Genomic DNA, 72,089 nt, shown 5'->3' with positions numbered 1-72,089 from the left:
TAAACATAAACGAATATTTAATTTCTTTGATTTATATAATGTACCTATTTTATACTGAAAATATCAAATAAAAATATCAAATATGACCTTAGGTAAATGTACAGAAACGAGCAAAAAAAGGCATTTAACTGGATAAAAAAAAAATCATATTAAATTATATTTATAAAGTATATACAATTGTCTGTTATATCCATTTGTATATGGAATGAGACTAAAACATGATTGAAGAAAAGATTTTTTTATTATATTTAAAATGAATATTGCAATACCTAGTTATGATTTAAAAAAAAAAAAAAAAAAATAACAAAAAAATAATTTTTTTTAGTAAGTTACTGGAAGTCCAAGAGGGGCTACTTCTTGGATTTCCTTGTGGTGATCGCAAGTACTAACTAGAGGTCTCTATTTCACGTGTAGTTAAACTCACGGATACGGATGAAATTAAAATTCACGTATGCAATCACGTGAATCCGTGCATTTTGTTTTTATATAACGCGTTTATTATTACATTTTACATTTGATTACTATCGGTTTGTAGTACGAACTTCGTACTGTTCGTAGAAATGTCCATGTCGCTATTGTGTGCATAGATTATGCACCCGTCTTACGATAATACAGTTTATGAAACATTTCTTTTTAGAATAGTAGGTATAAAATTTTTTAGTTTTTGTTTTAAGCGCATGTTAAGTAAATATCCGTGATTTTATAATTAATTACACGCAAAATAAAATCACAAATTTTAAAATTTAAGTACACGTGATTACGTGAATCTTAAATCACGTTCGAATCCGAGAGCTCTAGTACTATCATTCCGCGATATTAAAGCGTATTGTTGAAAACAAGAGTTAAGTCGTGAGCACATTCAAATTCAGTATTACGTTTTGTACCTATAAGACGTACAAATGGTACGTTCTGTGCAGAACGGGTACGTTTGCGCCATGAGAGTATAATGTTACGTACAACCCGGTGAAACTAATTGCAACGAGATTATATTAATATAAAAAGCCATATTATTGAAATGCAGCACTCGTTAGGCGTATAAGTGATGGCCGCCGCGTAATATTTACCTACAGTGTGCGTCACGCGTGTTTATTATATACGGGTACTTGAAAAATGTTTACTCTTTGCAACAACGTTTTTAAAAGAATATCTTTTATTTTTTGAATTACTTTACGCATAAGCCTTATTTTATAACTATTATCATCATCATCATTATCATCATTATCATCGTTATTATTTGTATACCCATTTTATTGACGTTGAAATCTTATACGACGACGACAAATCCAACCGAGAACGAATCCGTATTATTAACGAATTTACGCACTGCAGGCGTGCATAGTTTTGTTTTTTATCTTTTTAATTAAAAATAAACGCTCAAGAAAAAAGGTTCTCCCGGAGTGTTATCATAACAAGAAAATAAACTATTAAAATCATTGCGTAATGGCTAAATGCAAATTATGCGTTTTAATTGTGCACAAAGACATGCGCGCGCGCGCGCGTACGCGCATCAGCAACTCTCGCCTGACCTAAAGAGACGCGATCTGTTACGGTATTTCGGTTCACCGATTAACCACCGTTTTTAGGCTAATAAATAAATAACGATATTCACACCCATTAAACATCAGTGCAGTAATCGTTTCAGTCGGCGAATTGAAAAAAAAAACACGAAAAAAAAAACCACTGCCGTCACGTCGATGTGTCGACACATTTTTCAGCAGGTACCCTAATTATTACTATTATCTAACGTTGCGTGCATAAACACTGTTTTTCCGCCAATTTTACTATTATTATTATTAGTTTTACTCTTGGCAGCCTGTAATTGACACAATTAAACGGCTGATGATTCTGCTTCAAAAATATACTTTTACATATTGTATAATTACACGTTAATCCAGTGTTATCCGTCGTAAAATGATCAGATTCGAAAATTTTCCGCGCAAGTCGTTCACACAATTTGTTTTACCGGTGCTCACGTTTTATATTACAATTAATGATGGACGCAAGACGTCATAGAGAACGTAAAATTAAATTTCGAAAAGTTTGGGGAAACCGTTTACAGATACACCATGTTGTTTTTTATGAGCTAATTATATTGATATTATTAATGAGCTCGACGTCACCGTTTACCAAAAATCACATATTGTAATATGCGTGCATTTACGACGAAAAAATAAGATAAATAAAAACATTAAAAGCCGTTTTAATACATGTATAACGATTTCGTTATTCGTATATTAATTTCATTAACTATACATAAAATAAAAACAATAATATATATCTATAAATATTACTGAATTAATAAATAACAACATAACTCATACATATCATAATAAATTATCGTAGTGTGTTGTTTTTTTAAAACTCCGATCGTATAGGTATACGTATACATATACGTATAGGTAAATATCGGTGCGTGAATATGAATGTGTGTGGGGTGAGTGTGTGTGTGTGTGTGTGTGTGTGTGTGTGTGTGTGTATACGTGTAAGTTGCCGTGTCTGTTTAAGTAGTTTTACCACGGGCATTGAGAACAATAACGATCATGTGGGGTATCAGAAAGTTTTTCGATTATATTTATTATCGCGACATCGCGGACGTATGCCACGTCGTTGTAGGTGGTGTACACTCGGCGCAGTGGAAGGGAAACAAAAAGAAAACGATATACATACGGAGAGAGAGAGAAAGATAGAGAGATAAAAATAAAATATAAATTGAACTCGAAACATTCGAATAGCTATTATAGGGCTGCCGCGTAGAAAACGATCGGATGATATGATCGGATAAATACGTTTATTGAAACGGGTTGAGAGGATAAAACTAACGGGTTCAGTCGCATCATATAACGTGTTAGTATATTGTATAAACGGTGTAACAATAATATTATGATACCTATCGTATACAAAACAGTAAGATTACACCGATCATCACTGCTTCTTCTTTTTGCTGAACTTCCATTTCTTGTGCTCGTCGTGCGCACCTTTCTTCTCGTAATCCTTCTTGTGCCCGTACTTTTCGTCGTGTCCAGCCGCCTTCTTGTGGCCCTTGTGCTCCTTGTAGTGCTTGCCATGATGATGCTTGCCCTTCTTCCCTTTGTGGTCGTGATGGTGTCCAGCATGCTTGTGACCCTTCTTGTACTTCTTGCCTTCCTTGTGCGCGTGCTTGTGTTCGTAGCCTCCGTGCTTCTTGTGGTGTCCCGAGTCGTGGTGCTCGTCGTAGAACTTTTTGTTCTTCTTGAACTCGTCCAGCTTATGCACCTCGTGCTTGCCTTTAGTGCTATGGCCTTTCTTGTACGCGCCTTTATCCTCGAACTTGTGACCTTTCTCGCCCTTCTCACCCTTGTGGTGGTCCTTGTAATAACCACCCTCGTCGTGATGCTTCTTCTTGTGGCCGCCATGCTCCGCGTAGTGCTTCTTTTTGTCCGCCTTCTTGTGGTGGCCTTTCTTCCCGTGGTGATTTGTGTGGTGCGACTTGTAACCTTTGTCCGCCTTCTTACCCTTCTTGCTAAAATGGTCTTCCTTGTGGCTGGACCCTCCGCCCTTTTTGAACTTTTTCGACTTCTTCTTCTTCTTCTTCTTCTTCTTGTGCGATGCTGCCGTCTCCAGATCAGACGGCGCTGCGCCTACCACGGCCGACGCGACAACGGGTTCCAGCGCGGACGACTTGGGCTGCAACGGTTGCAGCAGGGACGACGTGAGTCCCCCGGGGTCGTCGACGGCGGTGTTCGCGTGCCCCCATACCTGGTAACACCAGATGACGTTCAACAGCACTAGACACCTGAACGTTATCCCGTGCATGGCTTCAGTGTGCGGCAATGCGGTCCGCGTTTTTGTATATATATCGGCGGCGAGGCGTTCCGTCCCCCACCGGAGAACGCGCCGGTACATGGTTCAGCCTTCACCACCAGGTACCCGCCAGCAGCAGTGCCGTCAGACATCCGTGACCGTTCATCCACGTCGAACGCCCGACGACCCCGACGACCTCAACAACCGAGCTCTCCTGCTCCTGGGCCTCGCTGATCGACGGAGGCACTTCAGGCGGAACACACGAGTGGAACGGCGTTGCCGCGCGGTGCGCGCGCACGGACGGATTTTGCGGATTTCACGCACGTCCGTCTCCGCAGGGTACAACCGGCCCCGTCCGGTCGCCTTGCGGTCGCACTACCGCGTTGTCGACGCGTTTTCCCGACGTTTTGCGAAACTCTTTTAATTTTTTTGCAACCATTCGGTTAACTGCCGCCCGTCGCCTCGACGTAACCCGTCACGGCTGCCGTCACCATCATCCGGTCGGCCGCGTGACACACAAAACGCCGAATGGCATACGATCGTAACCTGGTCAGGGGCGGGTTTTATCACTCACTAACGAAGGGGCTAATGGGGGTTCAATAATTTAGTTACTTGTTTTTTCAATCTGTATACAATTTTAAATTACAGAATATGTTTTTGAGTCTCTCGTAAGTAAGTCATTTTTTTCACAATAGTGACAAATTTTTAAATAGCTACATTATTGGTATCAATTTTAATCTGAAACCATTTTAAAAATATGGGTGTACACATATAATTAACGACAAAAATAAACTATTTATTTATAAAAAAATATTAAAATAGGTACCATATTCACCTATGACGATTGACGATATCTTACAATAATAATTAATATATCATTATATTATAATACTTGGCTTTGTAAGATAGTTAGCTTAGTCCCAAGGGTAGAGAGCTAATATTCCCTTATCCACCCCTTTAAACCCGCTCCTGAACCTAGTCGCGGTCATACCGCGCTCCCTCCGGGTTCGTGCGAATGTCTGCGGGAAGGTGGTGCCCGAGCAATACTCGGCCGGAACTCCACCACTTTTAATTGGAATTATCTCTTGCGAATCATAACATCGGGGTCGTTATCATGTGTTCCGACGTTTACTTCACATGGAATATACATGTAATGCCGTAGTAATGATGTAAAATTAATTGATTAGAAAAAATGTGCGTTGTGCATATAGAGGCTCGTAGGTACATGTAACCTCTTAAAAAAAATGTATGATAAAAATCAACAACATCTTAAGTCTCGGAACAAAGATTTAATGGACATAAATATTGGAACTTGGATAGAAATACCACTAGGCAAGTAGTTGTTGCGGCAATAGGCCTGAAAGGATAGTAGAAAGCCAAAGAAGAAGATAATGATACATGTCGTACGAGATGAAGTCAGTCAACTTTCTTAGATAACCATAGATAAATAATATTATGAAAATAACATTTCAGCGATACACGGTTCATACGGATTTTCAGGATTCATATCAATCGTAAAAGTCGAATAAAAATCCTCTTCCTGTTTTATTATTCCGTATAGCCATCAAACTGCTACGTTTTATCGAATATTACGTGTGTCGAAATACTTTAATAAATACAAAAGTAGATAATGTACAAATATACTTCTCGTTATATTTTACATGAATTTCTGACAATCATAATAACGATAAATTGTGTATTGATGATGGGTCGAAACGTATTAAGATAATAGTAAAACGTTTTAATTTCAAACTAGTTTTTATGTTTCATCGGCGAATCATTTGATTTTTTTTGTGTTTCGAAATTATTCAATAGTTGATATCATTATTTCAATATGAAATACCAACTACCTTACCAATATTATTGGTATATTAGTGAAAACTTAAATTGCTGTTGATTTGTTCGAATAGTTTAATTATTTATTTCCGAAGTAAATGCCAACACATGACTTTTTGTATCTGAATTCGTAGTAATTTTGCATTTTACCTACGAGGTTCTACTTGTACACAACGTTTCGAACGAGTAATAAACGGAATATGGTTCGGGCATTTTCAAAAAGCGTTTCATAATAAACTGTATTTTCTATCTATTATACTCGAGATACAATTACCTTTCTAAACGTCGATCATTTCTTTTATTTTCTTCATACGTAGCGTTATTGTAAACAAGAAAAAAAATTAATAAATAAAGATTAGTACTTTTATAATAGGTATCTACAAATATTTCACGTACAGACAACGACGATTCACCGTTGTTTGTGTTCGATTGACTGATGTACATATCATTTTTTAAATAAATATTTAGATATTAAGTATTAGATAATTCTATATATTGTTTTTTTTTTGTTCGGTTTGTGTATTATTTATTCTGAATACTTATGAAAAATATTCCACCAGAGCCTGCATAATATATTATAATATAATATTATATATGTTTATCATACACACCTACTCTACCGAACCAGCAACTCAACCTTAAAATATTAATGTTATGTATTACACGCAATGTATTGATCGAATCGATTAAATTTAAAATGTAATTTTGAAAGTAAATTACGTTTGTAATCATATGGAATCCAAAACAAAGCATAATATAGGATAATTATATTAAATCAATAATATAAACGTTTAGATACATGTGAATACGGAATATATTATAATTATAATTATTATTATTATTATGATTATTATTAGAATTATTATTATGATATTCATTGCATTCGTATAATACTATATAAATACTATTTGATTATTCGTGCGGTTTATTTTTTCGTATTGTAATAATTAACCTATTTGAATAAATATCAATTAAATAATGGGAGAGAAAGGTTTTTATTACAATAATATTGCTGACAAGAGATAAACCAACTGCTAAAACCACAAAAATTATTATTTATTAATATACATTAAGGGTAAAATAAAACATAATATAACTTTACAATTTAATTATTTTTACAGTAATATTATGTAAATCAATTTTTTTTGAACTCGCGTAGAATATGCTACAATTAGTATAATACTACAATTAATATTAAGTATACGGCACATTTAAATAGATTATTAAACTTGCATTTATATATGCGTTACAGAAGCCTGTTTGACTAGTATTTCAATCATAAAAAAAAAAGGATTTACAAAAGTGCGATGGCTTAATAATAAACATAAAAGTGAATAAAAAATACTTATTATAGCAGTTAAATAATATAATTGAAAAAAGACGTCTTGACGTTTAAAAGTTAATTGACTCAAGTCCACAGTAATGTTCATTTGTTTTAAAAGTTTTTAAATGTTGGATAGCCAACAACAGCTTTTATTAGACACATTCCATCCCTTGGCATGAATTTCTTCAACAAAAATCTTTTTTTTCTTTTTCACTTTTTTATTTTTGTTTAATATTTTCTCTTTTTTTTTTCCCCCGACACTCTTTTGTGAATCGTAAATAAAATTCTTGGAAATGCCATCAAGAGAGATAATCATATGAAATTAAATGTTCATAATCTGTGTAATATACAAACACAGGGACGGCCTGGGAGAAAAATTGAAGTCGGGAAAATGTATTATCCTGGCCATATATTATGTTTAGCTTATAGGCCGTTACTATAGTGGTGGGGGTGAGGTAGAGGAGGGTTGAGCTTGTGTTTTATCCCCTCCCCCTCCAACAACACTACCAATTTATTTAATAATTATTTATTTATCTTTCTTTATCTTATCTTTTAGTTTTTATTATACGAATAGTATAAGAAGACATAAAAAAATAAACCTTCAATCAGTATCAATATTTTTATGAGACTATTGTCTGTTCATGTAAATTTAATTTCGAAGGCCTAGTTATACCTATCTGTGTAACTTTATGTATTCTCTTTAAACAAGTGAAAAAAAAGTTCAATTAACCTTTGGTTTTTATAAATAAGCAATACCTACTATATGATTGAATTTTTTATAATAAATTATATTTTATAAACAAACCAAAAAGAATATACATACATCAATTAATTTTATACAATTAATTTTATATTTTAATATAAATAATAAGTTAAAGACATTTTAAAGACATGTTGAAAGCTTACTGTTTTGCGACAATAAATCAATTATTTGATCATTATCAATATTTATCGACATTTCTTTTTCAACTGACTTTAATATAAACGTTTCAATATATTCATTAGTAAGTTTACTATTTAACCTATTTATTATATACTTTAAAGTAGAAAAAGATCGTTCACAGGCAACTTGAATAACAGGAAGACACAATAAATACTTATAAGCAACTGTTAAGACTTGATGAGCGTTACTATATAAATTGTATTTTATCAATACTTTTAACAACTCAGTGTGCAGTTTCTACAACTATTACACATAACTTGACTTATTTTCTCAGCAACCCCAACCCCCTCATTTGTATCGACGAAACATACACAATAATAATAATGCTTTTCTGTATCCCAAAATATCCATATTAACCTTCCAGTGGGCGCGCCATTGTAAATAATACATTTTATATTTATTTGTTTATTCAACTTATATTATATTTTTATTTTATCGGCGGTCATGGATATTCCTCTGAAATGTTATTAACTATGTTTAAGACAACTTTTGATGTGCAAAAACTTCTTTTAAAAACTAACTATTTAATTTTTTAAAAAACTAACTAATTATTTAAAAAAAAAAAGTGATACGTCCGTTAGGCCAATGACAAATCCCAATAAATAGGTCAGGCCACCGGGAACCTCCAGGTATTCCAGTGGGCCAGGCCGTACCTGTACAAACAAGGTAACAATTATTATTGTTTTTTGTATTTTATTATTGGTACGATATAATATTTTCAGAACAACGATATGTACTTTGGTGCTTTTGACAGAAAACGTTCAGTGTTAAATCGATATTGATGGATAAATATCATTGTTAGACAAATAATAGCTATGTAGTAAAAATATTTAAATTTTAAACGTCTCGTTAAAATAAAATACATTGTTTATGGGTCATTTGACGTTAAGTTTAAAATAAAAATCTGTTAATCATCCGTGTACGATTAAACAATCGATTGTGACTAAATAATTAAACATTTTATACTATTATTTATATTAAAATACTTAAACGAAGAGGTAAAAAAAAAAAAAAATACAATATTTACCTAATAGTAATTACTATTAAAATATATTTATTTAAATATATTAATGTATGATCTATTGGAATAACACTCAATATTCCAAAAATGAATCTTTTTGAATTATCAATATTCGTCTAAAAACCTAAAACAAAAAATACTTACTTTCCATTGAAGTTTCTGTTTAAGTTTGGGAACGAAATTCATTAATTAAATACGTGTTCGTATCTTTTGTTTAAAATTAAAAGTGATAATAATGCGATTCGTGTAGCTACGCAGTGTAGTGGTTTTAGTTATTAAAGTGAATTAAATATTTTATATCACGTATACGAAAAGTTGTTGATTTTTTTTTTTTTTGCGAAATGTCTTTATAACATATTATAATGGGAAGTCATAATAATTATAAATGTAATGAGTTTAAATTTCAACGCGTTATGGTGTTATCGTAATCGTCCCAACTAAAACGCCGAAACCATAATGTATATTTCATGAGAATGATTACTAAACACGCATCACAAATTCTACAAATTGGTGATATTTACGGAAATTGACATAATGTTCGATTTTTGGCATAATTTATACAATTCGAATCCCGTTTTTGACCACCTGGCGCACGAAATCAGAAGTATTTGTAGATGTTTGAAGTGCATCTGTCACCGTGAAAACAAGAATCTAAACACGAGGGAGTTTAGTGTGTTTAGCAAACACTCACTCCCTAAATTTACCTACAAAGTGGAAAATAACTTTTATTTTATTAATTTTTTTTTTTTTATTTTTTTTTTTAAATTTCTATTAGCAATGAATATGAATATATTGATTAAACGTGGACAAAAGTTGCTCGTATAACTTATGATGCTATTCATACACCTTGGAAATTCTTGTTTATACTTATAAATTATAGGATGTTTTAAGATGTTAAGATTTAACCTAAGATGTTTTTCAAACATAAATAAATGCATAAATATTTTTAATCATTATTTGAAATCAATAGACATTTACGGATGTGAAAAATCAAACATTTTATAAAAAATATAAATGTATTACGTACATAACATATCGTGCGTATACAGTTGTTAGCATTTTATGTTATAAAAACGCAACTTCTTTCATGTGCACACTCACCAGCAATACACTGCATTTTGAACATGAAGATAATATATTTAAATCCGCAGCAAAATAAATTTATATTAAATAAAAATGCAAGATCAAAGGGATGAGTAGTAGGCTAATATCCACGTCAGTTCATATGTGCGTACTACGATTGCAGTAGTAAAACACTATAGTAGTAGTAGTACAGTAGTGTAGTACTTGTATCATTTGCCTTGTACTATTTATATGCATATGTCGTCGGCATATAGTCAAATAACTGAATAACTGATAGAAAATATATTTAAATTTTTAAAAAACAAAATATTTTTTATTATTTGCCTGACATTTTATCAAATTCCTAGTAATTTAATTAAATTACTAGGCATTTAACTAAATATCTAGGCAGATAGTGAAATTTTATAAACATTAAATTCTTTGACTATATGCCTACGACACATATACCTTTACTCGGTGGAAATGATAACTAACTATGTATAGTGTATACAAGTGTACGAGTGTTACACTCGTATACTCGTATACACTATAATACAGTATTCGTATTATATAAATAATAAATTCATTATTAAACGTCATTAAAAATAAACAATAACTACATTTAAAAACATTACAACCCGTTCGAATCGGGGGTTATGGATTATTTTACAATTTAATTGTACGCGTAAAACAAAAATTTACGTTAATATTCCGATGGTTTTCATTACTCATAAAATACATAATGATTTGGCATTCCAACAAAAATAACTATATCATTCTTATAAAACGGAAACGCCGTACAAAAATAAATAATGATAAATAGTTATTTTCTTTCACTTAGTTTATACTCAACCTGAGGTATAAGATAAATAAACCAACACTTTGACCGCTGATGGACTTGAAACGCTCAATATTATACGTCATTATCTATTGCTGCAGTAAGCACAACTTCTACGGGTGTTGTTTTTTTATTATATATTAGTATTTTTCGCCAAATAATAATTCGCCAAATACCGTTTAAACACGTTTTCGCAGAGCGAAACAACAAGCTGTACAGCAAACAATATAGTCTGTATAATAATATCAATAATAATGATGGGTTTTGGAACAATTCCGAAATAACGTTTTATATGCCACCGTTTACGTGATTTGCTCACAGTAAGTAAACGTGTATAATTATATATATATATATATATATATATTTACGCATATTTAGCTATTAGGTTTCGATTTAGATCGTCAGATCATATTTTACACATTTCGGAAAAATATTGGTGGAATCGATTATATATCTGTACCATATTGTTACACTTATGATATTAAAACAGTTATTTTTCATATTTCAACGTTCAATGATTACCATCTTAGGAAAGTTTTCAGAAGGTGTATACCATACGAATACTAATAGAAATTAATATGACATGTTTTGTTCATTATGAAGCATGTTGATTAATGTTTTCTGGCTTGAAATTGTAATAGTAAACTTCGAGATATTCTATTTATAATACTAAAAAATCAGTAGATTCAGCCATTGTATATTATTTTGTATGAAATTAGTTCATCATAATTATTACCAATAATGTATTTTATATCCAAATTATATTTTACTATGAAGTTTTTATAAAATAATTTTTAAAACGCTATGGTTCATAATTTATTTCAAATATCTAAAAGTTTTAATTGTATATCTTACATACATATTATTATTTATTCGTGATTATAGTTACACTTGGAACAAGTTTTCAATTGTTTTTTACATTGAAAATTATTGAATGTACAATGTTACATTATTATCTATTTCAAAATAGCCAACTTCAATAAATATTAACAATATGACTTAATAATAATGTATTGTAAATAGAGTTATTCGTATGTAAACACATACGTATTTACATACATTATCACATAGTGAATGTTTCGTTGAAAAATGCATCAACTAAAAATAAATTAATTCTCAATCCTATTGCAAAGACATTAATTATCGCGTACATCGTTAAAATTGAAATCGAATTTTAGAATAACCAAATTTAAATAAAAATAAAAGTTATTACAACAAAAATTAAATATAGTTGTTTTCCATTAGCTGAACAAATGTTTAAACTTTTAAATCATTTACAAGATATTATTCACGTTTAGGTTTTGTTTGATAAATATAAAAAATCGCTCTTTCGAAGAGAGTAGCATAATTTAACGTTTTCCATTGTGGATTTAACAGCATTGATTCAGACGTTTTTCAATTAAAAATAATTGTTAGCAACCTTTTTTTGGTGAATTTTTACATTAATAGTTAAAGATCCGTGTAAGTTGTTCGTTACATCTGCACATTAAGTCTGCATACAACATTTTGATAATTACTTTTTTTTCAATAAATAACCAATTAATTTTTCCTTTTGTTTTCGAAAATCTTAGATCTACGTTTATTTTTCTGCCAAACACCAAAATACACTAAGAATTATCTGTTTCTCTACAGGCTTAATACTATGAAGATAACTTTTTTTTTCCGAGGTAGAACTTCCGTAGAATGCATTCCTCGCATTAAGTTTTAAACCGACTAATTATCATACGCTTAGCTCAATAAGCATACGTCATATATTCTTCGAATAAAAAACAACGACGCGTACGCATGAAAAACCTATCGAAGCGACTAGTAGTTTATTTTCTTTTGCCAAACGAAACGTAATAAAAGCGTCGAGTGGCAAAGTTGCGGACCGGAGGGAAACGATAACTTTTCGAACAAAAACAATATTTTCATTTATATATCCCAAAGTTATTTTTTTCTACCGCGGTATAGTTGGGTGGATTTGAAAAATTCCGCGAAAAGTTGATAAGAAAAAAAATAAACAACAATAACAACAAAATGTTATCAAGCAATCGTTATACGGTTAATAATGTAATTAAAAAAATTAATAACGGGGGAGGGAAAAAAAAAGAAAGTTTGTCCGAACTCGTTGAAAACACAGCGTTTCCATATACGATTGGTGTATGAATAACGTTATTACATTGTGCGTATCGGACTTGAAAGGTTCGTGTTCGCAACACCTATTCGTTGTTGACCGAGGGGAGTAAAAACCGCCGGTCTTGCGACCAAACGGCAGCACCGCGCTTCCGGATTAAAAACGTGTGACAGATTTGATAAATTGTTGATTATTACAAAAATAATCATGGTCGAGACACCGTGCTACGTGTGCGTGCGGTAGAATTTTACGGTACCGTGTCATTTTCCGAAAAAGGTTTAATATTGATCCGTTTACTCGGCGGCCGTCCGGCGCGCCGAGTTGAGAGTTTTAAATCTTTAAGCAGGCGGACGGACGGACCCGCGCTTATAATAGGATTGGTCTAAAGAGAATTAAGTTTTTCTTATTTTTTTTTTTTTCACGTCGTCATTGAAACTTACACGGCGAGTTGCTATTTTAAAATATTCATCTGCACCGCTCGCACGAGCGTGTAGCGTGTAGGGAAATTCAATAGTCGCGCGTGCATAATACACACGTGCCGATGTGGTGCGCAAGCGCGCGCGTAAGAGAATCGAAAAAGGAATGAAATAAAAAATATATACGGTAACACTTTTACCGGTCTCGTGGACCGCGGAGACGAGAATGCGTCTCTTTTTCCGCCCGTTTATTAACCGTCCGATTAATCTCGAACCGTTTTCTTTAAACGACATTGCTTACACGTTTTTCGATTTAGCCTGATGATCCCGACGGGGAACCACTGTAGTACGGCCGATTCCATTTGTGCTGCACTAGTTTATATTTATTTCAATCTGAAACTACCGTCTCGTGTGCACGGCAAAGATTTCGCACTAACCCGCAAGGGTGTGAAAATAATAACAATGATAATAACTGAAGCGCAATGTCAATAACGGAAGTGGGTTCCCTTGCAATCTAACTCGTTCGCGCCGTTCGGTCTCGTAACATTTCACTAGCATTAAATCTATTTATTAAACTTTAGATTTGTGTATATGGTTTAATAGATGCTGAATACAGCCGATAAATATATATAATGTTTAGAAATAGAAAAAAATTATAACTATGTTATTATAATAGTTATAATTTTATAAATTCAACGACATGATCAATTGTAACATGATCGAAACCGTTTCCTTGAGAACAAAAACGAAAAATTACACCCATTTCATTATTTAATAATACAATTTTATCACATATACTAATATATATATATATATATATATAAATAAACATTGTTTTTATAATTCCTATAATTTATATGGAATAACTATGTACGCTTAGCTACTTGACATTTCAAGAGCCATTTCAAGTAATGCTATATTGTTCATAAATTATATTTAGGGTATAATCAATTTATTCGGTTAAACTCGAAAGCAAAATTTCTTTGATTGATCCCGGACAATTCAAATTAATTCAAAACAAAATTTGGTGGAAAAATAAAAAATAAAAATTTATTTTTGTATATTGACTGCAAGAAATTTAAACTTTACTAATTTGATATATAAAAAACTTTGTTTTTTATAAGTGAATCGCGTTTATAATCAAATAACGCATACGTACAGGAGTGGCTTTTTTCACCGAATCCATACGAGCGCGTGTGAAACTTAGAAAAGCGGTACTAGTAATGATCTCGGTTTCAACCTAATTATTTTCATTGGTCGTACATGAAATATATGTAATATATCTATACAGTGTACGAATAATCTGCTGTTGCGCAGTGATCTACTGTTGTTAATGATTTACGTTGAACGACGGTCATATAATAATGAGTTTAAAAGCATTATTTCACTAAATAAATAATAAACTGTGTAATGAATTATTTAAGATTTTTTTTCGAGAAACAAGAACAATACCTCAATAAATCTATAAACCGAAATCCAGTGTTCCGACCGAGGCCAAATCTTTCGATTCTCGGACGTTACTTACTTATGATATTACGCGTGGTACGGTCTTGACTTATTGCTAAATCTTTATAATAAACAATAAGAGGAAATATATTACGTACTGAGAAAAAAACGACCCTAGTAGAATGTATAAGTACACCTTACTTTTCGTAGTTACACCGTTACGGCTTTTTAAAACGATACGATATTGTTTTTGTTCCGAAGCCAATCGTTTGTTTAGTATTTGCGATCAGAATAATATTCCATTACATTTGATGGTATATTATACCCATGGAAAAGTCTTTGACGTGGTGCTGATGGGTACGTTTGTGTAACATCAACAATAATAATTATAGTAATAATAATAATAATAATAATAATAATAATAATAATAATATTAACAATACTTGCATGTACATATAATATAGATATCTGTATAAATATACATAAACGTATAAACTAACGTAGACAATTTCAAATTAAGTAAGTTTAAACTTAACGAACAACTTTTAGCGGAATTGTTAACTGTTATTTTTAATGCTAGCAATTTACTTTGATTTAAAACTATAAATAATATTCTTAAAACGGTTGAAATAAATAATCATAGTGGAAATATCGACTTATTTTCCCGGTGCATCCGAATTGCATGCCAAAAAAATAAACATAAATTGGAATGTTGAAATTACATTCCATCTCTTAAAGAGGTTTGACCGAATTGCATGCCACGTCATAGAGGGGCCAGTTCGAATTGTATGCCACGTCTTAGAGAGGTATGCCGTGTACCCACAAGTATATTTATCATCCACTTATGTGCACAACTTAAACATTATTTTGACTTTTATTCTTTATGATATGGACCCCTCTAAGACGTGGAATGCAGTTCAGACATTCCATTTTATTTTTATTTTTTTGGCATGCGATTCGGATGCACCGGAAAAATAAGTCGATACTTCCACCATGATTAGTTATTTCAACCGTTTTAAGAATATTATCTATAGTTTTAAATCAAAATAAATTGCTAGCATTAAAAATAACAGTAAACAGTTCCGCTAAAAGTTGCTCGTTAAGTTTAAACTTACTTAATTTGAATTTGTCTACGTTAGTTTTTTAAAACTAAGTATATAACGATGTAATATTACATGCGTGTATGTGTGAGGGATATCCATTAAAAAAAAAAAAAAAAGGAACACAATATTACACGGGTTCTGGGAAAACTATAATTAAATGTACATGTAGGTAGTGGTATACACCACACACAACCTGTGCAACTAAACTCTCGTTATTTGTTATTTGAAATATTCCGCATGATTGTGTAATTTGCGATTTCGGTAACAGCGACAGGAACAGCAGCATCATCATCATTATCATCATCAACAGCAGCATTGTAAGGGTTAACGAATCGTTGTTGTTGACTTTTAGTTCCGTAATAATTTAAATTATTATCATATAAATTTCACGAAAATCCAAACCACTCATTTTGCCGCTTGCTCGCTCCTCTCGAGTTCGACTACATAATATACTATATAATTTATATAATATATATATATATAGTCGTATAATAGATACACGCTGTATATATATTTTTAAGTGCACAATTTCGTACTAATTCTGCCACCACCACACAAGAGGGTTTTAACCTTTTCCACGCCATTTTCCAATTACAAATGCATTAATCGGCCGCGGATGGTTGGTAATTAAAGGATGCGTTCAGGGAGTAAAAAATAAAAAAAAAACATTATCTGCGGAAAGAATCGCGTGTCCAGAATACCGAATTTTCGTCGAGTAGTAGTCCTTCCACTTCTCCTCTTCATCTCCTACAATCGTAGTTGTCGGCATGCGTATTATATAAATGTTTCAGACCGTAAAATGATTTCCAGAGACATAAAAAAAGAAGAAAAAAAATAACAAAACAAATATTACATTAAAAAGGATCTCTTGGGATTTTTTTTTTTTAAACGCATAAAATACGAATTTTTTTTATTTTTCTGTAGAAGATTTACCTAAAAAATTATATTATTCATATACATACACTTTTCAAATGAGCATCCGTAATATTTTTCGTAATAAAAAGTAGGGAGGCGATCGGCTTAGAGACATATTATCTAAGAAACATGAAAACGATTACCACATGGTACACATAATCATAATATTATGTTGTATACGAACAAAAATTACTGTAAAGCTTTTACTTATTCTATACTTTTGAAATGGGTTCTATTCCTTCCATCGTTATGGATTTAATCGGATATTTTTTATTTAATGATATTAACGCCAATCGGATTTTTACATATAAAATAATAAATTAACATATAAAATATAGGTTATTTGTACAAAAGTTGTTGATAACAAAATACTAATAATGATTGATACATAACAATACGTTTTTGAGACGAAAGTACTCATACAATAATCCGGCACCGCGGATATAAATGCGATAATAGTACTTTTCCATCGTGTCGACAATTGTCACTTAATGCAGTAATGTACGATTACCATTCGAACCGTTTGACCGCGTTCGATGGCACATCAGTGGCGTGATAACTGTAATACCGTCATAGGTGAATGCTTCTCGACCAAATCGCCCTTCTATTATCATTTAAATTTCATTCACTTAAACACATGCATACACAAGCAGATACAATCGATACTATAAATCAATCAGGTTTCAAAGATTAAATATTCATATCTCATATTTACATGTTTGCTGACTGAGACTAGAAAAGTAATTTATTACTCGTCCGAAACCATGAAAAACTCGAAGGAGACCGTCTCTCGAATACACCCCTGGCGTACTACAAGGTACTTGCATACTACCGAGGTAATATCGCTACTGCTACCGGATTTAGGACGAAAGAAAACTTTATGCCATCGGGTATTAATACTTTTACCATTGCTTTTATTACCATTAGCCAATGATATAACAAGTAACACTGCCAAACAATACTGTTACAAACCAGTTAGTAGAGCGCATTCGACGTGTACAACGAGATGCACTACGAAAGTTGGTACTTAGTTTTTAAGGCGATTCCTAAACTACAACTTTATACTGTAACATAACCATTTTCACGCGCTATATGATTACTAGGTAACCATCCATATTCTCGGAAGTTACCAAAGGCTTAAATTTTTGTTTTCAATACGTTATACAAGTCCACAGAGTTTTACTTTAAAACTTGTGCAATATCAGACCGTCAGTTATGCATGAACTATAAATTACAGATTATCAATGGTTAAGCGAAAGGAAATCGGCTTAGCTCTATTCTGCTGCGTAAACTATTGACATAAATTAATGTCGTATATTTTGAGTAATTACAACGATGAGTTGCTAATTGACACGGTATTATATTTTATAAAGTCGTTAAGTACTCGAGTAAATATATTTCAACGTTTATTAATTTTAAAATATGTTTTAAATTAAATATTTGATATATTGATAGTTTTTTTTATATATTAAAATATTAATTATTTGTATTTTATTTTTATTTTTATGGTTCATATTTTGTATTCATTGGCGCGAAAGTAAACAAGTGAGTTAGAAACCAATTGAAAAGTACAGCGAAAATAGTATTTTAGAAATCATCTAAAACGGAAGATTGCAATGGACAAGAAATGTGGCGAGAAGTAATAACTATCAACTTTTAAGGGAACAGGAAAAATACATTCAAGAAGATCGAGAATGACGTGGGAAGTCTCAAATACAAATGATGAGAAAACTTCAAGTGAAGGATCGAATCAAATGATGTTTTCAGTGAGTGTGTATAGGTATTCGGATAATGGGCAATAAAAGGTTAGATAGTTCTAGTAGTATATAAACAATAACAAAATAGTTCATAGTTTAGTAAAACGTTTCGAGAATCACCGAGCATGAATGTTTACGGTTATAAAGTAAATTCAGGAAAACCTAAAATTATCACTAGATTAAAACACATATTATTTAATAAGATTTATAAAAATATGTTAAATTATTTTTATTTTAAATATTTATGCACCGAAAGAGTTTTTAAGGATTTTTAAGAATTTTTTACAGAACTTTCCGATTACATTCCGATTCATTACACACACGGATAAGAGGTATATAATGCGCAGAATAGTACAAATTCAAAACGGATCCCAACCCTTGTCGCGTCCCAGGTCGTTATCAAGACCATGTCATAACTTATGGGGAAAGTTTACATTCACCACCCCCCGTCAAGGACTACGTGTGTCCCGTGACATACGGCTTGTAACCTCCCACGTTAGACTCCAAGGCAGCGACGGTCATGCCGCGGTTCCGATTCGTTATTATATATTATTATTATATGTACAATATACGTGCATAAATTTTATGTACACAGTTTTTCGCTTACGAATATTTCGATAGGATTGCGCAATGTGTCTAATCGATGCGAGCCTATCGTCGAGAAATATTACGACGGCCAAACACGGAGTGGGGGACGTGGAAACTCTAATCGGTCTTGCGGTGTTAAGAAAATGAAACTCAACGTCTAACACATAATTATATATGCTTGGTTTTTGTTATTATATTATTACATAAAATATACGCGCGCGCACGCGTGTATATGTATCTGTATGTAAAACAATACACAAAATGATATAAATAACAAATAATAATAATAATATTAAATATTGGAATAATAATAATAATAATAATAATAATAGAAATAATCGTAAAACAAACTAAGTGTTTCAGTACGTCGATAAAACTTGGCTGTTTTGTCCGGTTAATGCACGCGGTCGGTCCTTTATCCTTGCTTCTTCTTTTTGCTGTAGCCGTACTTCTTGAAGTGCTTGTGGCCGCCCTTTTTCCCGTAGTCTTCGTGATGCGAGTGGTGTTCGTCGTGTCCCTTCTTGCCTTTATGCCCCTTGTGCTCTTTATCGTAGTGGCCCTTTTCGTTGTGTCCTTTCTTGCCATATTTGTCCGCGTGATGTGCAGACTTGTGGTGCGCGCCTTTCTTGTGCTTACCCTCCTTGCTCGCATGCTTTTTGTGGTGGGAGCCGTGCTTCTTATGGTGTCCGCCCTTGTGGAAGTCGTCGTAGAACTTATGCTCCTTGTGGTACTCGTCCTTATGGAACTTGTTGTGATATCCTTTGGTCTTGTGCCCCTTCTTGTGACCCTTTTTTTCGCCGAACTTGGCGCCTTTGTGGCCCTTCTCGCCCTTGTGATGGTGCCCGTACTTCTCAGCCTCGTCGTGTTTCTTCTTCTTGTGACCGCCTTCCTTCTTGTAGTGGCCTTCGTGCTCTTCCTTGCCGTGCTTGCCCTTGTCGCCCTTGTCGAAGTGATGTTTGGTCTTATATCCCTTGTCCGACTTGTGGCCCTTTTTCGAATGGTGATCGGACTTTTTCTTCGACCCTCCGCCCTTGGACGACTTCTTGGACGACTTTTTCTTCTTCTTCTTCTTCTTGTGCGACGCGGCTACGGCCTGGTCTTGGGCCGGCGCCAAAGCCGAAGACGACGACGAGGGCACCGCGACGACCGACTGTTGTTGGGTCTCGGCGGCCACCACGGCCTTCGGGTCATATTCACCGGCGGCCGACGACGACCCGGCGGCATCGAAGACGGCAACCGGTCCCGCGGGTATCTGTCGCGAAAGACCGGGCCGCGCGAACATCGCCAAGCACACCGAGACGTACACCAACAGCACGCAGGGCCGCATCGCGTGGAGCCCTTTGCGCCGCCGCATGTTGCCGACGACGGTTGTCAGCCCGCGTGGACGACCGCGCGCACTCGAACACCACTTAACACCGCGCGCGCACTTAACTACACCTGTACCGTTGACGACCGTGCACCGTGTTTTCAGCACCGCTGCTGTTGATCGCGCGATCGACGACCGATCACTGACTGACGCTCGAACCGTTCGCCCCGTTCGTATTTATAACACTTGCGACACATCCGATGCTCCGTGTGCCAGTTACGCTTTCACGCTCGTTCCAGCCGAGTATCGGCTGCCGTCGGCCGCCACCGCCGCCGCCGAAGCCAATCAGCCATTTCTGCGGCTTGGCCCCGCTCTTCTCGCGCGCGCCGCCGCCGTGACCGTAACCGCGAAACGTGCGCAACCCGTCAACGTACGGTACGTTCTCTGAAACGTACGTGAACCGTTTACCGGTCGCCAACATTTGTAATCGTCGTTGTCGTTGATTATGGCAATCGTTGCGTTACGTTTTCGGAACGTTCCCCGGACGACCGCCGCCGGACTTGATCCACTTCCGCGAACCATACCGTCCCCCCCCCAACCATGTTCTTACGATGCGCTACGGTTACAAATTGCGATCGTCGTCCGAATTCGTTTCGGGCGACACGCCGCGTAGTCGCCGTGCACGACGTTTGCCCACTCCGAGATCGCCAACCAGCGTATTTAGACTTACTTCTAGGGGGAGGCGACTCAAATTTCTTCTTTAGTTCAGGTTCAAAATGTACAAGTCTAATGCTGGTAATATTTAATTCGTGAATCCTTAATATTTGTAGTTTTTTTTTTTTCATCTAATTTCAGATCCACTTAGAATCGACTTTTATGAAGTTCTTTTTTAACACTTGCCCGTGTTTTGAGTTACGCTTGTGTTTTTTTTGATTTTTCACTAAGATGGTTCCGAAAAAAAAGCTCAATTCAGTATTCACAGCCATGTGTAATTAGATTTCGTTATAAAATGATCCACATTAAAAAAAATTTGTAATGTATATCTCATATACTCGTATAATCGATTCCTTAATTACGGATTCAGGGAGGGAGCGATCGCCCCTTTCGCCCTCCCCCCAAAATACGCCCCTGTCCGACTCCGCCACGTTTTCGGGGTACGAACCAGTCTCGCCCCATTATTGGACTCTTCACGCTCACCCGTCAGTGTCCCGGCAGCAGACTTGGGACTTTTTCCGCATTAATAACGCGATCCGATGATCATCGCACTCGATCGCGGTAGTAACGTGTCAATCAGTGGTGACCCGGGCGCACATTGGTACACTTAGAAAATATAAATATACAAGAATTACTTAATCGAATGCATAAATTATGAATATTGATGATTAATATAAAAGCCTTTTTTTTTTTTTTTTTGTCGATGAATGAGAATTAAAACTTATTATTTCTTCTAAATCAGGAATTTTGTCTTGTTCGATTTTAATTTGTAACAGAAGCTATTGTAGCTTTTGACTAATTGACGATCTTAATCTTGTTTTTATTACTTATAACTTGGAAAACGATCTTTCACAATGTGCAGGAAAAAGTTAATACAAATGTATACGCCAAGTATAAATTAGTGAATACAGTTGTACGAAAGTTATATTTGTATAATTTCGTGGCACGTGGTATATATTTACAACAAGTTGAATTTTTATATTCATAGAATTTGGTTACGGTGTATATTTAAAAACATCGGTCATTGTTTAATTTTTACATAATAGGTCTTCACGGTCATCAATCACTTCAAATTTTACTATTATTATAGTGTTGTTAGAATTCTTTATTATTCATATTATTTTTTCTGGTTTATAATAAAAACATTTTAATCTAAAATATTGGAAAAAGTATTCAAGAGGCTTCATTAAAAGGGGGACCAGCCGGTGATCACCATCGAATGTCGAAATTGCGAAAACTGCGGAAAACCAAAACTCACGAGAATAACTGAATATCATACGCGAATTTTGAATTTTTGCACAGTTGACAATCATCCCATCGGACGAACGGACATGAAGTTTACCACCCCCCCTCCCATTTTGTCTTATAGTTTCAAATAATTGTAAATGCAATTTTGGAATTTGTAAATCACCAGGGAACTCGAAAAATCAAATTATTATAATATATTATACTATTGTTAAAAATATTTTATCATTATGCGCTTAAATCATGTATATAATTAGTAAATATTAGCAAATTGGTTTTGTAATTTTTGATAATCAGCAAATCTTCAATAATTTTAAACAACAATTTTATACATCCCAATTCACAATATCGATATGATAATTACTCAATAATTTTACAAATACCAAAAAAAATCATGTTTTCGCTATAAATATTGTGAAAATAATTTTACTTGATAAATATAGGTTAGGAGATATAGGTTAAGATATAATATAGGTTAAGATCAAATTATAAATACATTTTTACATTATAGCATGGACTTAATATTTATTTTACGGTGGTACCTTTAAAGTATAATATTAGTAACGAGTCGAACTTGTTATATTACCTACCTAATATAGTGTATAATATGATGACAATAATTAATTCCAAAGAAACTGAAAAATCGAAAATATTAAGTCAATTCATATATTATATATTTTTTTCTAAGATACGTTTTCACTTGTACTTTTCCAATTGAAAAGTTAATTTATTTTACTACCGTAACGAAAAGGTTATGTTATTACTTGTAAGTCATAACTAATAACTTATTAGTAATAATTAAAATCTTTTAATTCATTTTTAAAAGTTTGAATTAGTACTTTTACTACAATTTAGATATTTATTGAACACTAAAATTATCAATATTATTATATATTGTATATATTTTTTATTATAAATATAAAAGGAATAATATATTGAATATAATCAATTGCTTATTTAATGATATAGTTGATTTTCACAAATTTAAATAAATTAAAGTCATATTTTTATTATTTTGTAAATTAATTAAATGTACGAACTAGGTACCTAATAGTGCATGGGTGGCCAAACGGTCGATCGCGAACGATTTTAGAGTCGATAATGTTAGAATTTATTTTTTTAAGCCACGTGCACTTTAACAATGCCCAGATCAACAAAATAAATATTAATATGTTAATTAGACTTAAGTATTTAGATTTTAGAAATTATTAAATTATTTTTAGTAATTAGTTTATTATACTTTATGTATATTTATATACTTTTTAAGCAAGTATGTTTCTTAATAATTATAATTACAGTAAAACTTCGATAAGACGGAATCACTTGGGACCATGACATTTTTCTGTGTAACGGGGTTTCCGTCTTGACGGGGTCAGTTAATTATATGTAATTTGAAACGGGACCAAAAAAATGTTTGTCATACCGGGGTTTCTGTCTTATTTAAGGTCTACTTTTACTGTATTTAATAATATTTTTAGTAGATCGTGGCTGAAAAAAGCTTGACCGCCTTTGTAATAGTGCATCAGAATATAACTATTACTTGTACATCATAACCTTAAATATAAAAACTAAAAAAAAAAGGAATTTTGTACACTTTAATGTAATAAAATAATTAAAATATATTTAGAAGCAAACTATTATATTAACCTAGCAATTACGGTTCAGTATAAACAATCAAATGAAAAGAAACCTTTTGTTTTTGAGGAAATTAATAATTTATAATTTTTTTTTTTGCGAAGTCGTGCGTTTTCCATTATGCATTTTAACACTGAATGTGACTCACATAATGCCTATTTCCAAACTCTATAGATCTATTAAATATTAATCTTTATAACAAAATAAAATAATCACAATTTATGATGAAATCATTTTGCAACAATAAATTTAAATCATATATTTAATTTTTAATTTTAACAGTCATTGGAAAATTGGAAAATCTCAAATTCACATATGTCTTCAATTTTTTCAGCTTTAATAAATTAATAATTTTGTAGCATTTTGTGTTGAGAAACTTCTCCATTGCCGTGAGGTTAAGAACAAATATAGTGTATTTTATTTATATAATCATTTAAAGCTTCTTCAAGTTGTTGATTTCTATTACAACATGGTGGTTTAATAAAATTATTTGAAGTTTCGTGTTTTTATTTTTGCATGATGTATAAGTATTATTGCATACAGTAAAATCAATAGCTGATGGAAATTTTGAAAAATTTCTGTTTTAATCTATGTTACGTTGTATTCAGAATTGATTGTTTTAATTCCTGACAGTTTACTGTCCTCAGTAAACATAGATTTTAAAATTTTGAAACCATTCTTGTTCAATCATTTAACTGTCCCGTTATTTGAAAATTTATAATAATAGTATAATATTATTATAATAATTTGATTTTGATTTTCCAGATTTCCTGGGAGTTTAAAAATTCCAAAATTATATTTACAATTATTTACAATTAATTTATATATATTTGGAATTAGTTTGAAACTGATAGGACAAAGAGGGAGGGGGCAACTTCACGTACGTAACGGATGGGGTTGTATTAAATTCCATCGTAGTGCAAGGTTTTCTGCACATTTTACCTGTTATGTCTATAACTAATATTTATAATATAATTATTTAACGTATTTTTTGATGTTTAAACACCTTTTAATTGACTTTCTATCTAGAATCACCGTTATGAATGTGTAAAATGTTATCCCCGCGTAATAATACTGGGAAACAAATTTAAATCAACTGAAAACAACATGATTCATACCAGTACTTTGAACGGTTCTAACGAAATTTCTATATGTATTAATTCTGTAACTTTAAGTAATTGTCTTTTGTCTGATAAATGTAAGAACACTATTGTGCTTAAGGGTGACTCATGGCTCATGAGATACCTGTTACCTTAAAGCCCGGCGAATGGAGAATACAAAAGATGAGCCCAAAATGTTACACAACTTACAATGTATCTACGTGTAAAACCTTATCATCGAATTTATGATGTCAACGGAGTTATATCAATGATAAAAATACATTCTTTTGGTGTTGGGTATATTCTCATATTTTGAATACAACAATAATTTAAACAGAACAGTACGATATCGTATAATATTTATAACAGAAATAATTCAAAATATTATAAAAGGTAAGGACCAAAGGAGTTGAAAAATGCATTGACTGAATAATCAACATAGCTATTATAATGAGATTGTGAAACAAAAGAGTTCATAATATATTATATATATATACAATGTATATTATACATACATACAAACATAATTACATATCTTTATGTTCTTTTGTTGATTAGAAAACTAAGCCAGATTTCACGTAAAGTATCTATAAGAATTTTGTATTCAATTAAAAGAACTCTCTCGTTGCACCCGAATAGTGTAAATATTAAAGAAAATTTGGGTGTTTTTAGTAACGGTACATTTTCCTTTATTTTCGGTGTTATATGTCTGTATGAAACTATAACTCTTAAAATCTGGTTTGAAATACAAATCGAAAACTATGAACACGCAGGGATTGAAATTCAGACAAACTTATTATATGTAAGTACAAATATATACACTGTAATAATTCATATTATGAATATTATTTATTGACACATGTTATTTAATCTTGTTCACTCAGTTTCGAAAACCAATCAAAACCACATTGTTTCCTGATGATAGCACGTAGGAGTATACATACATTTGTTATAGTTATTCGTATTTGAATACATTCTACATTATTTCGTTTTCGGTTTATACCACATCTCACGGTAAAGGTTGAGGTTACGACAAAATCAAGCGGTCTGTAAATAAATTCCAAAATGTATTATTAATATTAAATATGCGATCATTAAATTCAAAATCGTTGACACAAAGCGACTTTCATTTCATCGAAACGAATTCGACATATTATTATTCAGACGATAGATTTGGTTCCTGTTGGTGTACATCTGATTCTCCATTTAAGTTGAAACCTCCGATTTAATCTAATTTATAAACAAAAAATAAAATAAAATACAACAAATAAAAACGTCGTAGAATGATATTGAAATGTGCGATTTGGGATAACACGATTTCGATTGTGACGTGAAGTACGCTTTCGCCATGGTAGGATAACAAGGAGACTCATTCTTGGTAGTAATTTATGTTTAACGTTTTGAATAGACTTTGTTGAATTTCTTCTTTTATTTATTATTATTATTATTATTATTTATTTATTTATTTTTATTTATTATTTTTTTTTTTTATTGGTTGGTTATTGGTCGATGCATTTTTTGTGTGAATACTGAAAGTAATAAAAATTAAAATATGCCGGTCGATTTAATGTTCATAAAATTTAATTGATCATCCCATAGTTTATATTATATTATTAATTCTCGTGTATAAATTGATATTTTTTCTACAAATTCTATATTCAAGAAAAAAAATGTTGTCAACCGGAATGTTTGGAATATTACATACTCCTCTATAGCAAGGATAGCACATTTTTATATAGTCTCGTATCAAAAATAAAAAAAAAAAAAATTATTTAAAATTATTTTTGCATGAAATTGTTTGATTATGAAAAATATTAAATGTATAAAAAATATTTATTAATTTAAATATATTTATTGTATAAATTTAGTAAAACAAAAATGATGATTTATTTCATGAATACAGTCTAACTTAGGTAATTGTTAATTTTTTTGATACAATTTTTCTGTTGTACTTATAATATAAACACAATATTAATTTAATAGTAGTTTAAATATAATACAAAAAAAGTTGCATCAAGAAAATTAATAATTACTTAAATTAGATTGTATTCTTGATTAAAATCGTGATTTTATTTACTAAATTAATAAAATAAATAAATATTTTTTACTTATTATCTCATTTACTATCTAACTTGATGTTAATTCGTTTATTTTCGGTTTATAATTTGTAATTTTTAATAAAATATGTGTAACGATATTGCATTCATTCATTGATCTATTTCTTAAAATCGATTCGATTACATTTATTTCCGAAAAAAGTGATCAACTTAAATAAGTTAAAGAAAAAAAATAGCTAATGCCTTTTTTTAAATTGGTTCATTGTGGGCGTAACTACTATTTATTACTAAAAATTAAATATAATCTAATAAATATTTTAATTATTCGCTTAGCATAACGGGTATGTGAGCCCCCGATTTGACATCCTTGCTCCAAGCAGTGGTTCTCAACCGGTGTGCCGCAGCACAGTAGTGTATCGTACTAGATGTGCCGTGAAAAATGTCTGATATTTGAAAATACTGATTGATAAAACTATGACAGTTAAATGCCAATTAATTGTGCAGATAAGACGATACATATGTAGGTAAACTGTACGCTTTTAACCCAACTGGATATCTTAGCGCATAGCCAAAGTTTTTGTTGTTGTAAAGTGCATGAGTGTATCGCGAAAACTTGTGATGTAAATGGTGTGCCGTGAACAAAAAAAGGTTGAGAACCACTGTTCTATAGAGTTAACAAAGATAATTCTGATTAACCGACTTTTATTCTAAGGACATATCGGTTTATATAAAGACAATATTACTATCGATATTTTGCAAACTGCATTTGACCAGTCCAAGATGAAAATCCGTAGCTGTCACATTGACATACAGTGCTGTGCGATCCAAGCAGCATAAGTTGTCCGACGGTTGAACTTCGGTAAACTATATGTGATATCTTAGAGAGCAAACGAATACGATTCATATGGGTTCATTTATTTTCGATTTTCCATTAGCTTAAAAAACGATTTCGAATGTACCGAATGAGAAGTGAAATTCACGGAAAATTGTAGATTTTAACTAGATCGATTTCAATAATATTACCATTCAATGGAATACTTATCAGTGATTCTATTTTCGTAAATATATACCATCAAATAACCTATTTTAGCTAAACATGCAAAGTACACAGAAAGTATAATATTCTGAATATTAAAAACAGGATTATGTGCACTCATGATACATTCAGGCCGGATGAAAAGAAGAGCGGTTGGGTGTGTTACAGCCCGGGCCCGGGGATTTTCATGAGAGCTCGGTTCACAAACCAAGAAAGCAAAAAAAAAATGTTTTTTACGGAACTTTGAAAAATCATGAGACCCCAAATGCATAATTTTATTACTTAGATTAAGGAATAAAACCTATTGTGGTCTTACGTTACTTGTATCGTATATTGGACGTTTTAAATAAATAATAGTATAAAATACATAAATAATAATTATTATTAAATATTTTTATTTCTATTTAACTTAACTATCATATTTAATTCAATTCGATGTAAGAGTATGTAATGATAATGAAGGATTTAAATGTTTTCATCGAATATATTTATAGAATTCACATATTTATAGAATATTTAATGTATATATATTTATAATATATATTCATATTTAATTATTATTTCTTTGATCGATTGATGAGGGCAGTGTTATGATAATGGTAATAATATTAGAGGTAAATATAAAGGCCCACATTCTTTGTAAAAATAAGTATATAGTATACTCGCCTTGTGGTTCTCACACTTTAAGTTTAGTTGGAATTAAATCATGTCCCTAAGCGATCACTAATTTTGGTGTCGTTCAGAAATTATATAACATTTTTAATAGCAGTACACAACGATGGGAGATTTTGAAATAAAAAATACCGGATTCACTTTACTCTCTTTCGGATAAAAAGTCAGATTCTAGAATTAATGCTGTGAAACCATTCACAAAAAAATCTTTCTAGATTAAAAAATGTTCTAGAAGAAATGAAAAAAATGTATTTAACCGCGGAAACTTATTGAGACGTCGATAGCGTTTCGAATTAATTCAACATGTATTTAAAATATGGAACAAAAAGGAGATTTTCTCGATTTTCTCTCTACGGCCCTGGATACATTTGAACATACATTTAAAATTATATTCTTAGGAAATGTAGAATTACATGCTGAAATATTTTATCATTTAAATATAACACGAGGTGAGTTCACAGTGTTATGTGATTGTACTTGAATTGAGCCCGTCGTAATATTTTAACTTAAATGTTGTTAATTTGTTGATAATGACGTAACCAGCCGATTTTCTTCGATAAATATAACCGTCTTAGTATGATTTGCTGTTAGATATCGGTGGCGGAGTAGATCGGCAGTTGCCAAGTTGAAATCGTTTGTTAAATATAATAATCACATTATATTGTAAATCTTGACTATATAATTAATATTTAATATAATTTTAAATAATTAAAATATGAATTTCATGTCAAGCGAAAATAAGAAACAAATGATCATTGATAAAAATTTAAATTTCACATCTATAAAATATTGAAAGATGACAATGATTTATCATTGGAAGTGTTTTCTAAATAAATATCAGTGTTTTTAAAAAATTTTATCCTCTTTAGAAACAAAAGAAAATTGCGATGAGTACAATAATGTAAAATATGATGAAAAAATTCTATATAAACTAAAATTAAGTAATTCAGTTAAAATAGAAGTCTAAGAATATATTTCTGTAGGACCTTCAAAGCTCATTAGACCCAAATTAATAGATTGTGATATTCCAACGATAAATACGAATGATTTTAAATTTAAAAGAAAGAATATCTCTCATGATCGTAAATTATTGTACAAAAAATTACTTAAAAGCATTTGAGAAATACATAATTATTCAAGCACAATAAACATAATCAATTATAGAGACTAAAATTTTTAAAAATTTAGTCAATAATATATAATAATATTATATAGGTTTTTCTATTATAAGCTTCGTGTCAGATAACGATAGTATAAATACACTCTTATTATCTCACACAAATCTTACAATGTATGTACAGGCACATTTAAAAGCTGTCTAAATTAGTTCTTACAACTTTTTACTATTCATGGATTTTATAATAGATTGTGTGCACTGTTGGATTTCTTTTTGATATTACTCAACAAAACATTAGAAATGTGGAAAGTCTTCCCGATATAATGCTCATCTCCTCAACTAAATTTCAATCTACTGACATTTTTTTTTTTTTTTTTGATTTTAAGATTGCGATTCGTTAATATCATATATGTTTGATGAGGAGCTAGTGAAAAAAATTCACAACTTCAGCTATTAATGACAAATGAAAGTTCTCAAAATTATATAAGTAATTATCATAAATGTGTCTTTGGTTTACCCTTTTTGAAACCAGAGTTTTTTCGATTGTTTTATAGAATAATTTAGTGATTACCTCTTAAAAATATACATTGAGCAAGAATATTTTCTACAGATATTTTGGATGAGTTTTAAGTGATTAAAAAAGTACTAAAAATTATTGAAAAAGTTTTAATGTAAAATTAAATGCAAGTTTTGGTGTAGTTCACCCTTCATTTTTATATTATTGTACACTTGGAATCCGCAATGAAATTGATATATTATTTTGGAGCTTAGCAACATAGACAGCAAAAAAACAGGTAAAAAATAAATATTTTTAAGAGAGGTTTTGTTTTAAAAGTAGAAAAGAGGATAGAATTGACCCGGTTAACTTTTATAAAATATGTGTCTTTCAACTTTCTTCCTTAATTTAAAATATATTACGTTTAATGAAAATATTAATTTTTGACAAAAAAAAAAAAAAAAATGAGTTATGCGTATTTATTATAAATTTTATGAAAAAGAATTTAAAAGGAATTTTAATACTTTAATAATTACATATTTATTATATATATATATATATATATATATATATATATATATATATATATGTATATTTATATTTTAATTAAATAAAAATCGTCTTGGTGAATAGCAACCAACGTAATCTTTTCTAGTTTACGCTAATAAGTTGGACTAGACGAACTTTAGTTTTCCTTTTATTAATATGCCGGGACCTAACTTGGTAAAGTACGTATGGGACTCAATTTATATATTTTTTTAAATTTAGAAACCAACCCAAGGTTTTTCGTGTTCTCCATAAACATTTGATATTTTTGATAAAAAAGGAAATATTTACGAACTACATACATCATAGTTTCATTAGTTTTTGTTTATTTAATAACTTATAAACATAACAATTTTATTTCAATGACCCATGTCGAATATAATACTTGTATAAGGCTAAGCATAATAAGTATCGTTCAAAACATAGTTATTTAATCATTTAAAAATGTCTTTTTTGGGTTTTTTTGTATGAGCTTAAAATTTTAACTGCGTAATAATCCCAAGTAATAAAACCTAATGGCCTATCTCTAAGCCTAACCATTTCTTTATTATATATCTGTAGAAAAGTATGGTTTCCGACATGAAGACTGTATACGATACTCACCAGACGTGCATTATCTACTAAATATGCAAATATACGTGATAAATAACGTTATAATGTTACTAATAACTATTTTCAAATTAATAGCCATTAACTATCGTTTAACACAGCTTTCTTCATCTTATATATGATTAGACTAATTGGAAGATAAACATTAATAAAATATGCTGAGTAGGTACCCCAAAAAATAAATATGATACATTTATAATACGTAGGTATTAATTTTAATACTTGCTCTTGATACAAAAAAAAAAAAAAACTACGTTATTTATTGTATTTTATTTTATTGTGTACATTAAGTATACTTCTTTCGGTGTTTCTACTTATTTTGCATTTTTTTTAGATTAAATAATTTTAAATTAACGATTAATTTTGCATTATACATTTTTTATTATTTGAGTTATCCCAAAATTAATGTTTTGCAAAGTACGAGAACTTACTTTCAAGAATAATCTTTGTGTTATAGTTTCTCGCATAAAAAAAGAAAACAACAAAAAAATCATGTAAAATTTATTTATTATAGATTATAAAAATGACTATCAATAATTATTATTGATAGTAATTTGTATAATTTGTATTATATTATTACACAGTTTTTGCTTTTGTGTTAATATAAATTAAAGTTTTATACATATAATAAAAAATGGAACAATTTCTATAGCGCTTTCTCTCGTACTTTTATCCATCCAACTACAATAATATAACGTTAATATAAGATTTACATTGTTAAACCGATATTTTCCATTGGTGGAACTTGGTGAGTTTAATTGAATGGGTCCCAACTCTATATTTTTTCATATAATTTTGTAATAAATTATGAATAACATAAAAAAATATGTGTTATGAAATGTGAGGATTTAAAGAAAGAGGTGAATTTAAAATATATAAGGGCTTAGGATCCTTTATGTTTATCCCCAATTTCTTTAATAATATTATCATACTCTTGATATTCGTAATCGTATTCCGATTTTTAGTAATATTTGTAAGTTGTGAAAATACAACAAATAATACCAATGAACATTCAAATATCTATGTTAATAATACGCAATGGATGGTTGTAAAACAAAATAATTTTATTAACATTTTTAGAAAAATATCTAAGAAAACATGAAAATTTAAATATTTCATAAATAAATAAAAAAAATAAAAATATTTTTCAAATGAAATCATCTATACATAGCAAATAGTGATATAAGAATTTAGTTAATATTTCATGTATCTACGATTATATTAATTCGTATTTCGAAGAAAATAAAAATCAGATTTTGTCAAAAACTAGTATGTTGTAAGATCGTTATATATTTTTAAAACTTTCCGTCAGTTTCTTGCAATTATATAGAAAACTGTTAAGAAATTCAAAAAAAAAAAATTCCCGAGAATACGAACTAGAGTCCATTTCCGTACTTTTGATTTTTAAGTATTATTGATTGAAGCACTCCTAGTCAAAATTGTATATAAAAAAATCCACCACAACAAAAAACCACAAATCATAGTAAAACAAATACATTTTTTGTTTCACTTAGAATCTAATAATTATTTAGTTATTCAATCACAAAAATAAACCCAGTTATTTTTAAGTCTATTTTTACACAATATAATAATATTTTATTTTAATAATTATTTTTCATATTGATCTTTCAAGTATTATTTTTGTTCCTATTATCAATAAATTTATAATCATTTTCAGCCAAATTTAAAATTCAGAGTATTTATGTTAAACCACATCCTGATTTCGAATGTGCACGATTATATAGGGATTAAATAATATGACTTATTATTCATAAAAAGCAAAATAGTTATTAATTTAAAATATTAATTAAAAATTATTCATTTGAAATTTACAATAAAAGAAAGACTTAAAACATATAATACTAGTTATTAGCACTTGATATCAATATAACACTTACGAAAAATTGGAGAATCCGTTATATAAACATTATTTTGTCAACAATGTTCGAGGATTCGAACTCAAATATGTTTTATTAAAAGTACAAATAAATTGTAAGTCATTATTGTGATTTCTGTATAACAAGAAACCTTTTATTTTTTAATCCGCACGTAATCATAACTGTGGATACTTGAAACTTGACAAGACGGTTCCTTTTAGGTTTTAGCGAAGAATAAAATGACAATTTCTGGAATTTGATCAAAACAATAAAACAATAAAAGTTTAAAAATCGAGATTCTAGATCATTCGTTTTATGTATAAATATACATGTATTTGAGGGTAATGATGGCATTTACCAAAATCATATTTTTATTTTTATTTTTAGTGCTTTTAGTCATTAAGGCCTTAAGCACATTTCAACCAAACTTCACCATTCATTCCGTTCCATTGCATCCTCTAATTTCTTTATCACGTCACACGTCAGTATAAAAAATGCATAAAATCAGATAGGTACGTCCTAAATATTAGGACAGCGAATATAACAATTTTTATTCCCTGACGGTAAATGGCAAAGCGACTGATATGCGTGTAATTTCTTATGGGTCCAATGTTATTGATTTACCCAACAGTTTGTATTCATAGTGCGAATAGTGTCAAATAAAAATATGCACGGTTCACCGTCCGGAGGAGTTCTTGCGCGTCATCGATTATCTTAGCTTCTCGACATTGATGATTCGGTTTTAAGTCGGAAACACGAGGTCAAACATTTTCAAGCTTATACGAATAGAAAATAGATAAAACGTTCAATGAAGTACTCGTATAATGATAAGAAGTGAGTTTCTCTTTTCGTTTGTACATGTTAAACGGATTAAAAAACTGTATCTTTTTTTTAACAAAAGTTTTATTATTTATATTGTGAACTGCGGAAAAAAATTAAACGGCACCGTTCATTTTGTACTATATGATATATAATCTAAGCTTCTATTCGACGATCCTGAATTCGTATCGTATTGTTTGAAAATTTGTAGACATAATGGCGGCCCGATATGGCGCAGCTGTGTCGATTATTGTTGCGATATGATGTTCTTAATCTCGTAACAAAACATTTTGCTCGGGTTCAACCGCTGGATGCGTAGCTATTCTGTTTTCCTGAATCTTGTTCTTTTGACGGCCAAAAAACTAAATCAAACTCGGATAGCGTCGAGTTCGTGTACTATAAGCCGGGTCGGGTTGGAAGCGTTTTTCAACAGTCACCCGAGGGGAGACGATGGCACAAAAGAAAGAAAAGGATTTGATTGCTACAGATTTTAGCGGAAGCTGTAGGGTCTGTGTAAAAAAAAACATGTATAATGTGAAAAGGCTAAATATTATGTTATATAATACAAGTTAAAGAGATGTCGTCGATGCGTAATGTTCACAGCAGTCTCTCGTCTCGCGTTTCGCGTGAAATTTTTATTTTACAACAATACTATTTGACTTATATTAAACGTGAAACTCTAAAAGCAAATAAAATACGCACAAAAACAATAAACAAAAAAAACAAAATCCAAGCACCTACTGACATTTTAAATATTTTAATGGGGTAATCCGCCTGAACGAGTGTACAGTTATACGCCGAAAAATAATTATTACCGTTAAAATTTTAAATAACAATTCATTAACTATAATTTATTATATTGTTCACGAGAAACAGAATATTCTATTTAGCGCATAACATTAATTATAATAAGACAAGGGCCTGCTATTTTTTTTCTGGTTGACAGAATATTTTATAAACTCTACGCATTTCATTAATATGGTGTAGTATGTTTATTAAACGATTCCTATCCTGAGGGCGATGACTATACTTTAAAACCTAAGACTCCATCAGAAGAAACACACGTGCTTGTATAGATTACATATAGTATCATTAATCGGGTACATGTCAAAACTGTATTCATTTATAAATTACAAAAGTAAGTGTTAACATAATGCGATCTGTTAATCTTATCTTTCAGTTGTGGAGATATGTTTCGAATATTTCATGACATGAAAAAAAACTGCTCACCGGTTTTTGACTATCACCGACATCGAACAGTTAAGCCCCAAAAATAAAATTTAATAAAAAATGAATTATATTATATATTATATAGTACTATATTATAATTATTTACGTAATCGACCGTTTAATTGGTCTTGTATAAAGACGTCTGTTTTTTTATTGTTATTGACAATCGATGTACAATAAATAATTTAAAATAAAATAGGTAATTATCTAATCATATTTTATTTATAAATATTAATTATATTAATGATTTACGTTTTTAGAAACACTTAAGTTATGTCTACAATAAAATTTTGGGTGTTTTGCCCACATATTGCCTGCTTAAGCGTAACTAAGGGGGACTTGGGGGGCTTAACTCCCTAAATATTTCAATAGTACTTCCAGTCAAAAAAATTGAAGCACTATTAAATATAGATTGTCCAAAGAAAGTTTACTCATGGCAATCTCAGTTGACTGTTTTATTAAAATGGATTTTGTTAGATGTTCATATTTTATAAATCAATACAAGATAAATATTATATTTTTAAATAATATTTTTTTCTAAATTAATTTATTGTAATATTTATTTATTTTTTTTAGAATGTTTTAATAATATGTATTAATGCTTTTAAATCAGAAATTACTCAAGCGAGATACTGCATGGAAACTATCAAACCTGTTTTCGATATCAATGATATTAGTAAAGTGATCGAAAACCATGTTCATCCCAATCTATTTAAGTTATTACAAGTAGCAATAGTATCAACAACTGGTTACGAACCACTATGCTACAAGACCGTTTTACAAATTTAGCTGTTATGAATATTGAGAAAAATGTTGTTAACTCGATAAATAATGAAGAAATTTTAGAAGTAAACTGTACTAAAGACAGAAAATTCGGGTTAAAATAAAATTAAAATTATAGAGTTTAATTTGTATATATGTATTATTAACTTGTGAACTACAGTGGATGTATTTAAGGAGGTGGGGTGATAATGAGGGATAGTCTTGCCAAAATGTAAACGGAAACTATAATATTTAGTAATGATAAATTTTGTCTACACTTAAATTTATTAGATCGGGGTTTGGGGACACAGTCACTGCGGGTCTGGTGTTGTCTTCTCGCTAACCTCCCCCCCAAAAAAAAAAAAATAAATAAATAAATAAACCTTAGTTTCGCCTATGGCTGCCTGTCGAAACCAAGAGTTCCGTATAGTTAGTTCATGCTGTTCGTCATCCCCATTTGCATCGTTGTCGTACCACGCGGGTAGGCTCAAAACGATTTGTGATTTTCTTTTTTCCTTGCGAAATTCGTCCGTGACCCGAGCTCTCTACGATTACATCTGCACGTCTAGGACACGATACAGCTACTCAAAAAGACTAACTGATATAATATGGACCAGTGATTATTCGTATACGACAGTGCAGCGCGTTTGAATTAAAGGTTTTTTTCCTCACTTTTCGCACCACGGAATACAATACTCTAACAACTCGTGTAGATGAATGTATGTATATACGTATCTACAAACCGTTGCGCACTTAGAAACGTTGTATATATTCTGTTTTAATCACACCCTTTCGAAAACGATATTACATTTTTACATTTAATATGATTGGTAAATATTGAAATAATGATAATTTTTTTCCCCTTTTTCATTTTACAACAAAAATTAGTCAGTTTTTGCAATTTGAGCTACAACGTTTTGACGTCATAACGTAATAAAATAATAAAACAATTGTGTGGAATATACAAATATTTAGATCGATTGGTAATTTTTATTTTTAATTATTAATCAAACTTATTATACCTATACTCGTACAAAGTACTTTTTTTAATTTAATTAGATGTATAGTAGTTATATAGTTAGACGACTACATTTTTATTCATATTATATAGATAAAATATGGGATTATACATCTTACGATGTTGTAAATTATGAATGTTCGAAAAATTGAAATAATTTAAACAAATATGAAGCGTACGTTTAAATGTTAGCCGGTGGTTGGTCTTATATACCAATAATATCAATAAATAAGTACACATATATTATGTGTGTACACATGATCATATTCATTTATGACATTCGGTGTTCGCACACACACACACACACACACACAAATAAATACGTTTATAAAATTATGTATTATTGTACACAGTTTATAGACTGCAAAGAAAGACTGACAGAGTAAAATTATTTTCTAGTTACAGTCATAACGTTTATTCACTAATACAAATGTTAAATATTTGAGTATGTTAATCAGATTATCTCCATTTAAAGGGTTAAACATCGAAGAACGGCCTTTTACTGGCCAGTACCGTACTTTAATACCTTTTTTAGGGAGTTTCCCTTTACAAAAAAAAATGTCAACTGACATAAATTATTTTTTAGCAGTGATGTCTTTCTTCCTTGTCCATTATCGTTGCTAAGCTTTCAGAACTTATTATTACGATATTCAATAAATAAAAGTTACAATAAAAATACTTATTATTATTAATTAATTAATTACAAATTATGTTACATTAAATGACGAGCTTAAAACATAATTTATTCAGTTTGTTTCAGTGTATTACCGTAGTCATTCACCATCACTTCATCAGTATTTTGTACTGCTAACCACAAGCTCTGTCTCCACAGTTATTTTATCGTCGCGGTCGTATTTTTTTATTATTATTGGAAAATATTATAAATTATAAATATTACACCCCAGCTGATCGCACGATTGTGCCCATTATTATTGTTTGTTTCATTTAAATAGTAGTCCGTGAATGCGGCAAACTGTAATTGGGTTGTTTTATTTATTTTATTGTAACCAAAGTATAGTCCACTAAAATCCGTTACACTATCCAACAACCAGGTAAGATCCACGTAACGGGCACTACAGAGTTCAATGAAAAATCATGAAGCTGATCAATAAAATTATAAATATATTTTCAAATAAAATACAACAAAATAAACAGTACCTAAAATCGGATTTGTAATGCAATTATAACCACCGTGTAGGTATCATTAACAAAATTAACAAACTCTTTTTGTTCTATAAATGATTACTTTTTATACAATTAAATTTTCGGTTAATACCTGTTTACGTGATTATACTAATTCACGCAGTAGCGTAGATACAATTTTTTTCTGGGGGTGAGGGTATTTATGAGTCAATTCATAATATTTTTAGTATATCTTTATACGAGGTCTTATATATCTTATAATAATATGATATTCAAAATGATATTAATATTATGGTCCCGTATTTAATGAAAATTATTTTGTTCCTCAATTTTTTATATATACCTAATCATAGTCAAATGAAAATATCATTTTGTTTTAATATGTAAATATTAATAAATAATAATTAAATATCATAAAAAAAAAATATCTTGGAGGGGTGGAAATCCCTTACATCCTCTCCGTAACTACGCCACTGAATTCACGTATCCAGTTGAAAACGATTCAGATACGTGTTCCGGTAATTAAGCTTTCGTTGATTCTCGTGTATTAACCATATGTGATTTATTTTGTTTCATTCACGTGATCACGGTATAATTGAACACGTACATTCATATTCACGTACAAAAACGAAACCCCTATTTTTAACGTCGTAGCTTGTCACAACGTTCAATACACTGCTCCCTGGCATCTATTCTTTATATTACCGCAACTGTCCTTATTTCAATTAATTTTAAACTTAATGTTCAACTATAACAACGCTAATCCTCGTCACTTCTTAAGTTCAGGTTTTCGAATAGCTGGTGATTGCTAAGAAAAATTTCTCTCTGACCAATAAATCCTGTTAAAAATCAATCACATAAATGACAGAAAATACGAAGAAAAATATATTTGTTTTTCAAACATTGAAGTAGGGAAAAGGAATATACACGTAGTACATTTCGAGTTTGGTTCATTATTAAAATTTGATTTTGGATATGCTCGAGATGTCGGGAAACAACAATGCCAAATAAAGAAAATGAAGAAATTAATAAGCAGTATCGACTCGGACGGCTTGAATAAAATTGGAAATAAAATGCATACAATGCAGTACATTTTTACTTAAATAAAACTTATTTGAAAAACGTTACAAACGTAATGTTTTTTTTTTTTTTTTTTTTATGCGCTCTCGATTATTTTTTCATCTGAAATATGAAATAATTCGATTAAAAGTACGTCGTAGTATTTGATATTGAAATTGTCCGGTTTCCATGGCATATCCATGTTATGTCTTTTACTTTCTGAATTGAACACGGCATTTCGCAATGTTCATGCGCATTTTAATGTTTTAAATCAAAACGCATCGCAACATGCACTGCTGCACTGTAGTGTATACGAGTATAACAATATAGCCTTCATCCCGAAAACGATTACATGCTTTAATGGTCACATATCATGGTTGCGAGGAATTTCTAAACTGTGCGAAAAATAAAATAGAACCGGCGTTTCCGTTTAAAATTTACGAACTGTGTCTTAATGGAAATATATATATATATATATATATATATATGTGTGTGTGTGTGTGTGTGTGTGTTTAATGCGCTATTATAACATGTTATGAGAGGGTTTCGAATGGCCTTAAGGTGTACTGACCGTGCATAAATAATAGTATAGATGTATTCGACTGTTCTTCTCGGTGGTTTATTATTTTTCCTTTGAACTATTACTATACACACTTTCTACCAAACAGATAATGTCATTATTGCCGGTCCTTGGTAGTCACTGAAAATTTAATTCAAATAAATCATTCGTGACTTTGAAAATCACCAAAATCGTATACGAGGCGCAGACTCGTTTCGTACGTTTCATATATAGTAATTGCACCGAAAACTGTCCAAAACGGAATCGTGTGGGACCGACAAAAATAAAACGATTCTAGAAAAGTATTATCCTGTTCGTACGGTAAATTATAGTTTGTGAGGGCTCTAAATCAGATTTCCACCCAATACAGTTTTTCGTATATTTTAAAGATCCGTCTTAAAAAAAGGTTTTTTTTTTTTTTTTATACTTTCAACGTACAATAATATTGTTTGATATTGTTTGACAATAAAATGTGTTTCACTTGAAGTCAGGCGTGTAAAACCATATTTTTCGATGACAAATTAAAAAATTAATTAATATTTCGCTGTGACCAATAAACGCGAATGAAAACATATTATTATGTACCTTTGTGTGAATTGGAACGAACTAATAGTATAGTGATTTTTGAATAAAAATTTAAAGGATTTCTTAACAAGAATTGAACGCAGATTTCGTGTTAAAAACTAGCCTACAACTACTACTACTGTACGATTATTGGGAGTGCTGATTATGAGTTCGGCGATCTTGAGCACCTTCGCCGTTACGACATTACGATACGTATTATGTGCGCGCGTACACTAGCGATTTCCGAATTTCTTTTCATTCAAGCCTGCTCAAAAATAAAAGTCGACTCTCCCGCGTTTAAATCAAATGTGATATGGCTTAGAACAATTATACGACCATTTACTGTTGGAGTATTGAAATATTTTTACTAGCACGTCAAAGCGGTGTGAAAATAAACATATATGAAATATGCGTTGGACGCTTCTCCCCGATTAAAGTTGGTGAGACTTGGATACGTGCCCCGGAGTTCGGCAAAGACCGATTTACATGTAGCATTATCTTGTACGCGTTTCGTAACGACGACTTCGGGGTCGTCCACCGTCAGTCACGATGCCGATTGAAGTTCCGGGGATACGCGTTCGCCCACCCGGTGTCCTGCGCTCTCGGACAACTGGACACGTCCTCCGCTTGCTTTCGATCCGTTCGCAATGTCTTCGGGACCCGTTCGTGCACCAACTGCTCCGTAACGCGTACAATATGATCGCGACGTGCCGTAATGAGCGGCCGACGGTCCCTGCCGTTTCGAATGTGGTTCCATTGTCCCGCCGGGCTGCAGCTGCTGCGACCGAGCACAAAAACATCCGTCGACGGACGGTGATACGGTTTCCGACAACGGTCGAGGCAAGAAGTCCAAACCCTAAACCTTCCCCCCACACACCACCGATTGGCCGCGGTATCCAACTCACAATACGCGTTTGAATACGATCCACGCAATAAAATCGTCATCGGACAAAACCGTTACTGCGGTCTGCGAGAAATACCAACAAGCGTATTTATCATCGCGATTGACGTTGTACGCCGCAACCAATTGTTTTACCGAACAATACGTTACACAATCACATCGCCCCAGAGATTCGTTTATGATTTATGTACTTCGGACCTTGAAGAGCGCGCGCTCCGCACCCCCGAAATCATTTTTCCTAGTCGTAAGTCCGCACGGCAAAAAATACCAAGTACATATCATCAGTTTAAGCAGATTCTGGTGTTATACGTACCTTTAATCGCTACATTGCCGATAAGACGATTTTTCGATTTTCCCATAAGCTTTTCCAAAACAAACAAAACGCTTGGAACAAAATGTTAAATTTATGTTCCGTTCGGTGGAATGCGAGTTTGAATTCGTATTTCACGGATCGATAATGTAATACAAGGCTAACCATAAATTATTTTAACCTGTACACTGAAATGTCGAAAGATTAATGGTTTTTGTCAATTTTTTATTGATAATGTTTTTAACGTTTTTAACGTTTTTCACGTGAAAACAGAATTGCTTAAATCTACGGAGACTAAACGCATATCAAATTTTGCATTTTAACGCAAATTGTTGAGTGAAAATGAATAATAATTACTATCACGTGGGATTCGTTTAAGTAACAAAAATTACGAATTAATTAGAAACTGTACGCGTATATATCATGTGTTGTATAATGGTTTAAGGTTGATTTTAGATATGACTAACAAAAAAATCTTTATAACGGAACATTTTTTCACATCCTTCACAGTGTGCACACCAATTAGTTCGACTTTAATAAAAAAAAGTGCTTTCATACTACTTTTGATAGAAAATATATTATACTTGAACAATCTTGTGGATATCAAATATCAGCATTTAAGGTATTTACTTTTTTTTATTAAAATTCCATACCTATTTTCTAATTTTTTCTTCAAAATAAATGCATATCGATGATTAGTTTTTGTACTTACTTTCTATTTTTTTTTTTTAAAGTCAACAACTGCTTTACGAAACCAACTTTACCAGAACAATTACTTAAAAATTACTTTTTGTGATCAAAACTCTTGATGCGGAGTTTTACAAAGTAATCTGTAAACTTCAGGTTCACTTTTTAATGTCACCAAGTGTTATATGTAAACAAACTTTATAAGTACATTAAAATCTACACACTTCGATACTTATTAGAAAAAGAAAAAAAGTTTCTAAAATCAATAAATTAATGAAACGCAATAAAATAAAATTAATCCACATTATCTTATAACTTTCAAATCATTAATCGTTATTAATTTGTAATCGGTTATCTATTTTTCAGCATTCTTATGTATGTAGAAAAAATACGCATTCTCCTAAATAGCCAAAAGTACAGTTGATTTCAAACGCGTTATGCATCACAATATACGTTTGAAATGACGTTTGTATTTGAAACGTACAGAGCAAAATATATAACATCGAACTACAGATTACATTACTATTAAAATAATTTCTAACTCAATAAGTGTACATTTATGATCCAGTGACTTATCGTTTTAGCGAAACCACAGAGTACACGTATTGATGATAGAAACCCAAGACGGAATAGGACCGAGAGAGACCTACAATGGAGATGTTTATATCAATGGTTTGGATTCCTTCGAAAACACGTGGAGTCGTGTGCGGTGAGCGGCTGTCGAATGAAGATAACTCTATATCGGTCGTGACTGCGGTAGCGTACGTGAGTATTACCACGAGATGCGATGGATGCATGTTTACATTAAGATACTGATATGGAAGCGATCTAATAGGGACTTGCAATTAAATTTGCCTACTCGTATCTGTAAATCAATCGTAAGCCTTATTCGTGATATTATTAGCTGTTTACTTGAGTAAACGTTGTGACGCACCATGCCCAACAGCGTTAACATCGAAATCATCAGAATATTGTGTCAACCGGCGATGATTGCATTCCGTATATTGTAGCTAAGGAATTCAACAATTTCGGATATATACACGAAAGGAGTTTATTACTCCGTAGAAATGGTAACGGATTTGTACACATCTCTGTACTGGATGACGTCGGTTTGAATATCCAAATACTATCTGATACCATAATACTCCATTAGCGTTACGGATAAAGTTTAGGTTTCGTTCGGTATTAATGTATATCCGATGCGTTCCCACCGACTAGTATTTTACTGAATAAAGTGGGACCACAAAAGTAATGAAAACCCAATTACGATTTTATATTATTATATAAAGTATATGATTAGTAGAACGTGGGATTTCAATATAAAATGCATATTTTTTTGGATGTTCTTAGACAATGCTTTCCTGGTACATAGTTTTTTCGATCGTTTTATTTGTTTTAATGTACATTTATACAATTTACAAATATATTATATCGTATTTTTTCATACTAAAAATTTCAAATGTAAAGACAATTTATTTAAAAGTACTTTATAAAGTCTTGAAGTTAACATTTATAGGCCCAGCTATTTTAACAACTCAATTAATACTGTCACGTTAGGAACTTGGATACAAGTTGCAGTATACTACTATGAATATTTTCAATTTACCTAAACAGTAATTGATAGATTTGAAGAAAACAATGCCATAGCTATCAAAAATCGAAACATTCAATTGCAGTCAAATAAATTGAATCAAATTGAATATTGATAAAAACCAACTATGGAAATATACCAAGCCATATAACTTCTAAAAGTATATCTTTAGTTGAGACAATTAGTATCGTAAACTTGTATATCAAATAATACAAGTATTTATGGCAAAGCAATAAAGAAAAAATTGGAAAATGTCTTAGAAAATAATTGTGACTATACTTCAATGGAAAAATTTTATTAGACAAGTAAAAAAATATATCAGAAGAATTAACACCAGGCGATATTTGCCACATGAATAACGCTCCTCAGTCCATCGCCAATCACAAGACAAAATTTTTAATTTTTAATTTTTTTTTTTTAATAAAATTAAAATTAAAAATTGTTTAGTATTTATTAGTCTGATAAAATAATAAATTTAAAAAAATAAACAATCATATAGTTATTTTTAAGGACATTTATACGGTAAATGCCTTTTTAAATGGCATTTTTTCTTTTTTTTAGTGCATTTTTGTATGATTTTTAATGTATTTAAATCCGAGCTCTAGTAATTTGTATACAAATCATCGTGTGTCACTCTGTATATAGGTCAAATATGATAGTGACCCAAGATGTAGAATGACCAAGCCCTAATGGTGTCGGAGTTTTTCAAAAATTTTCACCGTTGAAGTTGACAGATGCATTGAAATGATAAGAAATGGTCGTGAACTTTTTGGCAAATTGGGATATACCATAAGTAAATCTCATTAAAAACATAAATAACACAATACTCTCTCAATTCCGAGTACAACGGGTTCTAATTATTGACTTTTTTTAAGGTTAGGTTATAAGACATGAATATATACCAAATCCACGCCCTTAATGTAATAATGCAATATCATTTTCATACTACAATAACAGGAAAGAAACGTCCGGGACAATCAAATTATTTATTCGATTTTGTATCCATAATATCTATTTAACAATACGGTTATTTTTTTCTTTTTAACACTGTGATATTTTAAACTACACACCTATTATATATATATTTTAATAATTTAATCATTATAATAATGTATTATAAATATTCTTTTGTATTGTGCTGTATCTGAATATTGTGCTTATGTATTGTATTGTGCGAAATAATAACAAACAGTAAGAGAGTTGTACATAATATTATAATATTACATTAACGATTAACAAAATCAACACTATTTGCTAATTGGTCTGTTAAGCGCATCACTAAATCTACAGTCGTCTAGACGTATCTATTTATGATTGCGCCACTCCTTCAGACAAATACATGGAATATACGTCATAATGAAAGATCACAAATACTTAAACGACAACAACAGAAAACGCGTAAACAAGAATGCTTATTACTAATACTATTTTTTTTCCTACATTTTTCGTTATACTGCAAATGTCACTGTTGTTGTCCAAACACATAAATTAGCATAGACCTATTGACTATAAGTCTACAATTATATCACATTTGAACATTATTTTTAGACACTTTTGTGAGACTAAAAGAAACATTTTATAATATTCATTAAGTTTAAGTTATTTATTTTTGTTGCGTACGAATATGAATCAAGGTTAAAGGTAGGTATGAATAACAATTTTTTATTTTAATGAACATATAATGAGAATTACATATGAAAACGGTATACCAATATTTTAAATAATAGGTTTTTTTTTTTTTTTGTGGTCGGTATCTTACAAAACATAAAAAATAAACCGTTCAGAGGTTATTTGCATCAGTATTGGTGCAAATAAGTTAAAATATACACATGTGCGTATAAATCGAATAAACTTTAAACATGAAATTAGAATAAATCGTGACCATATTCTACCCTACTCATGAAGTGGTCAGCCATGTCACTACCTATTTGTATGTACGAAAAAAAAAAATAAATAAATAAATAAAACATACTCCAGTTGGGAGAGTCGTTGGAGTGGAAATGAGCGCCTCAAAATATTTAATTACTACAGCAATTCCCTATTGATATGATAATTTAACAATAATAAAATAGATTATCCAATGTGACGCACGGATGAGAGTTATTGCAATATTATTTTTCAGAGTTTATACAATAAGAAAATATTATAACTTAAGTAAGTCGCTTTTTTTTTATTTTTTTTTATTTTTTTACAGTAAATAATTGTTGACAGTACGTTGTATAGTATTAGTATACATAAAGTGGATAATCATTTTTTCCATCGATTTGTCGGGTTAATTGTACACGTTAAACATTTAAGACGTTTTAAGATTCAGAGGTTTTATATTTAATGTAAGCGCAATGTACAGTCTAAACCTCCTACCTATATAGCATGCACAATCATATATATATATATTGTTTTTTAACTTATTGACCCGGGCGTGGTTGACAATCACCACTCAACTCACGACCATTTTGAAATTAAATGAAGCGGATAGCGATGAAAAACAATCAATTGCCATGTCGAAAAATAAATACAGTTTATAATGTACCCAACAAATCAAATTATAAGCATACGAATAGAATATCATTATATTCATTGATTGAAAAATTTTACGCATATTGATTGCTTGCAGAAATAGTCGTCTTAATTCCTTTTTCGGCTGCGATTATATAAGTTTAAATCAAAATCAGATCATACGATTGCGGAATACCTTGGACCTTGATAAATTTACACTTGATTAATTCCGACTTCTTACGTGATCGATTCCGGAGGAAGTCGATACTTATAAATTGAAGAATGCTAAACATCCCTTGAGTCACCACTTCCGTGTGTCTTTATTACGCACCCTGTACGTGTACACATTTACTTATACTTATAAGGTTATAAATTCTCCACGCGCGCGCAATAATATTATGACGTTTTCTTGTTGGTTTGTTACAATTATAATGCCAAGCGACTTTTACGATTGCACAGCCATCATCGTCACCACGATCACCGTCTTTGTCCTTCTTGTATTTACCAACTTAATCCTAGTTTTCCACTTGGAGAACCTTACACATATATAATAAATATATATATATATATATATATATATATATATATATATATATATATATGTGTGTGTATGTGTGTGTGAAAAATATTTCTCAGGCTCGAGGACGACGACGGGCGGAAGACACACTAATTGGCTCAAAACCGTCTGGTGAACGTATAATTGATATCACTTTTCAAACTTATATATGTATATAAAACGACACGGTGTGACAGTCTCCTCATACGCATATTATTATTATTGTCATCATTATTGTAATTATTATTATTTATACGTATAAGGCCCGCTACCGCAAAGGCTAATTTGTTAACGAAAACGCACCGGGGGAGTGCAAAGTCGACCATAAAAACGGTGGATGAGAGGTTGGAGGTAAGTTACTACCACGGGAGGTGTGGACTGTGTCAGTGGTATTGCGAAAACGATATTGGTGGGATGAAAACTTTTGCAAAGCGTGGTAACTTTTCGGATTAGCAGACTGAAAAACGGGTACAGTGACGTGCGCAAATTCTACAAAATCCTCGGCAAGGATAACGACCATGAGATTCTTGTTGCACAGGCTTCGCTACAAACATACGACGCGGCGTCTATTTGCATAACCTGTAATGGTGAAGTTGAATCAGTTGAGTGCATTTTTTGTCCAACACAATTATTTTGATAATATTTTTTTCAAATTAATCAGTTGATTGATTTTAAAATTGTTATTTAATTTATTGTACTCTTTATGGAATATCAAAATCAAAATTCCTTAATCGAATGAAATAAAAATGAAAAATACCAATTTAAATGATTGAAATACAAATTCAAATAATCACTGTATCAAAGTTTTCCCCAAAAGAAAGAAAAATACGTTTGATTTGTCAAAGGTTCGATATTATGAAATTTTCATGTCTCCATCCTCTCAGTATTTGTATTACATGGATAATAATGAAAACTTATTTAAAATCTAATTTTGAAACAAATTACACACTCAATGTTTACAAAAAACAATTCTTAAATATAAAAAAATTATATATATCATAAATATATGTATGTATATTGGATGCATATTATATATATTTATTCTATTTATTTTGAATGTCAGATATATAATATATGACATCCATGTCACCAGCCTTCATCCTAGATATTTAATATAGCTAAATTTCGTTTTTCTATTTCTTTTTGAATTGTCTATAAAAAGATATATATATAAATTATTTTTATAATTGCATAGAATTTCATGTTTACTAATTTTACCATGGTAAAATCTGGAAATAGTTTACAGACATTTTCGTCACGTGTATTTGCTTCTAAACTCTGATCAGCCAGCTGACGTTTTTCATAATCAGCTATCTCAATGCTACCCAGCGTAGGGGTATTTTCCAACTGGAATAAATACAAGCATACAAGCGATTAAATTTAATTCGAATGACTTGTGACTTAACCATGTTCTTACCATGAAACTGAGCAGTCCAACAAGTATAGCAGATATGCTCCAAGCAGGATTCCATGTGTTTGGATGGTAATCATTAATGTAAAAACACAGACGAGTGTAGGAGTTTAAATCTACCGTTGGGCGTCACCATGTAAATACTGGGTGGTTTAAATGGAAAGTCCCTGGGGAACACAAGCATTCCCAAATAATAACCACCAGCATACGGCGAATCATCGGACCCACTAAATACATAGTATCTGAATTACGCATAGAACGGTTTCAATCACCAATTATTAACAATGTATATCCACTCACATGGCTTACCATTTTAAGATGTTAGACGGGTTTAGTTTAGCAATAACGTACGACACCGGATCATTTTTCAACCTTAAGCAATCTTGTTTCAAACGGAGTGTAGCTTTCGAAGTGTCAAGATATGTCATACTCAGTTCAAACGAACATACGTTGTGTGCGTTATTTTCGAGGATCAAAAATAGCAGTGCTGCTTTCAAGAATATGTTAATATGTTAAATATTATACAAAAATGTAAAACAACCATTTTTTATTTTTTATTGACATTGGTCACCACACTTTAGTATATTTTTTCACATACTTATAAAATAACATTTTTTTTTTCATCCTTGAGTATATAGTGGAGTTATCACAGAAATCCAATGCCTTTGAACCTTCACTAGACAACGATGATAATTTTGCAAAAGAATCACGTAAAATTTCTCAAATACACTAACCTCCATTTATATACACATACATATATTATATACATACTATCACTAAGACATATCTATGTAATACTTATTATGTTTAGAATAAATATTATACTTTATTGTAGAAGTGAAATGTACTAAAAATGTATAGAAAATTTAAATTAATATTTATTAAATTATTTTATAGTACAATTTATTTATATAAATCGCAATGGGTTAATTCAAAAGTTCAAAACTTATTATGTTCCATGGTAAAAGAGTTGATACATAATTTTATTGTATGTAAGTGAACCAGAATAATAGGAATAATATCTAATCCGGTCGGTTTTAAATAATTACAGAGTTAAATATTTTAAAAAATATATTATTCAAAATGTTCTGACAAAATGTTCTAACTTCTGTCCCATGCATTTTCTACTATTTCAATTTAAATTTATAATTTTTTTTTTTTTTTTTATATTTAATACTATTTTAATCTGCACTCTATGTTTTTTAAACATGGGTGACAATATTTAAGGTTGCACAAATATTTGTCAGTTCAAAGCGTATCATGTTTTGCTCTTCTCGCTTTCACTCATTTCATGTGTGATTTCGGAGGCCAGCGGAAGCTAGAACAGCTTAACCTAGAAATATAAAAAAAAAAAAGAAAGAAAAACGAGTCAATAAACTCGGAATGTCAAAAGTTCAATGTGTGTTGAATAATAAATAATAAACAATATCACTTATTGTCTACATGTTATGAATAACGGTTGACCATGAATATCAGCTTAAATAAAATACTTTTAAATTGATTGGTTACAATACAGGGTGTCCTACGAAAATATGAACCTTCTTAGATTATGTTATATTGTACACCATTATATGTTTAATAAAAAAAAAAAAAAAATTATAATCAAGGATTTCTGAGTGATCAATACTTATTTTGTTATACATACTACATATTTAACTATTTTCGAGTTACATCTAGAGCTAGAATAATATTTACGTCATTGCAAAAGGTTAACTTTGTACAACACATTTCCAACTTTAGTAGAAAAGCTACCCAAACCCATAGTATACTTTACTTTATACTAAAAACACTAGTTTACTCCCTATGACAACAAAAGTTAATACTATACAACTTTAAAACTCTTCAATCCTTACCCATAACGACTCTTTTTGGCTCTTCTACATCACTCCCTCTCACTGGCGAAAAATTGAATCCACCCAAAACAACGGCTTCTGAATAATAACGGCCATGCCCATTTTTGTCAAAAGCCTCTGTCTTTTTTAAAATTAACCTAACCTATCCTTTTAAAAACTTAACCATCTTAAATTCAATTCAATCACAATCCAAAACTATATTCTACAAAAACTATTTTACCGTTCATAATCACATCTAACCCTACTTAAAACACACGTCCTTTCATTCACAAAACTCATATCCAAGCCTTAACGTGGTTAAATCGATTTACACATATAACTTAACCTATTCAAATCATTATTTGTTACCTTTCAAAATCCAATCACTAATGTAGATGCAACTCTGATATAGTTAATGGCCCAGTCCACTCTACCAAAGCAAATAAATATATTTGATGTTTGCTTAAATTGTCTATCAATATCCGTTCAATACACTATAAACATATTTGTTCTAATACCGTAAGGGATAAATACATGTATGAATACGAGAAACATGTTAAAATAAATTACAAATGATGAAAAAATAAACTTGATAATAAATACATGTGTATATATAAATTGAACTGAAAAAAAGTATAGGAAATGGGAGAAAGCTGAAAAACCAACCATTTTATTACAGGTTAATTACTAAATATCATAATAATATGAATATATGTATATGTGTAAATGTGTATATATGGGCAAATATAAAGTTTGAACGAATAACTAAAGTAAATAATAATAATATAATACTTAGAAGAATTATGACAGTTATAATTTTATATTTTTAAAATCTCAGCATTAACACGTGTGGTTTTCGAAATCGTCCACGTAGATACTATGTTTCTTGGACAATTATTCAAAAGCTTAATCGAATCACAGTCAAACGAGATGAACGAACGATAAAATAATTAATTATTATTCCACGCGCCCAAATTGACGAGGAATAATAAAACAACAATGTAATACTCACCCTTCAAACGCTATTACCGCGTACAATATTGCGTTATATTTACACGAATTACGATAATACAGTACTGTACGATGTACCGTAATATTATAATACATCGTCAAATACGAGGGCACAATGATTTCGATTGTTTAAACGCTTTTAAAAATCTGCGTCAAAAGCGTTTTTTTCGAATACACTGTTGCAAAGAAGGAGCTTTAGCAAAACATTCAATTGGGCGATTTATAATCATATCATTGTAATAATAATATACAATAACAAATTATAATATACGAGTATAAAGTGGCATATTTTCAAAAAATAATTGGGGGGGGGGGAGTTTAAAATATTTATAGACAGGTGATTTTATAATATTTTAAAAATACATATAAAGTATGAATCAATAACTATTCATTGAATAATTAAAAGAAAGTCACACATGTAGTGGAATCGGTTTATACAAAATACAGAAGAAATAACATAGTTTCTATGATACATTTATTAAATTTGATAGTAGGGCACGTTTCAGAATGTGAACGCGTTTTTAAAACATAGTACAAGTAGTACGAGAAATTTAAATTTTTAGGCCCCCGCCTAGTTTATTCGAGAAAATATCGATGTGTATATATATAATATTAGGACAAATGTTGAAAAGTATCTTTAATGTATCTCTAGTGTGTGTGTGTGTGTGTGTGTGTAACGCAACAAGGATTTTTTATGGGAAGGGGTCCAAAAATATACCTATTTTAAAGTAACTAGCAAATTTAATTATTATTTTATTGTTTGATTAATGTAAATATTGTAATTATAATGTAAAATTAAATAATAATTAAATGTTTTATGTAAAAAATAAAGGTAAAAGGTATGTACAAATTTATAAATTGAAATCTAAGCAATATTTTGTATAGCTTAAATGTTGTTTTACTTCCTCAGATGTTCCATTGACTTCGTAGTGGACCTTGAGAGCAGCTAATCCATTGAGTCTTCTTTTTGATGTGGAATTTCTTAAATCAATCTTCGAATCAATAGTTAAATTTGATCAAACATTTTTATTATTTCAAAAAGATATGACACAGTTCAAGGGGCAGTCCGGTCCCAGGAATCCCCCCTGGTTGCGTTAATGGTGTGTGTTGTGTGTTTATACGTGGATATACATATATATGAAATACTGAGCTTGCGATATTGCCGATTTCATAAGATCGGAAAAATGTAATCACAGATTTTATCCGTAAGGTAGACATTTTTCTTGCATTTCAAGCAATCTATAATTTTGTGTTCGTATAGTTGCCGTGTCGTGAATTCGGCAACGGCCGTTGCTAATTTCACGAAATCAGTAATTTCACGAACTTCACGTAACATATGTGTATAGAACACGGTAAAATGCAATAGCCATTCCCTGCGACAAAACTAATCGTCAGAAAAGCACACGCGTGTGATCCATAAATTACTGCGTTTTCGATTTAAGCTGCTGCCGTAACCTTTACGTGCGCTATTATCGTACCCATAGTAAGCCATTATCGAGTTTGATAACAATGTGTTGTGTATTAGAAAATAAGTGTTGCAGGCGGGAAAATAAGAGACAAAAAACCCGTCGGTCGATCGGAATGTAATAAAATAGAAGCGTTTTGGTAATTGAACACTAATGTAACTTGCCTTCTGTAGTGCCTATCACCGGGTGCGTTGCGGACGAAAGCATTAAGAAACGTAATTGATTTAAATCCTACACCGGAGTTGAAAACTTCGTCGCAAGGAGCATTGTAGATCTGTAATTACGTCTTCGTACTAGAAACTTCATTAGCGCTCTACTTTTTTTTCAGCAGACACGCGGCGTCCCGCTGTCAATTATTTAGCGCTTATTGCGTTTGATACGCTTACTCACTGATGTTGCTGCTGCTGTTCCTCTTGATTCTAATACGATGTACTGCACGAACGAAACGATGCTTAATTTAATTCCTGAAAAATATTACCAGGTTGATTTATTTACTATAATTACCGGGTGGTTCGCGTGCACAAGGTTTTCGTCGCGGCGACGATTAGGTGAACACGCGTTACACATTATATAAATATATAGTACGCGTGTTTCAGAAAATATAGCGTTAATAACAACAAAAACAATAATAATTATAATCATAAAAATAATTCGTGCCTGTATCGCTGTAATTTCGTTCGTTTTCTCGTGACAACAGGACCAACACGAAATATTTAAACACTTCTCGCACACTCCCTTGTAGTATAGTATTATTTTTTAGTATTTATTTTTATGATGTTCATTAAACAATTATTAATTTTTCTCATATTATAATAAAATTTAAGAATCATAAAAATAGAAAAAATTATTAGAACAAATATGTATCTTATCGTTATTTTAAATTTTAAATAAATAATAATCCCATCGTTAAAAAAAATAAAATAAAAAATGATTTAGAACAACACTCGTTTTATAGCTGTTATCCCGATTTTTCGATAGTTGATCACAATTCACCGAGAAACTACTATAATTAAACCAAAAATAACCTTTCTAAAGTACTATCTACGTAAAATGTACAATCTATATATAGATAGGGCTACGAGAAACTTTTCGAGTAGCTACAATATTACAAAGACTTTTTCGAAAACCCAAAAAATTACATACCATTGTTCTATTCTAGATCGTATCTGGAACAAAATTGAAAAAAAAAAGTAATGTATTATTCTAGATTCTCTGTATAAATGATTAAATGATCTCGAGTACATTCGCACCACCAGGATTTTCAAAAAAAAATATATGTATATATATCACAGCGTCATTCCTTTATTATCTTTTACCAACATACTATCTAATCTTTAGATACATTATATTTATTAGATTAATGAAGATTTTCAATATAAAAATGCTATACGCCTATAATACATAAGTAATGATTTTATTTTTTTAGTGGAGATATTATAATTCAAAATTATTGTGTTTGTATAAAAAAGAAAAAAAAATACACTTTATTATATTTTCAAGGAATCAAAACGAAATGTGTATAAATATAAATGTTGTTGGAAAAATCGTATTCAAAGGTTGACGAAAAAAAATGTACTTACATAATGAGGACTTATATAACTCTGAATTTATAAACTGTGTGTATATTCATAAAACGTATACAATTAAAATATCGCAATAATAATTATTTCTTCCACAAAGTATTAGATCCATGACGTATCGACTAATTTTGATAATTACGCGTGTATAGATTCCTTACTAACCATGTCTAATTGTACGATAACGTTATATTAAAAAACATCCATATGATTATAATCATTCATTTATAAATATTATATTTCATTTATAATCGTTGAATACCAAACCGAATACATTTTCAATAAATAGCTTATCACTCGATTTGTAATGTGAAATAATAATAATAATAATAATAATAATAATAATAATAATAGGTTTATTCTTGAAGAGATTTTTCTTTTAAATACATTTTAAATATGTTTATTTCGCACATGTATACGCAAATAATACGAAGGGATAATAATGATGTAAGCTACTTACCCTGGATAAGCCGAAGAAAAAAATTAATATCCCGTATCCTAGTTTGTTGTACCGCGGATAACTACTTGTTTTTAGTATATTAAGTACCTTTTTTTAGCTTGTTAGCTGAAAAAATATCTCGATGTTTGTATTTTTTTCTGCCCTTGCACGTTAGGTTATATTTATGTTTAGGTGTTTACGAAACGAAACCTATCTATTGGTGACAGACGCGTAGCCAGAGGGGTGTTACAGGTGTAGTAACCCCCCCCCCCTTTTAATCGTATTATACTGAAGTCTTATAAAGGTAAAAATTCATCATAAACCGTGATGAAAACATATTTATCATAAGGAAATATATACTTAACCGGGATCCGACTTTTCTTTACACCGTTTTTTCTAATAAGCCAAAACTGTGGTTCTGTGTCGTATCATGCGTGATTTAAAATTGGTACATACGACAAAAGTGTACATTTAAAATTTTAATAAAATATTTAAATACTTTCTCATATAATGGTACATTTCACGTGCATATATATATTCATGTATAATGTACTAACATGTTGGTACGCTTGTACAATAAAGTATACGCAAAGTAATTATTTTGTTTTGTATAATTTTGAATAACACCTTCGTTTTGAAATACCTAGCTACGCGCCTGATTTGTGAAATATCTTTATGAAAAACGAAAAGAATATGAGTTTTCGCTGAACACATTTTATTGTACATGTGCACGGAATATGATGTATAATAATAATAATAATAATATAGTAAAAATAAAAATAAAAATAATAAGCGTATAAAAAACGCAATTTATATACCGAACTATACGACGTACGGCGTTCATTCAGCAGTAGTGCGGAGTTGAAAATTTATGTTCGGCGAAGTGTTTGCACGCCGCCCAAAAAAAAATGTGTTTCCCATTAAATACCAAGTCCTGACAAACATGAAAACAAGGTGAAACATACATTTATCTCATGCCGAAATTAATCAAAACCCATTTCATATTATATTCATTTATTATTTATTATTATTATAATATTTCATATGATATTATATAAAGCATATCCTCGTGAACGAACGACTGGATTTCACAACTGATGGTAAATATACCGTGCGCGGATCTTTTGAATTTTATCGCGCAAACTTGGAAAATATAAATTTCCATAACATTTCAGATGTATCCACGCGACTTCATCGGTGTGAGGTAATAGGCCGAACTGCACTTGGATTAGAAAAAGGAAATGGTCGAACTGTACTCGGCTAAAAATCCGGTAATAATCGAGGTTCGATAAAAATTAACTCACATTTAACGAACGATAATTTTTTATAAAATATAAGTTCAGAGAAAAAAAATCACACAACATAATAATAGTACTTTAATTTACTTACGTTTTCGTTATAACCTCAACTTTTGTCGACAAATACTTAAAATATTTTGATTCAAATTATTAATTATAAAAAGTACATTATAATTAAATTTCTTATAAAGGTATAAATATGATTTTATTATTTTTTTTTTTTTTTTTTTTTTACTTGAATGTCATTCAAACATTTCAGTTTACGTAAAAAATGCAATTGGACCATTCCTGGTATAAATTGTACCGACGTTTAGGGCTCACTGCGGATGCCAACTTCGGAATAAATTCACGGTGTCGTTACTGTGAACGTATACTAATGGTTTTACCGGGTTCCTAGCTGTATTTTTGCGTACTTATAGCATCCACCCTTGTTATTTCTCGTTGACTTTTAGGGTAGTGAGCCCGTGTCGCGATCGTGTTCTCTACTTTGTTTGTTTATGACCCACATCCAGATTACTGATTTTACATCACACCTCGTTATAGCGTTCAAAATATCAACATAATTCGTTCATGGGCTAACCAATTACTTTTTTGCTGATTAATGTCATATTGAACGATATATAGTATAAAATATCAGTCTAAAGAATTGATACTCAATAGATATACACCATGAATATGTATTGATATATATCAACTCGTGGTAAAACGTAACTTGATGTTACGAAAATCTCAATATAACGAATGAAACCGTCGTTCCCTATCGAGATTTGTTGAAAATCTCGTGCTATAACGAAAAACTGTATGCATTTTTGTCCCATCAAAAGTTTTTTTGACAACAGCTAAATTTTACAATTTTAGAGCTTGATATTACCCTTTGGAGTCCTCTGTAATTTCGAAAGAAGTAAAATCAGGTCTCCGTGCCGTTTGCAATTAACTACAAAGATACGACATCGACAACAATATGTTTTGTTACATTTGTAGATTTGGACAACGCTATTGACAGGGTAAACGTAAGCGGCTACACAAAAAAAAAAAACAATTATGTTTACGTAATTAAATAATTATTGACACACATATGTATGCATTATTTTTTACTAACTACATTTACCTATGTAAATATGTATTATTAAATGCAAATTAATTAGTAATTATAATATGTGTTGATTTACGTTTTGATTTTTTTTTTTTTTTTATATCTTGTTAAGACGAATTGATTTATGCTCTTGAAATAAAGCATTTTCGACGCAACAAACGTTTTCCTCGGTCTCTTGGAATTCGTTACATCGCAAGCAGTGGCGGCTCGTATATATGTGCACAAGTGCACATGCACTACCTACCCAAACTTAAAAAAAATTGAAAACATAAACCATAATAATACAACTAAATATCTGTAGTGTTATTGAGATTATTCTTCAAAATATAAAAATATAAATTCATGAAAATAATATATTTAAATTGGGTTATTCCGAAAGCCAAACGAGAAGGCGGTTGTCCGCGACGGAACGGTATCAGTGCGTGTGTTATAGTAGTGCAGTATTGCACACTACTGCTGTGTACATTTGTATAATGTAAAAATTAAAATAAGTCGAAACACCTAACACGCGTTACAATGGAATTGATGTGCAAATTCGTTTCTATGCACATAACCAATTAAATTGTTTTCAGCGAATTATTTTCGATGTCACCGCGCCTTTGCGCATCGGCATCGGCATTATAATTTATTTTTACTCTCATTTGTTTATTATATTCCGATTATCGGCTGATAATGTAATTCATTATCTTAAATTCAAAACAACAATCATGTTACTAACGAACAGCAATTAATTTATATACATATATAGATAAGTAAGTTATATGTAATTATACCTATGTTAAAATTAATAATTTTTTTTTACTCCCCTACATATCTTACAAATTATTTGTGCACTACTTTATGTGAACCTTACGAGCCACCACTGATCGCAAGGCGACTGTATATATATTTGTATAAAAATTTTAACCAAGTTTACTATGAAAAATCAAGTAAATTACAAATCATTAATTTTAAACCGACCCAAGTATAATTATTTCTGTGCAAACAATAATTGTTATACTGCGTTAAAATCCGTTTAAATCTGTTACTTAAATAGAAAGCTCATTTTTAATGAATACTTCAAACACTTCATGGTGATAAATAAACAATGCTATTCGTCAACGATTATCCACTCTCGGAGAGTATTTGTACACATACTCGTGGTACAAGTTTGTTTTGTATCGTTAATGATTTTAATAGTTTTATCAGATTAATAGATGAAAACGACATTTTTAATTCATCGATGTCGAGGAAAAAACTTAATTAATTGTGTCGGAGTGTTGGTTTGAACAACCTGATAATTAATAATGACCATAAACAGGAAGAATGTTCAGCACAAAGGATGACTTACCAAATGGGACCAAAACTTATTCTTCGTCTTGCGTTTCTCTTCCAGTAATCTTGGTCGGAATTACTGGTATCGTGAGAATCGCATTCAGCGAGAAGAGAGAGGGGGGGAGGTTAAGTCACCCTCGAGGGCAACATACAGCGTATTATCTTTTTTAAAACAAGAACATTTAGGCATCGGAAAATAAAAATCACAATTACATGCCCCTGTGGGTATAGCTATTAACGCGCGTTATAAATGTGTATTGACCGTTTGTTACAGTTACAGTTTTATGAAAAATATTGGAGTTTTTTCGTCGTTTAAAATGTAATCTGCAACTAGTATATAATCATTATGTCAAAACGATTGCATATTACGTTTTTCGCCCGTATATACTGTGATAATCAAAATACTATATACATATAAATACCTATAAATACATATTTGTCTGATACTGTTAAAATCTAAATATTTTTCAATTCGACTATACTGTATGGACCATAATACAAAAATAAACACTGATATTATTTTTATAATAAACAAATAATATTACAAAAAAAAAAAGCATAATTATATTATATTTTTTTACAATTACATTATTATTAAACAAGCGTTCTTAATACATTTTGCAGGACGACGTCTTTGTACCTCATTAAACGTAAAAAAATAAATTATTACGTAGCTTTTAACAAGAATTTACAAAAACGCCAACAATAATAACATTTCAACATAGTCTGTACGTAATTTAATTATTATATTACCATTAGGGAGAGTACTATGATTTTATAAAGTCGTTTCGTAGAACGGTACACAGTGTTTTTTGTGTTTCATGTCTAGTAAAACGCGCATCCCTATCCCATCTAAATGGTAAGAAATATCTGTGATTTATACTAACAAATAAAAAAAAAGAAATCCAAGTGGAAATCAAAAACTTTTCTTGGAAAACATAATAGTTAATATATAAATAAACTTTGTAATTTTTTTTTTTTTTTTTTATAACGTGGGCGTCCATTTATTTATACCCAAGTATTTAAGTCCTAAAAAACGTTGAAAAATAAATTTTTTTTCGAGGGTTTGATTAAATTTTTTCTTTTTTTTTTTTAATGCCATCTTGGCATTATGTTTTAATTCTTCGAAAGCAACTATGTGTTAAATAATGAACACACAGGTAGTTTATAATTAACACATTTTTTTAATTTTAACAAGCGGAGTAGTACTTAATCGTGGGGTATCTCTAGTCAGTTGTCATATTCCGCTTAGGTATATGAACTTAAAAAAAAAACTATTGTAAACAGTTTGTGAATATTACGAAGTGAAATAAGAAATAATGTGTAATCGTTTCACGTGATAAAATATAATAAAATCAAGAACTGTATCCGATCAACTATTGGATACGGCGATAAAAAAATATCGTAAGACATGGAGTTGAAGAAAAATAACTCCCCCACCTCCCCCATGAAAACACGATAATTAACCGAAAAAAACATGTAGTACCCACTAAGCGTACAAAACAAAATCGTCCCGCATTTAGCAATATACGGCCAACAGTTATGGGTGTACGACCGTGTTCAATGTTGTCCTCGTAAACCATAATATTATTGTGGTTAGAAAATAACGCGTCGTCTACCAACAACATGGAAACACGAACCGACGACGACTGCATTATTTATATTATTATTATTATCGTAATTGTTATAGTACGCAGCAGGATTCTGTAATCTCTAGAACCTTGTGCGCACTGTTCTGGTGCGTTGCGCATCGAGAGTTTCCCAAGAAAAGTTTACTGAAGTATTGTAGTATCACTTAGATTTGTGTGTGTGTGTGTGTGTGTGTGTGTGTGTGTGTGTGTTTGTGTACAAGTATACTTGTAAATATAATATAACTTAATTAAATATATTTATATATATATATATATATATATATATACAATGACAGACAGAAAGAATAACAAATGAAGGTGTACTGATCCAAGTTGGAGAAACAAGATCCATAGTTAAAACCATAAAGCAACGACGACGGGACACGATGGGACACGTTTTTCGTCGCGACAAAGAATTTCATCACATCATAATAGAAGGTGCGATTGAAGGACGAAACCAAGAAGGAAGACCAAGAAATTCGTACGTATCTCAACTGAAAAATGACGCTTATATTATTATTATTATTATTATTATTGTTTTACCGATTGAATACACCACCAAGGTAAAGTCATGTGCGCTACCAGTGTGGAATCATTCCGACTGGCTGATCGTTACAAAACACGAGGGTCGACAACATTATTTTAACATCGCCTCCGTCCGCAGCCGTCACCAAAAACGTCGACCGTCGATATGCGGTCATATAATATTACGTCATTGCATGCGTTTGCAAATATTGGACTTTATTATGGCTGTCGTAAACTGTACATAGCGACACCGCAAGCTTTTATAATAATGGTTTTAGGGATTGGTAACGAATTACAATTTACGGTTATGTACCGCAATAGCCACGCGACGCGTTCATTCAGTATTCACGATATCACGCATAAATCTATAAGACAATTACAATTTGATGACAATTTCTGAGCGACGTTCATCGATAAATTGCATGAATTTGGCAACATATCATTCTATAACAAACTGCTCGTAACCTATCTGCAATTCAGGGGCATATTTTAGGGGGGCAAAAGGGACGATCGCCCCCCTGAATCCGTATTTAAGGAATCAATCATATGTGAGATACACATTTTAAATTTTTTTAATGTGAATCATTTTATAACGATACTTAATGTCCATAATTAGTGAAAAATCAATTAAAACACAAGCGTAACTTTCAAAACACAGACAAGTATTAAAAAATAACTTCACAAAAGTCGATTCTAAGTGGATCCGTCGTTAGATAAAAAAAAAAAAAACCAAAAATATTAAGGATTCACCTGATTTAAATATTACCAACAATTTTACTTGTAAATTTTGAGCCTGAATTAAAGAAAAAAAATTGAGCTGCCCCCTCCCCTAGAAGTAAGTCTAAATACGCTCCTGCTGCAAGTCGTGTTAAGAAATAACGAATGCGAGTTAAAATCTTGAAACATGTTTTAAACCCTACTTATCTATTAAACAGGGTGATTCGATAAATTGTATTAAAAGTATAAATTATTTTCTTGATAAGAAAGTTTAGTATATTAGTTCGAATAATAACTATTGGTATACGATGATCGACGACGAATACATGATCAGCGCAAGTTTCAAAAGAGTTAAATATAGAAATAAACAATCAATATTTCATCTTAGTAGCTGTGGCCTTTATTGTCTTTCTCTGAATAATAATTTGCCTACCACCGACAATTCACTTCAATAATATTAATTGAAAAGCTTTGCCGATTTCAGGAATTCGGTAACGGCGTCACTGATTTCACGAAATCGTCAATTTTTCTGCCGATTTCATGAAATCGACAATTTCACGTATTCAGTGTAACAACTATATGGCACAATATTAACTTCGAACAATGTTTGATCTAACTGTCAATCCACGGACAAATAACGATTTTTAAACGGTTTCAGTTGCATCTGCGCTCAATGATTTTCTGTCTTCTGTAAAAACAATTTCTACTGCCTGTCCAGAACAGTATTTAAACCATAAACTTACATATATAATATAGGATTGAAAACTCATTTCAAAAATCCATTTGCTTTTATACGGTTGAACGCTTGTAATTAGTATTATAGTTCTGTCTCGGGCATCTGAACCTTCCATAACATCCATTCTGATAACGAGCTAAAAGAACACTGCTGACAATTTTTTCCGTCATCTGATATACACAGTAAAACCTCTAAAAACCTCTGACACTCTCGGTCATAAAAATTTCGTCAGCTACTTGAAAGTGTTCACTATTCAAAAGGAGTACATTTTTGAAATTCATAAAGGGTAAATAAATGTGTAAAAGAAAAAAATTGCTCTAGGTTAAATTAAATTATTTTGTAATTATTTAATATTTTAATGATATAATAATGTATTTATGTGTAATAATAAAAAAATTTAAGTTGAACAAACATATTTAAAACAATTTATAAAAAAAAATTGGTATATATTTAAATACAATTAAATTTGATGGGAATAAATCGGTTAGCTTGATTTATATACAACTATGTCGTCTCTGTACAATCTCGTTAGTAAGTTAATTTACTAAAGTTAAAGTAGAAGATAAAATATTACTGCTTTCTACTTCTATTGAATGTTATATTAATCTTTCCTACGTCGGATGAAACCGGGTCCTTGTGTATAATATTATTGTCTAAAAATCAGATAAATCTTTTGATCGCTTTTCTAAAGAAACTCCAAGGTTTGCAATACACAAAGGAATCGATTAAAATGATTAAGTTATTATTTTTATGCATATTATTATTTTTCTTTTTTTGTAAATCATTAATTTAAAAATTGACGACAAATCAGTCATATCCTATCACCCCTATTCAACAAATATTCACGCATATATTTCCAGTTCGTTAGTTATTTTTTCGTTGAGTCTTGGGTTGATCCTAAAGCAGCGTGAACTCTGTATAAATGTATATATTATTACATTGGGCGGCGTAATAACTATCAGTTTGTTGTTTTATTTATTTATTTTTTTTTTAATATCATTATTTATGCAACGAAAATGCACGTCGTTATACAATAATATACATAGAACGTCCGTCGCGGGTCGGTTTATTGTGCTGAATTGACAAAATATCATGGAAACGCATGAATCGCTCTAATAGTTCAATATGCCAGAGTAAATGTTTTAATTAGTGCGCAAATAATAAAGAAACCAAACAAGATTTTTTTTTATTTCTATCTATAATAATGCAATCTTTGTACCACAGTAAACAGAATGGGATTTTGAAATTGAACAGATATATTTAATTTACATATTATAATATGTTTGACTGTAGCTACTGTTCGTGGAAAACATCCATGGAATTATGATAAAATGGAAATGTTTAAAAAATGTACGTAAACCGGTATGTCTTAAACGGAAATTAAGTATACACCGATACCGTCATCAAGTAGTACTAAAATGAAAAACCCACCGCACCACTAAAGTTTTCGCATTATGTATAAATACTTGTTTTTCTTAGTTATTTTTTATATAAAAAAAATACAATAATGACCAAAGTTTTTTGTTTTTGGAATGCCGGCTGGAGGTCATATTTTTCTCTGTCCACCCCCCCCCCCCACACACACACATACACAAAAAAAAACCTTTTAGTGAAAACGATACAGTTTGGTCATTAAAAGAACAACGAAAGAAAATAAAAAAAAAATGATAATAAAAACCACAACAATCCCATAACTGTCCATCTGTCTATCGAACGAATGTCTAGGTATTGCAAGCGTTCAGTTTTTCGAATAAGCGTATGCGTACACACTCGAGCTATTAACATAGCTTACGTTGAAATACATTTCGTGTAGGTGGAAAAAGTAAAAACACGCGCACATAAAATACCAGCATGAATATACAAATTCGATGTGGGTGGTAAAACATATGTTTAGGGGTATAAAACAAAATTAAAATAATTTCCAAATTGCAAAGGTATTTCATATATATAACTGTATAATATAGGTACTTGTACTGTGTGTTAAAAAATTTTACATAATTGTTATTGTTGTTCTTGTATTTTATTTTTAATTAATGAACCACTTAATTAAATGTTTAATGCACACGCATTATACAACGTTATGTATTGCAACATTGTGAGATAACTCAATTGCATTAATATAAGCTGTAAATTGTGTTTCGTCGTCTATTATAAACGTCTACGATACATTCAGTGTACCGAAACAGTTTGCTTTACAAACTGAATATTTCATCAGTATATTTTTCTATGCGAAAAAAACCACTTGCTAAAAACAATAACACATCATCATTTGCAGCTTGATTTTCCAGATGGAGAATAAAAGAACATGTCCGTATTGTTAAACACGAAGTGGTGACGATTTTCCGAGTCCAAACCACTGCGCAGTCATAATCGCGTACAGTACAACGAACGGACTGTTTTATGCTAATCATCCCATACGAACAATCGGCCGAACACACGTACACATTCACGGATGCGCTATTGTATAGGAAACTCAGATATTACGAGGTCAAAACGTAGTGATGATTTTTTTTTTTTAAAGTTATAGCGTCTTTTCTTACGTATCATTGGATTTCGTTTGGTGTATTATTTCAACGTCCGAAACCCACGACCAAGCTGATATGTTCTCATCACGGAAATAGGTACAAAAATAAAAATATTTGCAACGAAAAATAAAATAAAGTCAAAACTTTTACATGGGCCACGTGTGAGTAAAAAATAGACCAATTTTCGTGTTCCGACAACAGAAATAGAAAAACATTTCATCACACATACAGTTAGTGAACGATAAATATTTTTCACTCGCGATCAATATCGTTGCGTGCAAGGTAGTATTAAATATTAAATGCGTCAGTGATGAATTTCAAAGCATAAACAAGAAATTGCAGGAACATTTTTCAAAAATACCGCAATGTTACGTTTTTCAAATGGGCTAAGGAAAAAAAAACCGAACTAAAAGATCAAAAATGTTCTAAAAAAGTATGATAAATATATGACAGGTAAGATATTGTTACCGAGAAATGAATAAGAGAACAAGGAAAGTTCGTCCGCAAAGCGTTTTGCCCGCACCAAACCTTTAGTGTCTATCTGTTAATAATACTCGTCTGGACTGATCGACATAGAACAACATGGTGTAAAAGTTCCGTTTCAGATTAGTTGGTGGCTAAACGAAACACGCCATACAACAAACGAATAAACGAATAAAATACGTCAGTTCATAATCATCAAAGATCGTCTTGAACAGATGGTTACGCTCAGGGGCGGAACTAGGGGGTGGGAGACGGGGATTTATCTAATTATCCCCGAACGTAAAATTATAGAGGGTGTACTTTTTGTAATTATTAACAACTAATTTAATATTTTTAACTTTGTTAAATACTGATATTAGGTTTAAAGTTCATAAGTATATTAATTATTAAAAAAAAAAATTCTTGAGAAGAGTATTTGATTATTGGTCTATGATAGGACGTAATGTTAAAATTTTCTCCGGAGCGTAAAAATTTCTAGTTCCGCCTCCGGTTACGCTACACGGTCAACCCACGTTGATCCGTCCACGATGATTAATTCGGCGGGATCGAATTTTACGAACCGGAAGCACACGCTATTGCTGACAAACGTTGTTTACCGCGGTGGCGCTTTTGTCGGTCCCTTGTCCTGGCCACCTGTTATGCGCGGCCGAGATTTACGGGAAGCTTCGAAAAACAAAGAGTCGAAGGGATGATTTACAAAGCATCGTCGTCGTCGTCGTCGTTGCGGAAGTAACTTTGGAAGAGAAACGGGGTCAAGCCCCGCAGTGTCAACACGCCGCCGGTGGATTTCCGTTAATAGTCTATTGCGGATTCATCAGACCCCATACGGCCTTCGACCACGGGTCACCAAGTAAATCCAACAACAGTCCTTCCCCCCAGACAGCTAATGGATTGACAAGTTCCGCGCGCCGATAGCTGTACGCCCCGACATTATGTACAAACCGCGTTTAGGAAAACTCCGAGAGTTCGATCGATACGATACGATCGAAAACGTGCGTGCACACTGTCCGACTGTTGTTTAACGAACTTTTATCGCGATGAAACCAAACATATCGAGTTTATCGATTAATCCGTGACACTTTCGTTTTAAAACTTTTCTGTTCAATGGGTGCATTTTAATAGTATAATAATATTTGTGTTTCGGAGAGCTCTTAAAAGTGTGACGAAATAAAATTACGACAAGCTGCTTTTGACACTAACTTCTCGTCGTAAACTTCAAATTTTAACATGGTTTGTCATGTACCATAAGTTATGATTCATAACTATTTAAACGGTCCGAACAATAACACCGTATTCATCTGAAAACATTGGTCGCGAACGAAATCGTTATTTATTTTTTTTTCCAATCCGTATACCGCGGTTAACCAAAATTCTCTTCTGCACGGGCTCGTGCGTCGTTCAATTAGCTGCGCTGTAGAGAATCGTTTCGATACATGACCTACTCAGTACTGCTGCGGCTTTTCACTCATGCACGTACACGGAGGTATTTTCCGCCCATGCGGTGGCATAACTGACGGATATGATTGGACGGTGTTCCCCTCTACAGTGTGTTTGTTTGGTTTTTTTTCTTTTTTTTTTTCCTGCAAACATTATGTTAAATTGTTTTTGCATAGATACGCTGCGAGCAACATTGATTTTTCTATGTGTTTGCCCCGTCGCCAAATACACGACTAATTAACGACCATACATTTGTTCATTACGGCCGATGTAATATTTTATTTTTTATTTTAACGTAATACTAAATTTTAAATAAGACATAACTTTGTTGACACTATGTTTCACGTGTACTTACCAGTATTGGGTTGGTTACTTTAAAAAAAAAATAATAAATTACTTAATTGCACGTTTAAATTTATCTGTTTAATCTTTTATTTTTAATTGTAATATGGATTCTATATACATTTTCATTGAACGATTTGTTGGATTGTATTTACCCTTATTTTAACGCGTTATATCCAGTACTCGACTTGAGAGAGCATGCAAGGGACAGAGTAATCCTTCTTATTTTTATAAATTTTAGCATCCCCTTACTATAATTACGTTGTAATTATAACGCTTAACAAGTTTTGGGGACGCAATTTTTTTTTTTTAAGAAAACAGAGTCCACCTTCATTAATTTTACCAAGTTGAGCACTAGTTATATCAGATAAATTACTTCTTTTAAATAATTTAATTTACAATTTTGTTACACAGTAAAAATTGTAATGAAATTGTGTAACGCGTTACTAAAAAAGCAACGGCGTTACGGTAACGCTTTAGTTTCCGTTACGTTACCACCAAACTCTAGTATATATACACCTACTTCCTACCGTTTCTCGTGGATAAATCTTTGCACGTGAGTATCATCGTGTAAAATAGTTTCAGTACTTTGCGGGCGTAAGGAGCATGTACAGATTTCTTTTCCGCGCTCAGCAACAGTTTGTTTTTGATTTTTTTCCGTTTCAGCGATCCGAAAACGTGTACGAAAATAATATTTTATCTACTATCACACTTATCTTGCTCAACGTGGACGCTTAATGTGCGTCCAAATTTGCCCAAACTTTGCTTCAACTTGCCGGAGACGTTTAAATTTTACATTCTGATTTGAGTATTTTCTAAACCATGTCCAACTCGATGGTATGATATTCACTGGAAAATATTAGTATAAAGTCCCAATAACATGGAGAGCGGGTCGGTCACTCCCTCGGTTTACATCGAATCGACTTTGAGTCCCTAAGGATCAGCGACGCCGAACTTCTACAATTTTACACGGGCCAAACTAAAATACAACGGCCCCAGCGGCCACAAGTCTACATTTTTACTTTGCATAGAAAAATAATTTGTGCTCTCCAATTACAAATATTGATCATGATTCATAATAGTCGGACACGTACCGACAGATACCGTACCGTATCGTTCGGCAAAATATTTCTGTGGTTTGGGTCTAAAGGGCCAATCTCACTTTTTGCAACTTTTCACAATAATGGATTCTAAAAATGTTAAACAAAAAAATATTTTTAGAAATTTTACTAAACAGTTTATGAAGTTGAGTGTTTGAGAAAAGTTTAAAAATAAACTTAAATATAACCTCTGTCTTTGTATGTATTTTAAATTTCATTATTATAAGATTATCTATGACCTTGGCCCTACACATATCTTTAAAATGAAAAAAAAATTAAGACATTGGCTTTGTAGTAGTACTATACATTTTGATTATAAAATAACCCTACACTTAAATTCTCAATCTTGTTTATTATTTTTAAACATACATTTTATGTTATTTTATTGATATTACATGTTAATAAATTATTAAAGCAATATTTTAAGTTGAAATCACATTATTATAGAACAAATTAACTTCCAATATAAAATAATAAACTATAAATAAGTAAAATATAACATAACATGGGACATAAATAATTGGTAAACTTTCATTTGTTTCTAATTTCAATATTCATTTAATTTCTTAAATTTTAATAGAAATACTCATTTATCACATATCGCATCCTTGTTATAAAAATTAAATTACTTTTTTTAACAATTGATAATATTATATTCTTTAGTAGGTTATAATTATAATTCAATACGTAAGATTTTAAAATTTTTATCGTGTGTCTTAATTTAGGTGATTCACATTTGAACGTTTCTGTTCCGCTCATACACGTACCGATCCGACAGAATTCGTCTGGAATTCCTCGCGAAAATAATCACGAGGTCTGAATATTGCAAAGTGCAAACCATATATCGGCTCCTCTGATTCCCGGCCTCATTTTAAAAATATGGTCAGGCCGCGGCCTGACCTAACTATAGGGGGCGGCATCACTGATAAGGATAATTAATGGTTGTTATATTATTTTCTTGAATGAAACGATTATCAGCATTTGAAAAACGATTCAGAGCTCAATTGTATGGGATAATTGAACAACAGAGTGAACCTCGAAGGGAACATTTCATTACCCTTTTTACTGTATCAAAATGTTAAAATAAAAAAAAGTGAAAAATGTTGACAGTATATTTCCGCGTGTTTTAATTGCCGACTGATTGATGATGCTTAATCATAAAACGTTCAAAGAATTTTTATTTTATTTATTTTTATTTTTTGTTTTAAAAGGTATTGACCGAAAAAAACGCATTGTAGTAAAATTAATCGCATTCAAACTATGTTATGATACATACCATCGCATTCCGAATCTAAATTATATTTGATTATTTATTATATACATGCACGTCCCTGATGCAGTGGAATCGAGTGTTATTTAATTATTTCAAGCCATGTTCCGGAGGACTGCTTAAAATGTATAGTGTCATCAACGTAATTAATAAAGTTGAGCAAATTAAAATTGAATAATACATCGTAAAAGTTTCTCTGTTGTGTATCGTGCAATGGATATATATATTTATTTAAATATAATATCCGTAATACAGTCATGAATAGTTCACTTGAAGTTTGTTTTTGTTACCATATAATTTTCCCTTTTCTGCGAATACGAATTATGTCACATTCTATTATGGGATAAAATGGGTGAATATTCAAGGAATACGTTTTTAAATAGAGAATATACTAAAAAAAGTATATGCATTAGCCGACGGCGTAAAACTTTTAAGAATGTAAGTATCCGCTACTATCAAGCGAAAAGGTACGGTATAAAAGAAAATAACGTGAAATCTAAAAAGCCCAAGCCGTTAGTCGCTTCCGCCGGAATTAAAATCGATTGATAGAGTGCCTCTGTACGCGTCTTAACAAAACAGCAAATTTATTATAGGATTTGAAAAGTCAAAAGATGGTTATTATTCTCCATTTAGAATTTACGCACGTAACGCTGTAAATATATTATACTATATGGTAATCTATTTAAAATTAAAAGCATCGTCCGAATATAAATATCATTCACGGTGATGATGAAATATTGTGTTACGCGTAGACTGATATAGTGGTATTTTAATAATTATAAGCTTTCAGATAATGTATGTTTACTTTTAATTAAATATTTTAATACGAAAATAACTGCTAACAGTCGGTTTATTAGGTCCACCGAAATGACAAGAGCCAATTAAGAAAAACAAAATTAATAATTTACAAATATCGTGATACTTATTAATATTTGATCGATGGTCGATTTTATATAAGCACAGAAATGCTGATTTTGTTACTAATGTCAGCAGCATATGGGTAGCTAAAGGGAACCGAAATGAAAATTAAATAATTACCACAAAAAATATTGTACGTCTAAACTTGAAGATAACATACAACACAAATATATTTGTGATTTATTAATGCCGTATTTTTTTTTAACTTAATATTTATCAATTATTTGTTTATTTATTATTCAAGTGCAAGGATTTGCTCATTTGAAATAGAAAAATAGTTGCTGTATAGTTACGACGAAATAAAATATGTCTGTTAAAATAAGAGATTATTATTAACAATATAATATCAATGTGGACTACATTTCGGAATTACAAAATAAATAACTCAAACAGTTTTCACGTTTATTTTATGTGCAATCGAGTTTACCAATTCAATCAAATTTAATGCTTTGTGTTATTAAGCCATTAAGACTAAATTTCAATTATTCAATTTATGTTTCATTAAAAAGTATCAACATTTCTTGTGAAAGATTGTTATTTTAATTATTGGATTAATTTCTCTTTGATATAAATTCATTATTTTATGATTAGTTCAGAGTATAAATATGAAAAAATAAAATCATATTTTCAATGGCATTCATCTAATAATATAGTACAAATCCTGCCTTTTTTTTTTTTAATTTCTGTAGAGATTTGAAATCCCGTCTTCGATTTTTCAGCAAAAAAAATCAATTATTATTTTTTCTCCACGCAAATAAATAATAATATATACAAAAAAATAACGTTTTTAAAGATCATGGGCATTAACATAATACTTTGTGACGAACATATTAATGTTAAACCTTTAAAGTGCAATCAACACGTTGCACGAATCATCGACTGATGGATATGCGTCGATATTTAAATAATCTGTTTCCTACGAGAATACAGTTTTAACGTTTTGCCGTCAGTTCAACTGTTCCGGATCAACACTGTTCAGGATAATTTTGCATCAGACTGAACGTCCCTAATGGAAATCCTTCAAATCTGCTAATATCATCGTTCACACCCGCGGATTGTCCACTGTGTCATTATTCTTGGGTTTTCCGATATAGGGGGTTGAATTCATTACGGAGCCGTAAAATTAAATGTACCCAATCGTTCTTGCATAAATTAATTAGCCGTGACATTGATTCTTCTGCTTCGCTGGATAAAATTAATTTCCGGTTATCCTGGTCGTTATCGTTACATTCCCGCTCCTGCTTCTATATCCCTATCTATTTGTATCGATAATTAAAAATAATATGCCCATTGTTGCCTATTTGTTATTGCCGTTGTTAATAATATATACAGTTTAAACCGTCTGCACGGAACGCGTTATTATTTGTTACGCATTTAATGTAGTATAGTGTTAGGTTTTCTACGATTGATTTGTATAATACATTTCAACCATAAAAATTTATAATATTTTGTTTATAATTTAACTATCTACTGTTCGTTAAAAGTTATTAAACATAGTTCATTACACCTCAATAAGTTTGATTTATTATATCATATCGAACAAAGGTAAATGGTCGGACTAACTGGTATTTTTCAAACAATCGATGTTATAACGTTGTCATGACGGTCATTTAAAACAAATCGCGACAGGTATACGTACCGAATTCAAATTAATTTAATTTAATTAATATCAAACTCTTGAACTGACATGAATATTTTTAAATCCACTGCCATT

General features: G+C 31.2%; 2 protein-coding genes and 1 pseudogene across 2 annotated transcripts; all 3 read right to left on the bottom strand.

The window, feature by feature from the left end:
* Positions 1–2,329: 2,329 nt before the first annotated feature.
* On the bottom strand, positions 2,330–3,792 carry LOC112685640 (histidine-rich glycoprotein-like). Its single transcript, XM_025557576.1, has one exon. It carries the CDS (start codon positions 3,790–3,792, stop codon positions 2,923–2,925), a length of 870 nt encoding a protein of 289 aa, XP_025413361.1. The 3' UTR covers positions 2,330–2,922.
* Positions 3,793–19,438: 15,646 nt separating this feature from the next.
* Positions 19,439–20,692, bottom strand: LOC112685624 (sarcoplasmic reticulum histidine-rich calcium-binding protein-like). Its single transcript, XM_025557563.1, has one exon. It carries the CDS (start codon positions 20,497–20,499, stop codon positions 19,561–19,563), a length of 939 nt encoding a protein of 312 aa, XP_025413348.1. The 5' UTR covers positions 20,500–20,692; the 3' UTR covers positions 19,439–19,560.
* Positions 20,693–48,344: 27,652 nt separating this feature from the next.
* LOC112685638 lies at positions 48,345–49,089 on the bottom strand (annotated as a pseudogene).
* Between the last annotated feature and the right edge of the window lie 23,000 nt (positions 49,090–72,089).

The sequence above is a fragment of the Sipha flava genome, unplaced genomic scaffold, assembly GCF_003268045.1.
Source record: "Sipha flava isolate LNK unplaced genomic scaffold, YSA_version1 284_pilon_pilon, whole genome shotgun sequence".
Classification (NCBI taxonomy): domain Eukaryota; kingdom Metazoa; phylum Arthropoda; class Insecta; order Hemiptera; family Aphididae; genus Sipha; species Sipha flava.
The sequence above is the reverse complement of the archived record's forward strand: the minus strand, read 5'-3'. Positions and strand labels throughout refer to the sequence as shown.

Excerpts from the sequence above, each read along its gene's own strand:
- LOC112685640 (XM_025557576.1), bottom strand. The coding sequence starts at position 3,792 with ATGCACGGGATAACGTTCAGGTGTCTAGTGCTGTTGAACGTCATCTGG.
- LOC112685624 (XM_025557563.1), bottom strand. The coding sequence starts at position 20,499 with ATGCGGCGGCGCAAAGGGCTCCACGCGATGCGGCCCTGCGTGCTGTTG.